Below are 71665 nucleotides of genomic sequence, written 5' to 3'. Positions count from 1 at the left end.
TGTCAGGAACCAGACCACACAGCAAGAGGTGAGCAACGGGCCAGTGAGCATTATCGCCTGACCTCTGCCTCCTGTCAGATCAGTGGCAGCGGCATCGGCGGCATTAGATTCTCATCAGAGCAGGAACCCTACTGTGAACTGTGCATGCGAGGGGTCTAGGTTGCGCACTCCTTATGAGAATCTAATGCCTGATGATCTGAAGTAGAACAGTTTCATCCAGAAACCATCCCCCTCCCCAATCTGTCCATGGAAAAAAATTGTCTTCTCATTTCAAACTATGAATTTAATTATGTCTACAAAGATCCTTTTTCCAAATAAATTAATATTCACAGGTTCCAGAGAGTAGGATGTGGACATATTTTTTTTTTTTGGTACCAACATTCAACCCACTATACCCCACCAAAAAACAAGTGAGAAAAATGGAAAACCATACTGCATTAGCACAGTATATTAGACTCCCACGTCCCTCCCTCATCAAGCAAAATACTAACATGAGACATTGTAGAGATACCCTGAGGAGAAGGCCAGAAAAAAGCACTGGGTCCCAGTCCCAACCATGTTGCCAACCAAGCATGTGACCATGGATGATTCATTTATCCTTTCAGGGCTTCAGTTCTCTTATCTGTAAATGAGGGATTGCTCAGATGCTCTCTGAGTACCCTTCCAACTTCAGCATCTTATGATTCTACAGAAAATTCCAAGCATATTTTAAAGCCCAGCATGCACACAGAAAACAGACAAAAGTAATGTTATCACAGCTAGTCTTTCATTTGGCAAACACTGTTGAATGCCTTCTTTTTCCCCATAAAAGAAGTCCTCATTACATCAATAAATAAGCCATTGCATTAACTAAAGCAATGATCTCCAGAATCTTTCAGTGATGCTAAAATCAACGAACCCCTCAAAAAATTAAACTGATTTTTGCAAAGTCTATTCTAGCAAAAAAGAAAAAAAAGGAGGAGGGAAAGAGAAAAAAACCTAGCATAACTAATCTAAAGCAGAGCTGCCTGGTGGCGGTTCATAACTGCCTGACACACACCCGATTTTGTACTGTGCTAGGGGGACGTTGTGGTGAAAAGTATGGCTTCTGGGTTTAATTCCACCTGAAATCAGTTCTAACTCTATGAGATCTTGAACAAGTCCCTTAACTTTCCAGAACCTGTGTGCTCACGTGGAAAAGGGGAAAACTGTAACAATGTAAATTCCAAGGAGAAATGGTGAGGAACCAACTTGAAAAGGTATGGAAAGCATTTAGTAGCAGCTGCCTGGCATAGGTTGTTTCCTTCTCTTTGCCCTGCCCAGGTGAAAGTAAACACATCTGACCTTAAACAAAGTTGTAAAGTGTTTGAAGTTCACTTTTCACCTGCTTTCCTGTACTTTTCTTTTCACTCTTGATGGCAACTCTTCCAGGCAAAGAACTTGTCATTTATACTTGTTCATTGATTAAGCCACCTTCCAATTATTTTGTCTCTAATTGTAGAATGTAGGTCAAAGTATGTTTGAATATGACCAAAGAGATGAAGGGAGATTAGGAGGTGAGATTAGAGATGCTGATTCTGAAGTCTCTTGAAATGAAACTAGGCCCCATCAGCTGACTCAGACAGGGAATCTGGTTCAAACATTTTAGAAATACAGCCAAGGACTGAATCCAAGAGGAGATAGACTCTGGTTTCTTACCTAAGCCAGAACAAAATCTAGGATCTCACTCAAATTTGCTGCTAGAGGTGATTTAAAGTAATGATGGGAAGATGCATAGTCTTAAAATGAAGAAGCCGATCCATTGTCATATTCACTCAAGTTTACATATTGTGACCACTTCTATTGCTCCAAGATATCAAGATGCATAATAAATGTTTTCTGAAATAAAACCGTATTTCATTAGTATTTGGTGATTTTTTTCTTGCCTAGCCCTTTCCCATAGCTGTTATACAAGAAAACACACTCTATGCTTCCTAACTATAATTATGAAATTTCCAGCAAGAGCATGTGCTAGAATTACACTCTTCATTAACAGAGGCAGTTAAAAGTGAGTGTGAAGGTTTGGGCTGTAAAGTCTGACAGGCCTAGATCTGCATTCCAGATGGTGATGATTTGCTCACTCTCTGCTTTTGTGATATCTTGGGAAAGTCACTGTCCCTCTTTAAGCCATAGTTTTCTCATCTACAAAATGGGAACAATAATAGTAAGTTGCTATGCAATTTGCATGCTCATATATGCATATCAGTATAATATACTCATTATGAGTGCACTATGATTATCATCCAAAACATATACATATAAATAAAACTTTATTGCTTCAGTCTTGGGAATGGGAGAAGCATTAGTCTGAATAAATAAAATACTTAACTGCAAAATAATTTTCAAGAAAAGAACATAAAAGAGTGCCACGTTCACTATTGCCTGGTGAAGAGTCTGCTTGTGTGATAAACCAATAGATAAGACATATTTGTGAGCCCATGTAAGGGATCAATGATGGGCAATTTGACTTCAGGGAAGCATTTTTAAAAAAGAAAGAACTGAACCAAGCTGCCCACAGGTCAGTCCAATTGTTATTATATCACAACTGCCAGATAGGCCAATTTTAGGTTCTGATTATTTTCATCACAAGGACAATTGGTCAATTTGATCCATTTATTTTTCCATTCAACAAATAGCGGCCAGGCGCGGTGGCTCATGCCTGTAATCCCAGCACTTTGGGAAGCTGAGGTGGGCCAATCACCTGAGGTCAAGAGTTCGAGATCAACCTGGCCAATGTGGTGAAACTCCGTCTCTACTAAAAATACAAAAATTTGCCAGGCATGGTGGTGCACACTTGGAATCCCAGCTACTTGGGAGGCTGGGGCAGGAGAATAGCTTGAACACGGGAAGCAGAGTTTGCAGTGAGCCTAGATTGTGCCATTGCACTCCAACCTAGGTGACAAGAGTGAAACTCCTTCTTAAAACAAACAAACAAACAAAAAAACCCAAAAAACAAATAGCAATTATTAATATCAAGAGACTGTGATAGGAACACAAAGATAATTAATACTTAGCCCATGGCCTATAAAGCTACATATATGTTTTGTGCACACACAAGAATACCTAAAGCTTGCATATATGTAAGTAGTCAGATAATCATGTAGAAATTTTGCTAGTTTTGTGTTCTCCATATTTATAAGAAAAATAATTACATTCATTCCTTAATTCTCAAGATTATTGGCTGGTGGAGGTCCCACGAGAGCTGCTAGACCCAGCATGGTAGACAGAAGACGCTGGTGCTGCTGAGGCCCAGCGGGAAAAACCAATGCTGCTGGCCTGGTCCCTAGAGAAGGAGTTTAGGTTATCATTCCCACCACCACCAGTTCACATCCAGCCCTGGTTTCCGGTGTGACTCTTTGGTGGAGGCACGGTGGGTGAACATGATCTTTAACCAGGTCCAGTCATAATTTTTGCAAGTGGAGTTGTTGAGCCAGGCCTTGCGGGCGGTGGACCCACTAGGCTTTGGGAACCCAGAAATCATCATCTTGGGATGGTGGTATCTACAGAATCGAGGGAGAACATGCACCTCAGCTTGGCATTGTGGCACCGAGACCGTCGTGCCTGAGATCAGAAGATGAAACTGATTTGATGAGCTCTTGAGGTCCCATGTATCACGTCCCACGCTTTCCCACATACTATTGCTTATGACAGCCTACGTTACTGTCAGGAGCACTGCAGGACCAGTCCTGCTCCTGCTGCTAAAATTCAAGAGGGGCAAGTATCCTTCCATCTCTGTATTCCTAGTTCCTGTGTCTTGATAGCAGTTTATTTTGATGTAAGCTTAAGTTTGTAGTACTATTTTAATAGAGAAACGAATTTCCTTGTTTTACGTCCAATGGCATAAATATCTTTGCTCACATAAAATAAAGCAAATGTAAAGAAAAAAGGAATATTGGTAATATTAAAGAATTTGAATAAAGTATTTAAAGGTTTCACTAACTGCATATGAAAGTATGTGGATAACTTAGATACTTTTATTTTGGTTGCACTGATACTATTTTTAAAAAATTAAAAACATAGGCAATTGACTAGAAATTTCAACTAATTCAAGTGAGCTCCCAGAGTTGTCAGTCAGATGTATTTATTTCTCTCTAGCTGCTTATCTACATATTTGTCACTTTCCTATTAACTGGAGCAGCACAGGTAGTTAAAGTAGACAACACAGGCTGGGCGCGGTGGCTCACGCCTGTAATCCTAACACTTTGGGAGGCTGAGGCGGGCGGATCACGAGGTCAGGAGATCGAGACCATCCTGGCTAACACGGTGAAACCCCGTCTCTGCTAAAAATATAGAAAATTTTCCAGCCGTGGTGGCGGGCGCCTGTAGTCCCAGCTACTCGGGAGGCTGAGGCAGGAGAATGGCGTGAACCCGGGAGGCGGAGCTTGCAGTGAGCCAAGATGGCGCCACTGCACTCCAGCCTGGGCTACAGAGAGAGACTCCGTCTCAAAAAAAAAAAAAAGTTGACAACACTTAGGAGCCTGACCCAAGTTGCTATGTGTATACAGTACTTGGGAGAACATAAAATTGTCTTTTAAAATATTATTTAATTTTGACCTTCACTAATGCTCCATTTTATTCCTCTGCATGGTGTTTTGGTTTTGGTTTTGGTTTTTACAAGATAAACGACTTAACAAGCTGTAGGCCTATCACTCAAGGGTGCTCTCTTCATTATGAGAGTACAACTGTTAATAGTTTTAGTTTCTTTTAATATAAATAAACTACGAAAGCAAGTAGCAAAGAATACTGACTATAACCTAGAACAGTTAAGGTTCATAGGGAGCTTTATATTCATAAGGAGAAATAACATTTTTCACAAATTTTAAATTTGTTTTTTGGTTTGTTGTTGTTGTTGTTGTTTTGTTTTTTGCGACAGGGTCTCACTCTGTCGCCCAGGCTGGGGTGCAATGGCGATTCTTGTGTCTCAGCCTCCCTGAATAGCTGGAACTACAGGCATGTGCCACCAGGCCCGGCTAATTTTTTTGTATTTTTAGTAGAGACAGGGTTTTGCCATATTGGCCAAGCTGATCTCGAACTGCCGGCCTCAAGCTGGTCTGCCTGCCTCTGCCTCCCAAAGTGCTGGGATTACAGGTATGAGCCACTGCACCTGGCATAAATTTGCTGTATTTTTAATACAGAATAATTAGCCAGCCCTTTTGACACAGAATATAAGAATGAATGAAAAGAGTTGGGGGATTTTTAACTTCCTCAGGCCAAAACAATCCAGTGGTTAGAATTGACACATTATATGTCATCTAAAAATATTCCAGCCTATCATTTTATACTTGGAAGACCATGTCACTTATTTTTTTTAATTGGCCTGAGACAAGGAGGTTTTCATTAACTCTCAACATTATTCCAGAGAAGAGTCAGCTTCAGATAAAGCCATATACTTTTTTAATTATGTGTAACTACGCCAAGGTGTTCTTGGGGAGGAAAAATAAAAAGCTCCCTCATAACCCTTACTAAGAATCTTACCATAGGGACTTTACTCTTATTTAAATTAAGAGTCAATCCTTTATTAAATATATTCTAACTAGCTATTACTATTATAGGAAAATCACCTCTATGAATGAAGAGATTAGGGATAGGAGAGGCAGGGAATGTCTGAACTGGATTGCTTGGTTTTTTATAATTCACCAACACTTTTCAGAGAACGCTTTCTAAAAATATAAAATATTGTTTTCACATTTTAAGCATTATCCTATACTGAGTGAAGTGTGCAGTTAAATTTTGGGCTAAATCTTAAATAAGGGCTACATGAACTCACTAGGGAATGAGACAACATCTTTGATAAATAAATTGGGAACATTTAAAGAATTCATATGAGTTGTCTAAATGAGTCAGAGGGTTTCCCATCTTGATTATTATTTATCCTATTCTTTATTTGTTTTTGTTATCAAAATTATAAGCAGATAGGACTTAGAGGAAATGTTGATATATAATGTATGTATATATGTGCATAAATATTTATGCACACATTTTTACAGGGTGGTTTATTTAAAATTGCAATGCTTCAAATGAACCTCCTATTTTGAATTTTTTAAGCATTTTTTCATTTCTCTACATAGAGAATACAGGGTTAGGCACAGAGAATATATTCCCAATTATGTAACTATTTTAAACTGTCTTTTAAAATGAAAACTTTAATAAAACAAAACGCCACATATAGTTTAATCATTTTACTTCTAAGTAGGATAGAAAGATCAGATTTAGCTTTCTTAAATGTTTCATGACAGCTTATTTGTATTTTTTTATAGCTGTGAACTCAAATATAAAGGAAAAATCCTGGTAAGAATAACAACCTCAGAAAAAAGTCCATTGTTCAAAATAACAGCGAAAACCACAGTCAATGACTTCAAAAACAGTGAGGTATTTTTCAGCTCCATAGTAATGTTTATTAACTAAAACCTAACACTGGTAAAGAATATGTGGCTATTATATCACAGTCCCCTTGGTCATCAGTTGCTTTGAAGGTCTGGGTTTATATCAATTTCACAATTTTCAGGTATCTGCTTATAACCTAAGGTAGGAAATCAGAAATGATAAATCAATTAAAATCAGTGAATATTACCCAGATCAGTATTTCATTCTGTTTTAGAATTAATTTTTTATTTCACATAAAAATGTTGATTTTTATTTACTCCCCACTCAACTCTACTCTTTATCTTTCACTATCCATAGGCCATAGCTAGACAGGCATAGGCCAATGAGCTAGTAATAAATAGAACACAGATGTTGGTTCCCATGGGGCAGCAAGTAGTCTGGTACATGGTAACAGAGGGGAACCTGGAGGGTTATCATGCTTCTACCCCAGCCTCCCAACTCAAGCACCTCTGTCCTGGCAGACTCCTCATTCCACATGGACTGCGTGATCACTAAACTTGGCACTTCAGGGGGCATATCCTTTTTGAGTAACTCTCATAAACATGCCTGCCTGCAGGACATCCAGATTTGCTGGTTTGGTAGTAAAGCAACATAAGAATAATCTTGAACCTGATGTTCATCCTTGCCCTCTTTCTAATTCCAGGAGCCCTCTGAGGTCTGGACTAACTCACTAATTAGGAAATAGTATTTGGAAAGGCTAAACAAAATACTATTTCCAGGGAAATAGTATTTGGAAAGGCTAAACAAAATATACTTTCTTAGTTTTCTCAAACCTCTCAGAAGATATATTTTTTAAAAAATAAACTAAGCTAGCAACATTTAAACTAAATCTTTGCCTTGCTTACCATACAAAAGATCATAAAAAAATTGTTGGGAAGGTGAGAAATTAACTTCACCTATAATTAGAAGTAAAGTTTTCATTTAAAAATGTAATACCACTTAAATTCAATTTGGGAAACAAAAAGGACTCAAAAAACAGTCTGCTAAAGCCAATTTGCAAACAAGTGCACTCTCTTTTTCTTTAAGTTGTATCTCAGGTTCAGAGCACATGTGCAGGTTTGTTATGTAGGTAAACCTGTCACAGGGATTTGTTGTACAGATTATTTTGTCACCCAGGTACTAAGCCTCATACCCAATAGTTATTTTTTCTGATCCTCTCCCCTCTCCCATCCGCCGCCTTCCAATAGGCCCCAGTGTCTGTTGTTCCTCTCTTTGTATCTATGAGTTCTCCTCATTTAGCTCCCACTTATAAGTGAGAACATGCGTTATTTGGTTTTCTGTTCCTGATTTAGTTTGCTAAGGATAATGGCCTCCAGCTCCATCCATATTTCTGCAAAAGGCATGATCTCATTCTTTTTTTAACTATTCCACTCTCTCTATTACTCTTTCTTCTTCCCCCAATCCGGAACCCTACCATGTCAGTTTAACCACTCCTTTTCTTTCCTTTTTCTTCGCTCATTTGCACATAGTTAAAAGATGCCATGAATTTTTCTTTTTAATTCAGCATATACCCATTAAAGATCTAAGAATATTATTTACATCATCCAGAACTCAGCTTAAGAAATTACCAAAAATAAAGCTACCAGAAAATAACTGAATCATCTTGTTGAGCCACAATCCTAGACCTCGACTCTGCTTTTTCCTCATTTTAGGTAGGTCATTCCTTTTCCTTTCTTAAATTGTTTTCTCTGTATTCAATAACACATTCTTGTGGATTCAGAAAGGGTGGAGTATGAGGAAAAGGAATATGATATATGTACCCTAGAGGAAAACAATAAATAAATATTTCAGGATGGAAAACATTATTTTTATTTTTATTTTTATTTTTATTGAGTTTTCTAGAATCTATTTGATTTGTGTAAATCAGAAACCAGTAGAATGACATTAATGAATTAATGAAAAGCAGAATGAGTTATCAGTTGTAACAAAAAGAATAAAGAATTTCAAGAACACAGCTTTAACCATGCATGGCTGCGGGGAGAGAAAAATAACAAAATGCTCTCAGTGAATACATCTCTGAGAGAAGAAAGGAAATACTTAAGGAGAGGATAAAAAGAGTGAATATCAAAAATATGAGTAAGAACCCTATTGCTTTTTTTAATTGACAAATAAAAATTATATATATTTACTGTGGACAACATGATATTTTGAGGATTACGATCACTTTTGATTCATAAATTACATTCAGGAAAAAGAAATTCTCAAAAAGTTTGGGAACATATGAAGTTGAAAGAACATTAATACTCAGATAAGGACAGTACATGACAAATTATTCTTGCTCCAACATTTTCTCTCAGGAAATTTAAACATCTTTCAGTGAAGCACCAGTTTCTTGAAATCAAGCATGAGAAAAAAAACTAAATTCACCTGTGGAAAAAAAGACGCAGCTAAACAAAAAAGCAGCTGTTAATAACCTCAAGAGTGGCATGAACAAAATGATCAACATTCTCCCAAGTGACAGCACAAATATCAAAAGTCCTAATAAGTGGAAGTGGTCCTGTCATGACAAAAGGTGTGGTATTTGTACAATTTCCAGATAAGAACAAAGTCATGACGCTAAGACAGTAGCAGCACTGTTTGTTACACGTGATATTTGAAAAATATGACAACTATCTCAATCTGCTCAAGTAGCACTCATGGTGAGGGTGAAATTTTATCAACATTGGTTAACTTATGGTGTTTTAAAAAACTAGCAAGGAGATAAATTGATGGATTAAAAGATAAACTACTCACAGGCAGACAAACAGAAGGACAGATAGAGTTACAATCAAACATGTACTTTACTCAGGCAGAAAGATAATAACCAGCCCCCAAGAAGTGACGTGTCTGCTAGAAAAGCCCTGAACATAGAATTTCCTGACTTTGTTTTTAATTTAGTTCTTTCAGGCATCACGCTGCATAACCAGGTGTAACTCTCTAAAAGTCTCTATGACAGAATTTTCCATCTGTTAAATTAGGCTAATAATATTTTCATCTTTTTTTAGGGTAAAGACGTGAAATATTTGGAGAACTCTGGAAAACATGCCCCCTACTAATTAGAGCTTTTTGATGTGACATCATTTTCTTCGGTACTTGGAGTTTAGTCAATAGATATACAGTGTAGCTGTGAAATTATGAAGCATGAGAATGCATTACCAAGGGACCATAGGAGGCTCTTTACTGAAAAGTGTAGCTGGCTATATTTCTGGAAGTAATTTAAACATAGGCTGAGGGAGAGGAGTACCCTCTAGATCCTTTCCAGACCTTACTTTCTATGAATTCTAATTTCTCTTTCTCATTTAGAAAAAACAATGAGATCCACAGCGTAGAGATAGAAAATAAGGCTCTGTGTGCCCTCAAACCTTGCTTTCAAAAATACCACAGCATTCTGGACGAGATAGTCTTGAATTCTTGCAACAGCACAGGTATGAGAGTTTTTACCAGAAAACAGGAGACTGGATTGATTCTTTCATTCTCCTCCTATGCTTCCTAAAACTGAAAAGCCATACATACAAATTATATTTATCTATCCCTCCTGGAAAAGGCCAAAATGAATCCAATTTTGGATCATTTTCAATAATGGGACAAACCTGAATTGAGAATAACCTTTAGAATCAGTCACTGTCTTTTTGTGATAAAATGGACCTTGTAGAAAGCTACCTGGTGTTCTCCCCTAGCTAACATTCTACCGCCAACAACGGGTATGTAATCCAGTATTGCTCCCCACAGGCTATGTCCTTGGAATCACTATCTTTGCACTCCATTTGTCTGCTGACATCCTTCCACCCAAGATGTCTTCTTCAGCACAAGAAGTCATTTCTCTTAAAATTTCAAATGACTTTACTACAATAATAGAGTTGCTAACTAGACCTAGGTAAGTAATGATAATAAAAATCTGATTTCTACCTAGAGTGTAGCATGGTTTAACACAACAACCAGAGTCCTAACAGGTTTTTCTAGATTTCACTCCTACTCGACTTGCATGTTCTTGCAATATAGATGTTCTTATTACTTGGTCCTTACTTCCATCTCTCTTTGCTTCTGGAATAAAACTACTTAAACCCAATTCAGAGATTTTATTCTCCCTTGGAATTATTGGGAAACAGTTCTAGTAAACCATATTCCTGAGATCCTATGTTAGGCTTAGTCCAAACTGACCATCTAAGCATTAATTTTCCTGTGGCTCAGGAATATCCCTGAGCTTACCTTTCTCTTCCTAAACTGCCCAGGACAAATACTGGAGTTTGGCTTTTCTGCTTTCTCATCCAATCATTTCTCATTTCCTCTCTTTAGCATTTAAATCATTTCTGACTTTCTCCATCCCTCAAGAAATATATTTGCTTTCCTGTCTCTGCATTATTCTTTTGTTTATGAAATATTCCATATGTAAGTTCTATATTTCTTTCCCCCAGAGGCCCCTGGTCTTCTGGTTCCAGTTGCCATTGGTTCAGTGTACTAGTTAACATTTTGGACTTTGGAGTTACACAAACCTAGATTCAAATTCCCACTGTGCCACTTACTGCCTACGTGACCTGAAGCAATATCCTATCCACTGTGGCCTCCAGCGGTTATAAGTTTGTGCTCTAACCAGCTGGGTGACCTTGGGCCAGTGACACAATCATGGCAAACCTCACTGTCTTCATTTGTAAAATGACAGTACCTACCTTGTAGTGTTGGCATAAGGAATAAGTGTGATTGTCAATACAAAAGTGTTTAGTACAATAGCTAAATTAACTAAGCACTCTGTAAAATTAGTTTTTACCATTATTACTAATTCAAATGACTAGACGCATTTTGTGTATACCAGGTTTCCTGAGTTCACTTTGTTCTCAACAAATGCTATTATTCCTAGCATGTGGCCTATATCACACTTCATTAGCCAGAGGACACGTGAAGCTTAGAGTAGAAAGCTAGGGCAGCAGGAAGCATTGCCACACTTTACACAGTCAAAGCCATTTAAACATGTCTGAATTTGAGTTCTGCTGAGTCCTTACTTGCCCCCATCTCTCCTGTGTGCTCCAGCTTACTAATAAAGCAGGTTTAATATAAATACACTAAAAGCCTAAACATTGAGATCATGATAATGAATATGAGGGCTATGACTATAAAATATCATTGAACCAGAGACCTGCTACGAAACCACATGGTGAAGACCACAAGGGAGGAATCTGCATACACACCAAGTGCCTTGGGATCCCAAAGTGGGAAGAGTCAGTGCCCCAATTAAAGAGAAACTCGGGGTAGGGAATCAACCACAACATCAGTCACCTTACTGAACCCAGGCTTGTTTCAGCTGACGTAGCTGCCAATTTCCAATGTTCCTTCCCTCCCTAATTGCTCTCAATCTATTCCTCCAGAAACTGAAAGCCCATCAAAGAGGATATCTTCCCAGAGAGTTGTTCCAGTTACTACAAGCTCTTGCTAGAAACTCCAAGAAAGTTTACAAGGTACCTTTATAAGGTGACATTGAGTAAGTCAGAAGCATTCCAAGTACCAATTATCATGCAAATAAGGGCTTTACTTTTAGATTTTGTTGTTTGTGGTGGTGGTGATGCTGGTGTTCTCTCTGGAATCCAGCCCAATCTCCAAAAAAGTAAAAGGAGTACAAATAGTAATACAAATTATTATTACTTACACCAATTAAAATAGAAGTTTTGAATGAGCAAGGAGCTAGAGGAGATAAAAACTGGGAACTTCGTATATTAAAAGGTTTTTATAATTTGAAAACTAAGATTATGCTGGCCAAATAGGCTGTTTTAAAATCAGCATAGTAATCAAATTTGCTTGTAATGAATGTGGACCCAAACAGTGATGTCAGACCTGATAAGGACTTGCAAACCCTAAAAGAGTGCAAAAAGACCATAGAAGAACAATATTATACTCCTGCACTTACAGGAATGGTCAGCTCAAGAGATGTATCCAGTTCAGGGTGGCTGTTAGCTTCATTTTATGAACTTGCTACCAGAAGTTAAAAGAAATTATGTATAACTGCTTTTGATGGAAACACAAATTGGTTGATGTAAATGAAATACATAAAGCAGTTGGTGTCTTATTCATTCCCACAATTATAAATGAAATTAAATGATCAAAAATTATAGACTTTGGGGATCTTCTTTTCACTGAGGAGCCCATGGAATTTGTCTTCTCTAGTACCAATAACTGTGTTGACCTATTTTTTCCTGTCTAATTCTGTATATATTAAAACTAGGTGGTTACGAACAAAACCCAGAAATACAATTTACGTTCTAATGAAATGACTTTAAAATTATTCCACTTTTTACTGTGGCTTTACCTGTTGTCCCACAATGCAGGTTTCTCTGGGCCTCTGCTTAGAATGACTCTGTCAATGTAGATGACAGCCAGAGTTGAATGGGGAATCCAGAAACTGGGGATTCGGGTTCTTGATGCAATCTATATGCTAATCTACTTCATTAGTTCTTCTTTATTTACAGTTTGGTAAAGAATATGGGTGGAGCTGTTCTGGGCTCACTTGCACACATGTCCAAACTGCTTTGAAAAAGGAAGGGCAAGAGAGAGTGGTATCCAAGTTGGAATCAGGCAGGCATTTCAGATTTCAAGAGACGAACTGGAAAGGGAACATCTGTTAGATCCCCTGGGTTTGAAGGCAGTCTGTGTAAGTTTTCATATCTCTGAGTGTGTGCACACAGTGGAGAGGGTGGAGCCTTCCATCCTCAAATCTGAAAAGATTGAGAGATTTCAGAGGGCCCAGATGTGCCAAAGGTCAGAGGGATCAATATACAGGCCCTACCACGGAAAGGCGGGGAAAAGGTTCGAATAAAAAACTGCTGCAGAAGGGAAGCCACTGAGAGGTAAGGGAGTTTCTGAATAATTAAAAAGTTAAGAATAAGCGAACTCAGTTGCCATGGGGGAAGGAGGTCGGGTGGGGGATAAAAAAAAGCAGTTGATGTGGTAATTAAGAATTTGGTGGGAGCCTGGGCAGGTCACCTCCTTTCTCAGATCAGAGCCCCATCAGAAATTCTTTCAAGTGTCCTTCTGCGTCGCCAAAGATGACAACAGCAAATCAATAAGTGCTTGAAATGAAAGGGGATGTTGACTAGCCCCCAGGCTACAGATTTCCCGCCGCCAGCCTTTTCTGAACTCCTATAGCGTGCCTTTGCACCGCCTCTCTTAAGAAGAGCTACCTTTTATTCCTATTCTCAGGACGAAGGTAAGTGCTCAGTTAGCATATCTATTAAATGTCGGCTTTGGTTCCAGCTCTCCGTTTGCGCGGAAAGCTCACTGCCATAGCGCGCCCAGCCTGCCGGAGGGGCAGACAGAAAAAGCAAGCTTGGCCTGGCGACTTGCGGGGCCACGCACCTCCAGGGCTGGCCCGGAGTCTTCCAGAGTTTAACGCTCCTGGGTTAGAACTGTAAGGTCCCGGTCCGAGCAAAGGGCCTGAGCCACCGTAGCCGTGGGAGCGTTCCTTCCACTTGAATGCACTCACTCACAAACAAGCACAAAATCTTTTTAACAGCAGAGGAGAAAGACCCCTGCTCCAAAATTAAAGCTGGGAATCACCGGAAACTCCGTTCTGAGTGCGAGATATTGGTCTGTTACCTTTCTAATCTTCATATCCCTCCTGTAATATGTCTTGATTTAACAATCTTTCCAGCGCCCAGCATTGCCCGGACGTTTTAATTGGGTAATTCATTAGTGAGTCAATATAGGCATTTATATATTCTTTTAGCTCAAGTGGTTAAGTACTAATTTCGAAATGATTATAAAACACCGGAATCGGCAACGCATAGTAATTTTAATTTATATGCAAATCAATTGGTTCATCTTAAATGCCTTTTTTAAAAAAACAATTATTGTATTGTAGCATCGGAGGCATGGATCAAACCTCTAGAATAGACAATTCGGAAACAAGACCTGGACTAGGAAGACAATTTAGAACAGCCAACAAATCAATAATGTTTGAGGCAGTTAAACATCGCTAGCCATTGGTATTTACATACTCGCTTGTTGTCAGATAAGGAGCTGGGGAAATTGCTTGCCAGGGTTGAGATCATAATCCAGAGTGAAGAAAGTAAATGGTAGCACACAGCCCGTCACAGCGGGCTCTGAAATAATACTGTACCTTTCCCAAATCCTGACTCTTGGGTGAGAGGGAGTTGGCGGAGGTCACCCCATATTTGTCCACGGTTTTGCCCCAATTTGATCACGAAATTGTTGTTCTCCCTGAGCTTTCCAATTTGATTACCATTCTAACGGTTCTGTCACTTGTCTCAACATATTGGGGGGAGGAGTGTAATTGAGATTCTCATTAAAAAATATCTGAACCCACTTAGCCAGCACTGTTTCACCTAAGCTTAGTTTTATGGGCTGTATTTAATTCCCTGTGCTCCCCACACATTAAAATCAGATCATCAAAATGTCTGTAGGAAAGGGTGAAGGAAATGGTCCAATGCTCCAGTTTACTGGAAGACTATTATCTTTAGACATAGTTCAAAATTTTGAGGAAATAAAAAGGATATACGCTTTGGGGGGAAAAGTTTTAATATTCTAGAATGGGGGTATTACTCCCCCCATTCCAGAGAATCCGCACTGGAGTTGTTTATGTAAAAATGTAACATCCTTGAAATTCACAGATACGTAAGGTTAGTGTCTCCCCTTCCCCAGGCTCCCAGTCCAGGCGATCTAGCCCTAAAGGAGCTAGTACCTTTGATGCTACAATCTTGTTTACATCTGCAGGGCAGAGAATTGCTTTCTTTGCTTGGACGCTCCCTCCACCCCCTTCTAATTTGAAGTAATCGGAATCTAAATACAGTCGCCAAGGCCCGCTCTTCCTTTACTGCTTTGACAAGGGAAAAACCTGAAATCCACGTCTTAAATCAGCTCGGTGGTTTGTAGCCCCCCAGCACCCTGCTTCTACGATTGCATGCCTAATGTATTCCCTGGTGATTCTGGGCATTAATTAGTTGTTTAATAGGAGTATGACTAAAAATGTAAAAGAAGGATTAGGAGCGTGAAACGTATGTCCAGCTCCTTCCACACACTCGAGGAGGGAATGAGAATCATTCTGTATCTTCTATTTCTCCAGGAGCCATTTGCATTTCCCACCAGCTGCTCACTTCAGCTGCACTGGCGCTGGGCGAGGCGAGGACCCAAAAGCTCAGCGCAGTGTCTGCGGCGGCCGGGACTGGGGTTAACCAGCCTCTGGCGGGCGAGACTCCAGACAGAAGGGGGGCGAGAGGAACGTGAGCTTCCCGAGCCCCTTCCTCTCAGCCCTGGTTTGCAAACCTCTGAAACCTGAAAGGGGAGGGAGTTGCACGCGCGTATCTTTGCGTCTTTTCAGCGCAACTCCCTTCCCTCTCCCTGTGTCTCTCCGCGGATCTCTGAATCTTTCTGTCTTTGGTTTTCTCATTCTCTTCCAACTTTTCCATGAGATTGCCTATCCTCGCCACCAGCTGAAGGCAAGGCCGTTCTGCTACGAGCGCCTCTTAATCTCTACAAAATGAAAAGAAAAAAAGAGAGGATTATTAGCCCATTACTCAGAGGAATGGGGAGGCTGCAAAAATCGTCGATGGGCAGAGGTGAAAATGTCTTTCTCGGACTGCATTTTCCGGTGTCCTGTAACTAGAGTTCAGTTGTGGGACTTGTTGAAGAAATTTGATTTTCTTGCCTCGGCGAGATTTCAAAAACCAGAAATAGAAATTCTCAGAGTCAGAGAGGAAATACAATTAAACAGCACGTGGGCATTTTCCCCCTCATTTCTCTCCCCTTAAATAACACTGCTTTGAGTTTCCACTGGGTAAAGAGAGAAAGTTTGAGTTTTCACGGATGTTACGTGGAGGTTAGAAATGGCTTAAAATGTAGATCTCTAATCAGTTTTCTTCGTGGCTGAAGAGGCTAACCCTTTCCATAAAATGAGTCCATCTGTCGACTGTTAGCTATTTCAAAGTGAAGGGATTTAGCACTCAAAACAAATTGAGCAAGTTTGTTTGCCTGTTTTTACTGCTAACTCAAATGAATTCAAAACACGGAGTAATTCAAGAAAACACATAACATGTTCCAGACAGCCCCCAAAAGTAGGGAAAGCCCAGCACCTATATAGTGACTAGGGTTAGTTTTAAGCACCAAGCTTTTTTAAACGTAGCTATTTTATGCACATTCTCCCGAGTCACTATATATTTCTAAAATTGCGAGTATTGGTATATTGATTTAGGAAGAGCAATACAACTTTTAGAGGGAACTATATTCTCAATTAGGGACCAAAGAGATGTCTTTTTAATAGCGGGCCTGAGTTTTGCTCTCAAGCAGGAATTAATATTGGTGGGAAAATCCGAATCCAGGAGCAATGGCTGTGTTCCGGCACTTTCCAAAAACATACATTAACAGGATGCCCTTGAGATTGAAAAAACATTGTCCCATATGCCTGGCAGAAGCCTTCACACCTGGTCCTCCAGGCGAATTATATTTATAGTCCTTCCACTCAGAGGCAGGACAGAGCCAAAATATTCTGCTCACTACCAAAATACACATCTTTGCTCAAGTCAAGAAATCAGAAAATCAGGGTTCAGAAGTAAGGCACACTTTTCGAGTGAGAATATGCCCTGTAATTTCACATACTCTTTGCTTTGCAGGAGCAAATGTGGACTTGAGGGAAACTCTCTCCCCCACCCCCACTTCTATCCCGTGCAATTTAATACCATCCTCGCCAGGAACCTTAACCTCGTCATTTTAAAAAATGAGATATCCGTGACCCAGGGTGAACTTGTTGAATGTAGGTACAGCAGAGGAAATTCTAGACTCTATGAGCGTCTGAGCCTCGTCCAGTGCAAACCCTTCGTGAACACTGGTCAGTGCGTGGCCGTGCCCACCTGTGCGCCGACACTCTCAGCATGCCTGGTCCACCCGCCTTGACCTCGGGCGCGGTGTCCCAGCTAAGCGGGGCCCAGCGTCCCGGCCTTCCCCAGCTGACAAGCCTAGCTCGTTCGCTCCCGGCTGTGGCCCTCCCACCCTCTCCCACTAGCTCACTCCATTCTTCCAGATTTCTCTTCACTCATCCTCTCCCATCCCCACCGCGCCCACCTCCACTCCCGCCCTCTACCGGTCTCTCACTTTCCTCCCTCCGCAGTCCCTCTTTGCTGTGACCTCTTTCCTCAACTCTGCAGGCCTGAAAGAAGGTCACACACGCACGCTCACACCCACACTCCACACGCCTCGTCCCAAACAACCCCATGAACATTGTCCTTTGTTCCGTCTCTTGGGCCACTTTCCCTGTCGCTTCCTCCCAGCCCGTCCTGATTTGCTCCCCAAAAGTACGTTTCTGTCTCCCCGCTGCCCTGGCGCTCCCCCTTTGATTTATTAGGGCTGCCGGGTTGGCGCAGATTGCTTTTTCTTCTCTTCCATCCCATCCTCCCTTCTGGTCCTCCTTTCCACAGTGGGAGTCCGTGCTCCTGCTCCTCGGTTGGCTCCTAAGTGCCCCGCCAGGTCCCCTCTCCTTTCGCTCTCCCGGCTCCGGCTCCCGACTCTTCGGCCCGCTGGCCTCTGCTTCCCTCCCCTGCCTCGTTTCTCGTCGCCCCTGCTCGCTCCCCCCGGCGCTCGCCCGGGCGCTGTGCTCGCTCCTGGATCGCCAGCCGCGCAGCCGGGCTCGGCCGGCCGCCCGCGCGCCACTGTGCAGTGGAGTTTGGTGGAATCTCTGCTGACGTCACGTCACTCCCCACACGGAGTAGGAGCAGAGGGAAGAGAGAGGGATGAGAGGGAGGGAGGGGAGAGAGAGTGCGAGACCGAGCGAGAAAGCTGGAGAGGAGCAGAAAGAAACTGCCAGTGGCGGCTAGATTTCGGAGGCCCCAGTGCACCCGTGGACTCCTTCGGAACTTGGCACCCTCAGGAGCCCTGCAGTCCTCTCAGGCCCGGCTTTCGGGCGCTTGCCGTGCAGCCGGAGCCTCGGCTCGCTGGAAATCGCCCCGGGAAGCAGTGGGACGCGGAGACAGCAGCTCTCTCCCGGTAGCCGGTAAGTGGAGGCCATCTATCCCGCAGGGATGTGAGATAATGCGAGTCTGGAAATTTGTTCCACTTCGGAGAATCTTCACCGTAGGTGATTTGTGGCTTTTGGGGCTAAGTTTCGCCCAAGGTAACGCAGTCGGCAAACAGACCTTGCAAAGCCCTGTTCCTTTCGTCCCCCGCCACAGACACTAACAATCTACAGGGTGCTGAAGTCGAGAGGGAAGCCAGACCATGGCTGGCACTTAAAACGAGGTATCTTCCCTTAAATCTCGGTGCCAACACTGCAGGAACAAATCCTCGGGCCAAGGATTAGCATTCTCAAGATAAAGGGCTGGGTACAAAGTTTCAGCTACTGGAAGATTAGCCCCCTTCCCATTGTTATCCATTGGGAAAAAAAAAAAAAAGAAAAGAAAAAGATTCCATCTTAACTGGCAGTTAGTGACCTCTCAGGCCCAAGCGAATTACCTGGGAGCCAGGCCTGGATGCCAAGCTCTCACCATTTCTTTGGATTTTAACTCCTTTAAATTGATCACCAGTCAACTCCAATCTGGCACTTCAGGAGATACACTTTAAATGGATGCAGAGAACTATTTTCCAGCTGGAGATTAAGAAAAAAATTTTCGATTCTAAACCTCCGAAATATGTTCCTCTTTTCCAGTTTAACCACTTTACTTTCTTAAGCAATTTAGAAATCAAACTATCATAAGGTGGTGTGATTTTTTTTTACTCTTTTGTGTGAGTATTGTCTTACTAAACTAAACGGAAAAAACTTTTACCATTATAAATGTAAATATCAGAATTCATACATTCTAAAATATTTTTATGAAAAATTAATCTGATTTAAAGAAATTTCCTTGCATTTGTTTTAGTCTATCAATCAAAACTAAAGATGCTTTTATCACACAAAATATCATTTTGGCAGAAATCCATCTAAAATTCAAATACCAATAATATCCAGAAAACAAAGCACATAAGCAAAATAAATTGAAGATTTTTGTTGATGTAACATGAGCATACAACATTTCAATAACCAAACTTTCCCTAAAAAATTAAATAGCCACTTCATTTGTGGAATGTTTTACTTTAACTCAGCAAAATTACACTTAAATTATTTAGGTGCTTTTTTCCTTAAGTTAAGCGTGTTTGTCTTCAAATGTTCCTAAAGCACTTATATTAATTGGTTGTAAAGAACGCATACACATGGTAAAATACAGAACTGAACTGAGCAGTATTTTAATTTCCTTAAATAATTACTTACTACAAATTAATTTACTGGCTAATTTCACAATTTAGTTCATTTAAAACACATGTTCCTGTGCTGTTTATTTTTAAACTTTCCATTAAAGATTTTGTTATGGGGTAACAAAGTGTATGAAAAGGGGGGAAATGTGAAAGGATCTGGGATTATTCGAACTGTATTTTTCCTGCACTTTCATTCTTGCGGTAGTCATCAGAAATTATTTTTTAGCAAATTGTTTTATTTCTTAGGGCTTGCCTGCCTGCTTTGCCATGGTTCCGCGTCCTCCATTAGCCGTGTAGTGCTTTTTGTGTGCTCACAATATAAAACCCAAGTTGGCCAAAACAAGAGTCCTTGGCATATACATTCCAACTAGAACATGAACTTTGGGGGTGAGAACTACCTCCCATCAGGAAAAGTCTCCCATCTCAATTTGTGAGATTAGCCATTGAAGCCAGTTCCGAGGTCTGGCAGCCAAATTTCTCACAGAAGACTTGTCTTGATAGGGCAAGTTTAAGGATCAGCAGGCGGGAATTGGAGGTCTCTTTTTAAAAAATTATCTTCCCCAGTTATTTAGACTCAGTTCTTCTAGTAGGCCTGGTCATTAAATGAAGCATAAAAATGCAAGTCTCAAGGCTCATTTTGACTGCAAAATAAATCTCCAAGTCACAAGGACATGTAGGAGTGAGCTAAGGAACACGCCTTGACCTTCTTTTCAGTCCTTAGAGTGGAGCTCTATGAGTTCTTGAAGATTTGTTTTGTATTGCTTTGTTTGGTCTTCAGCACTGAAGCACGGGGAAGTGGGGGGAAGAATGTGTAATAATTGACTGACTTTACACCAAGCAACGCAATCTTTTTCTTTTGTATATTTCATTCTTTAAAAAAAAAATAAACAAAAACTATTTGCAGTTACCATCTGCAGTGCTCCGGCTACCAGCTAATAATGCAGCCAGTTCAGACATATAAAAAAAAAAAAAGATTATCGAAATGATGATGACATGCAAATTTCCTCCGAAATTATCATAAGTAAACATTTGAAGTCTGGACTAATAAAATCCCATCTGTGTTACTTCATATCGAGTTAATAGAAAGCTGTGATAATGAATTTTGTAATATCTCACGAACAGACATCTCAATCAGGGACTAATCCTGTGATTTTACTGCAGAATCACTAAATCTGGAGCCGCCAAACTGCTACTTCTGGGCCCACGGGCCCACAAGGATCGAATCGGCAGAGTCCCCGCCCGCGTTCTCGCTAGCGGGTGGGGGAACCGCCTGGCCGTCCCCACCCTGGATCCCCACGCCACAGCGCCGGGCAGCCCCTCCTGTAGGCAGCGACCTTGGCCAGAGGCTCCCCAGGGCCCAGCTCCCTTCAGGAGAGGCCGAGACGCAGGGAAACGGTACTCAGGCCAGAGGCAGGCCCGCAGCTCCCTGCCCCGCCTCTGTGCCTCCGCCAACCCGACAACGCTTGCTCCCACCCCGATCCCCGCACCCGCGAGAAGTGGGCCCTCCGGTCGTCGGCGTACCCTGGTTAGCGTGGAGAGAGGCAGGCGCTGAGATCGAAGGGGCCTAGGGAGCCCTGGACCTTCTTTTCTTGTCTTTAAAGCAACCGCGGCTCTTCTACCCACCCGGTGGAGCCCCTGGAGACCCACCTCTCCCTGCTTGCCTGTGGCAGAGAAGGGGGAGCGCGTTAAATGCTTGGCTCGCTGCGTTGTGGTTGAAAACGTGAAAAAGATTTGGCTCGCCCGGGAGAGAAAGGGGGAGAACTGGGTAGCAGTTATACCAGAGCTATTTCTCCGTCCTTGGCGGGCAGTAAACCCTCCAAGAACGTTTGCCCTGCTCTCCTCAGTCTCGCTCAGTCCACCCAGTGTCTCTCCTCTGCGATCTTAAATCATACTTTAGGGTAATTATTTGTAGTAAGTAAATAAATGGCCGGGTTAGTATCTCTAGGAGAAAGTGTGGCTAAATATGGAAAAGTGGCTCCTGATGGATGAGAGGCCCGAAGTCAGCTCGCTCCTGGAACACCCTAGGCCAAGAGCCCGTTCGTTTCAGAATTACAGAAAACCGAGGTAAACTGCTGTCTAGGACAGGGGCACGTTGGCGCTGATGTTCTACAAATGTTTACCGAGCTCCAACTAATGGATAAGCACTGAAGGGTGGTCTTTGCATACAGCTTCCCAAAGAGAAAAGTCCTCTCCACCCGCCCACTCCCGCTGCCATTGCGTTCAGATGAGTTCTTAACCCCGGCACCGAGATTCTTGAAAGTAGGTCCACAGCCTCCCCAGCACACTGTGGCTTTATAGTCCTCTAACCTCTGGGCACTTTTGCGGCAACTCTGGAGGGAGATCCCCTCTTGATAAATATCTAAATGTCCTGGGCCCGAGGCTAGGCTGGAGATGCTGCTGCACAGCCAGAGGCTGTCAGGTCGGAAAAACACGCCTGAAGCCTAGCACACAGTAGGCGCCTAACAGCTAGTGTAACGTAGTCTCATCTGAGCCCTGCTCACTCGACGGCCGCCGCTTCTTACAGCCTTCCTTCTCTTCTGTTTTGCAGATAACGGGGAATGGAGACCAACTGCCGCAAACTGGTGTCGGCGTGTGTGCAATTAGGTAAGAACCCCCTTCTCCTGCCCGGGTCATCGAACGGGAGGCCGCGCCACGTGAGGGCGGCAAGAGGGCACTGGCCCTGCGGCGAGGCCCCAGCGAGGGGCGCTTCCCCGAGGGGCCAGCCTGGGCAGGAAGGAAATCAGAACCACAGTGGCCTCTCACTGTGGCGGGGCGGTGGACTAGGAAACAGCGGCGCGCTGTGTACCGAAGCCCCCCAGCCTCCTCCTCCTGGCTGGAACCGCGGGCAACCGGGGAGGCGCAGAAAGAGTACGCCATCCTGCCCCGGGTTGCCAGAGGGTCCGGGGGACGGGGATGCCGTCAGCTCTTTCCTCTAACTGGGTCTTTGCTCTTTGTCCCTCTTTCTCCTCCGGCCTGCCTCGCCCCTCCCCCTCCTCCCGTCCCCGGCTCCTTTCGGCCACGGTCCGGGACGCCTCTCTCCGCACGTGGGGCGGGCGCGCGCGTGGCCCAGGCGTGCAGCCGGCGGCCGTTGAATGTCTCTTCTCCAAAGACTCCGAAATCAAAAAGGTCGAGTTCACGGACTCTCCTGAGAGCCGAAAAGAGGCAGCCAGCAGCAAGTTCTTCCCGCGGCAGCATCCTGGCGCCAATGGTAAGGCCGGGAGGGAAGCGCAGGCCGCGCGCTGGGCACCCGCCTCCGGGACTCTGGGCCTCGGGCGAAGCGCAAGAAGGCGAGGCCGCCAGACCTGACGCGCCTGCTGCTTGAACTTAGACACTCCGCCTCTGGGTGGGACGGGAAGCAGCCGTCCCAGGGACGTTAATTCCTTTCCCCAAATTATACTGCACTCCTGAGACCCAACACCTCTCCCTCTCGCTCGCTCCCTGTGGTCTGATCCCCTGCGCACGCTCCAGCAAACCTCGGCGTCTAGGCTGGCGTGGAAAAGTGGTCCAACAGCGACCTCTGTCGCTCGTTATATCCCACTGCGCGCAGCACCACCAGGGCCCACTCAGTCCCACAGGCTCTCAGCCACGCCCCACCCAGACTTGTGGGTGCGCGGTTCATCGCGGGAGGCAAGCAAGGGAAACTTGAGTTGGCGAAGGTTTGCTTTGGCTGGTTGGGGGAGGGGCGGGGGGCCGACAACATCCCTGAAGAGCTGGAGGGCAGCCACTGTGCTTAGCAGCCCAGGGTAGAATGGAGGTTTGCCCCTGTCGACGCGAACCTGCCTGAAGTACTGGTTGCCAGGCCTTGGGTTTTGGCGATGTCGTTGCTTGATTGGCTGGTTTCACTCTGGAGGAATCGAGGGACATTGCCAGAGGAGGTCTACAGGCTTACGTAAAAAATTAAAAAGTCTCCAACCTACGCCACAGGCCTTTCCTGAATTGAAACTTGTTCTATGGGGGGGGGGGGGGTGTAAGGGATGGAGGAGGGAAGATGCCTTTCTTTTCAAATACATGGGGGAAAAAAACCCCTCAAATTTACTGTTCCTCTATTTTCCTGGCTCTGTAGTAAATAAGTGCCTAGCCTTAGGAGGCTATTGACCTTTGATAATGTGAGCAGATAAAGCCCCCCCCCCCCACAGCCCTCGGCCCCTAACCCCCTCTTTCCGGATTAAAGTGTAAGAATACAAATGTAATATGGGATGGAGGGGGGCGATTTGGGACCCCGGTCAAAAAAACAAACCGTATTACTAAGAAGAAAACAAAGGTCTTGCATTGGAGTTTCCCCGTGAATCTGAGAGAAAATGATCATTTGTTGAAATGAAGCGTCTAAAGCGATCGGGTGCTTCACGCCCGGACACTGCACTACACCGCCAGTCGCCCTGCTGGGCCAGTTAAACGCTCACTTGTCCGGGATTAACCCCATGGGGTTAAATGGGGGCAATGCAGAGATAACGTCGCGTGATTTCTGTCATTTAGATTGTGTTAAATTCTTCTTCTGTTTGATAATCGGTAGTAAAAATAAATTATTAGACCGTAGTATGTTTGGGATATGGTTAAAAATCAAGAGCAGCGATGACTTCTGGGGAGAATGCTTTGCGCGGGCTCAGCCCTGACTCCGGCCAGACTAGAGGAGCTCCCCAATCTCGCTTCGCGCGGGGCGGGCTCGCAGTCGCCAAGCCGAGGCTGACATTTCTTATTGTGCTGGGAGCCAGAGAGACGCAAAAATGTCTCCTTCCCCCAGTCCCCACCCCAGGTTTCCTAGACATGGGGAATGCATTCTGAGGACAGGTGGAGAAGCCTACGGTAGGATGGGGTCCTCGTAGGTGAGCAGGAAACGGCTAAGAGCAGAGGAGTTCTGCTTGCGCCAGTCGCAAGCCGCGCAGGCGCCCCTGGTCGTTCGCTTTTGATAACTAGCACATAAAGAACTAGAAATAATGAATGATTGCTTTCTTAACCATTACTTTCAGGCCCGCATTGTTTTAGTGCACGTGAAAGGCTCTTCCCCTACACTCAATATGTCTTTTTCTACTTTTTGACCGAAAAGAAAAATTGCTGCCTAAACACGTTTAATGCCATTAATTAAGAAAAGGCATGTAATGGGAAGAAATGCTGAAAATCTTGATTTAATTGGCTTTTAAGGAACTAGTAGACAAGACAAAAAAAATCACACGAGTGGGCAAAGCTATAGCACTGCTGAAGGATAGAGCACCTATCCTTCCCTGATTTTAAGTTAACTTATGGAATATCCAAAGTCCTGGCCACAGCCTGCTTGTAAAACAAAAGGATTTATTTCTTGTGTTTTTTTTTTAAGTTTTTCTTTGCTTTTAAAGAGAAAAAAAAGTTCACAATGACATATGACTTCTTCAAAAGGCCGTGATAGTCTATTACGCTACCCTCTCCGCCTCTGCCCCCAACGCCGCCCAAAAATACCATGTCCTCGTTAAAGACTAAACGTTCTGTATAGGCAGAGTCCACCTCTAAGCAGTCCAGGCTCTGCCTTCCTTCCCTAGTGAGTCCCATTCTCCTTGGTATCCATTGGGCGGATGCCCAGCCTGGATAGAACCCCGAAACGGGGGTAGCACGAGAGCGACTGGAGACCCCTAAAAGCCAGAGGTTTGAGAGAGGGTGGACGCAGCTAGCAGAAGATGGTGTAGAAGCCAGCTGAGAACGACCCCCTAGAGCAAAGAGACCTTTCTTTGGCTTTTCTTGCTTTGGGGGTCCTGAAAGGTGCCTTCATCTTGTGGAACTCATAAAATGGTCTTCACCCTCAGGAGGAGGACGGACTGACCCTCCTCTGTCACTGGCTTAAAAAGTTTCAGGGCGGCGGCTCTGGGTTCCGTGCTGAAATCGGACTGCACTGCAGCCCCTTTGGACCTGACGCCTGGCTTTGCGTCCCGACAAGGGGCGGGTACTTCCCCCGGCCTCCCCCAGGAACGCATTAATTGTTAAATAGCTTTGGCCAAGTGGATGGGCTGAAAGTGTTCGACCCAAGTCTCTGGTGTGCACAGACTTCCTCCCTCTGGGAGGTGGGCTCCATGGCCCGTTGTGGCACCCCCAGCCGCGACACACACCTTCACACGCGGCAGCAGCTCGGTCCCAACCTTCTTCGAAGGACCTGGGTTAACCCTGGCGGCCTTGGCAGCCGCAGACCCCTCTCCGCCGCCCCGCTCCCGCGCCTCTCATTCAATCAGCGAATGTTTGCGGAGCATATACTACGTGGACTCCTAATGTACCCCCTGAAAGCAAATAATACAGTTTTCCTCGCCGTCATGAAGGGATTTTAATCCTAACATGGACACCAGCGAGATCAGCCCAGACCGTCTCTAGCAAAACGCAAAATGGTGGTGCGTGGGGTGGTGACCAAGGTCCTGAGCCTTGTCAGAAAGAAGGGGATGTGTAGAGAAAGGTGGAGAACTCTAGCTGTGGCTAGCGCGGAAGGGACAGGTGCTTGCCGAAGGGGGCATGAGGCTTGAGGAAAAAGCAACGAAATAGGGGTAAGGAGAGTTTTCCATTTTCTTTCCTCCGCCCGACCTCCGCCATCCCATGCTCCCCTCCCCTCCCCCACCCCCCGCGCCAATCAAATCTGCAGCTCACTTGAAAGGTGCCCCACCGCTTTGTGGTTTTTCACCCCCAGGGGAAATTGTACCAGTTGTCCGAAAGTAGTCAGTCCCTGCGGATCCCTGCCCGCAAAAGTGGTCTTTACAGGTCGCGTTCCTCGCTGCTGACTCGGTACACAAAGTTTCTTAAGGCTGGTTCGGCTGTTATTCCTCACCGCCCGCTGCTAATATATGCAGCAGTTGTTAGAGCGGCTCGGGGGAAAAGGAAATGTATAACGAAAGCTTATTCGTGAGCAGGAATATACTAATGGAACAATCTGATGTCTTCTTAATCCTATGTAAAAAGCTTTGTCGTCTTCCTAATATTGACTGAATGGGTAATTAATGGCTCTTCATCTAGGCGAATACCCTGTAATCCAAGATAGGCAAAAGACAACAAGCCCAAGGTAGAAGACAAAAGGCCCAACTGCAGCGGCGTTTGCCCGCCTCCTACCCCCCAGGGTCTCTGACTAGGAAAGTTTTCTCTCAGAGGAGAAAAAGGCAGGAGTGGGAGAATATATACCTATCATTTCGGGGCTAGACTTCACCGCAGCACCTGACCACCCAGCTCAGTTTTCTGTTACTCTGTCTTTCCACCTCCAGTCCTTCTCCCTGCATTTTTTTTCTTCTTAACTCCTCTAGGATGACCTCCTACCACCACCGCCATTATGGTCCTAATAACCTTTCCCCCTAAACCCCACATCTTTCACTTCAGCAACCAATGAGGCTGTTTTCTGATCCAGGAGGAGATTCTTTTCTTTTAGAACCCAATGCGTAGAGTCTTTGAGAACTAAAGTAGTTGGTAGGGGAAGAAGAAATTAATAGAAAGGGAGAGAGCATACAGAATTGTGTGTGTATGTTAAAGAGCGACCAGGAATGACAGAGTCAACTTCTTTGTGAGGATCTGACGGGAAGAGTGTCCAAGACTCTACCAGCATGTTTTTAACAGGCTGACATTTTAATTTAAACCTTTAGAAGTAATATATTATTTGGGTTACTACAATGAGGTAGGTTCCTTTTTTTTTTGTCAGCTGACAGCTTTTAAAATATTATTTCGCTAGGGAAATAAAAGCTTCATCTCAGATTATAGGTGGGTATTTTTGGATTTATGTGATTTATGGTCACCATGACAACTAATGCTGAATGTTAGCTACCAGCATGTCTGGGAGAGAGAAAACAGAAAGAAGGGAGAGCAAAAGAAATAGAAAAGGGAGATGGACATAAGCTGGAGAGGGAAGAAAAGAGAAAAAGAGGAAGACAGATGAGTGTTTAATCCAACTGTTGTTTAAAAAAGTGGCGGGGGGTGGGACTTCATTTAGCCCCTTGCCACTTCCTTCTTTCCTGACCTGGATATCTATGCTCAATTTCATATTCCACCCTTCCTTCCCCTTCTCCAAACACATGTGCTATACCATTCTCCTTATTTTACTTAGTTCAGCAAGTAGTTGCTTTCTGGAGACTCAGTGACACCTAGGAAAACTGTGGCGGTAACATGCAAATGTGAGAAAGCATTAACAGCATGTTCGTTGAGTGATTTTAGCAAATGCCCCCTCCTCTAATCTCTTTCTCTTCTCTTCCCCAGGCCACTGTGAGGTGGTAACTCCCACTGCCATCTGAACACTGTTCCCCCAGGTAGTTACCCCAAATCTCAAATGGTTGAGCAGCTAGAGCTGTGGGTTGGAAAAATGGGTACCATTTGCAGGGACCCAGAGAGCGTGGCTGTTGCTCAATATATCTACAGACTTCCAATTCAGAAAATAATCTTCCCCTTTTGACAAGCCAGAGCTTTTTAAATTCCATTTAGGAAATGGGGAAAAGGACAGCTACAGTGAAGCTTTTAATTTCTGGGTTATTTGGTTCCATAGCTATGAGGGGTGGTGGGTAGTGGACTGTTTTCAGCTTGGTTTGTATGCAGAGAAAAGCCAGATATTGGAGGGGGTGGGGCACTTCTCGGGCAGGATGCAAGGTCTCCATCTGACCTCTGCGCCTTACCAGGAGCTCACACACTCACGCCCATCACGTGGCTCCAAGCTGAGTCCAGGCGGGCCTCGTCCTTGAGCTAGCTTGGGCAGGGCAGGACTCCCACCCGTCTACGGCCTAACAGCTCAGGGAGATGTCTAATTAAGCCATCTTCTGGGTGAACTCTGAAGACAGACTCTTTCCAAAAGTCAGAGATCACTTGGTTGAGTCCCAGGCCAGATTGATACGGAGAGTTTGGCGGCACAGCCCAACCGCTCACTGCCATGGCCAGAGGGACTTTGCACAACTAACACTGAAGAGTGTGAAATTAAATAAGACTTTAAGACTGGTAATCGGTGGCAAATACCAGCACAAAACACGGCTGACCCCATGTCACACATTTCCCTCCTCTAGGGTCTTTCTTTGAAAGAATAAGCAAGAAACCCCAATCGAGACAACCCCTGATGTCTCCCAGACTCAAAACCTCACGCCGGCACTGGGCTTTCCTTCTTTGCCCCACGTGAGCCATGCAGCACCTCTAGTTTCCCTACCAGGATCCCACCGATGTTCTCCGTATTGGAAATTTCTGTGTTAGAGGCTGAACTCATAGTAATTTCTAAAACCAATTAAGAAGAACTTAGCCAGAGGTCACAGTAATGCTGGAATCACAAAATGCATAAGATTTATTTTCTTCTGGCCCCTTTCTCATCTATGCTGCCTATGCCTGTGCACCCACAAGTCTTATGTACATTAAATCTCCAAAATCAACCACCACCATGCCACAGAGTTTTCACTGGACAGTGTTTCTTAGTTCCCACCACATACCTCCTTTTCCCCATGCAGACTTATCATGTTGGTGTCCTGCCACACAGGGGGCCTGAGAAGAATGTCACCCAATCGCCGCTGCTGTGAGTGTGTAAAGTGATTAGGAGATTAGGAGAATGTTGAAACTCCTGCTGGAAAAATGCAAAGAAAATCCTCACTTTGAGTCAGTTGTTTACAGAGCCAGTGTGTGTGTGCGTGTGTGTGTCTGTAATATAAAATGGATGTGAATATATATATACAAATAGATATGGTTTTGCTTTTACTTTAATCTGAATTATCTAGATAATTGTCTTTATTCACCACTTGACTTCAATGGGTCCACACAAATTAGGACTCCTTATCTTTTTAGGCATCTAGGCTGCTGCTGATCCCCAGTGCTTCCAACATCTCGCACACGTTGGCACTATGAGGAGCAGTCACGTGCCCTTGGGTTTTTCAACCACTTTGGAGGCTGATTGAGGTCCTTCATACATGTATATTTGTCGTGATGAAAGTTCCATCGGTAGAGTGGAGCCACCAGAGCTTTTATCAAAATTCTGTGGGTTTATGAGAGATGGGTTTAGAAATCTATATGGCTCTGTGGGGCTTCTCGGCTTTCTAAAATAAGGCATTAACACCCAAGCTTCCAAAAATATTTGCAGCTCTGGGGTTTGAATCTTGAAAAACAAGGAGTGAGGGGCTATGTATACTAACTACAGTGGAGATTTTTTTCATTCTTTAATGTGATGGAGTTCCTTCATGAAATGAAGCTTTAAGGGGCATGGTATTGTGGGGACCACAGCTATTCTGAGGTTTAAAAGAAGAAACTGGAATATGATTAGTAAACACATTCAGCAGAAAAGAGCTGGATTCTTATTGACTTAGTTATAGGTCATCGGCTGGCAGTGCAATGGGAGGAAATATTTACTTTACACATATACTTTATGATCTTGGGGGAATTAGAGGAAATTCAATAAGAAAACGGCTAGAAACATTTAAAACCCTTATTTAAAAGACTTAAGCAAATTAGAGTCTTATCAGATTAAAAACCACTACAAATGTAAGAGCATTGTCTTCAGTGAAACGCTGTGGGGTCTGAGAAGGAGATTCTCCGCCAAATCTCCGGGATAAAATGCGTCATTTAAGCACCAGATAATGAGCAGAATGTAAATTAATTTAACCTTCTTTACCAACAGGCTGCTAGTGTAATGTGTATAATTTAGTGATAAGATTGCAGGACCTAATATAGCTGGATGTATGAGCCTCAGCTAATGCAGACCTGTCACATGAGGATGTGTTTTACTCTGAGCAGGTGTCTGTATGTGTGGAATGGGGTAAAGTGGAATAAAAGGTTAAAAGCAGAAATGCTGATTTAAAGCTTACTATGAAGAAATTCCTCCCTTGCAGCCAAATTATTCTTAAAGTGGGATGATACTGGTGAAGAAAGACTGAAAAACAATTCTCATTTGCGTCTTTGGACTGCAAGTTTAAAATGGGGAGGAGTTGCAGATAGGGTTTGGGGGTGGTCAGGGCAAAGAGAGACACATAAGTTGCAAATATATTTGTAGTCTGCTTCATCCACTTTGTTCCACACCGAATAAGTTTCCCAATCTTGTGAACAAGGACAAGGAGGGAGTGTTTTAAAGATACTTCATGCTGGCATTGCAAATCATTGACTGTAATGTCAAACAAATACACATTCAGAGATGATAACACTAACTCCATAGTAAAACAATCGCCCATGCAGAAACCCAGAGGAGATTAGTTTGTCCTCTCCAGCTGACCTATGCTGGGGGACAAAAGGACTTTCAAAAATTATTTTGAATATGTTTGGATTTCTTTCTTTAATTTCTTTGGAAATTAAATTTACTTGGAAACAGTGCTATAAAGAGTTGATGTCTCCAAAGGTGATTTTTTTTGTTTTATATAAATAAGGTTTTGCTTTTGCTAGTTGAGCGCAGTTCTAGGCTTTTCGCCCTTAGCTCACACACACCCCTTCTGCCTGCTTGGACTTTAACGGCTCAAGACAGCCTTGAGCTCACTGGGAAAAGAAAATGACTGTTAAAAATTATCCTTGAAATTGGTTATTTGGCGACATTCTTAATTGTATGGAAATTCATTAAGGCATATTTCATATATAATTAGCTCAAGGTTGTTGATTCTACAGGCTTTATGGATTTAAATCTGATTGATAATAAAGTAAACAAGAGAGTCGAATTTAAAGCGTGGCTCTCTCGGGTTAGGACGAGCTTAGTACAGTGTACAAGGAATTTGAAAGATCTAGGATATGTGTCTTAATCAACGTTAAGTAGAATGGATAAGCTTTCAGCATTTTGAAAACGCTGGGTTAGGGTTTCTATTCTATTGTGTGTTTTCTGTCTGGGGACTAATAAGCATCACAGAGAACGTGATCTGAGGCGACTTTTTATTCTTGTATAAATCCAGAGTGAACCACCAAACAGTTGTTCGTTTAAAGTCAAGGTAATTTTCTTTTGACGGGTCCATTTGCTTCTCGATTTCTAATTTATTAGCCTGCCTTTTCAGGGCTCTGTCTTCTTTGCAATTAAAGCTTCTTCAGATTAGCGCAGCATTCACTTGACAGGCTGTTTGGAAAATTTAAGATCGGAGAGGTGATTTGTTGCTGTTTTTCAAATTTTCTAGTTTTAAGTAACGTGTCTCCTTTTTATATGGGGTGGGAGATTGGAAATGGATGTAGTGAGACACAAAGAGTGGGTGTCTTGTTGATCCTTGTACCTTTCTCTTCTTGACCTTTCCACTCTCTTCTCCCAAGCCTTCGACTCCTAGCCTCATCTCTTCACCTTTGGGTTCGTACTAAAAGCCGGATCGCCTTGGGCTGGGCAGGAGCTGAATTCCCGGGAGCTTGCCTGTGTAGACCCAGTGGGCACGGCGAGGCAGTAGCCCGGCCCCGCACTGCTGATAGGTGCAGGCAGGACAGTCCCTCCACCGCGGCTCGGGGCGTCCTGATTGGTGCAGAGCCACGTCAGTCGCACCCGGAGAAGGGTCTGGGAGGAGGCGGAGGCGGAGAGGGCTGGGGAGGGCCGCGGCGGAGTGACGTCTCGGCACCAGGAAGCCCGCCTCTGGTTTTAAGATGTTAGGCCAACAGGGAAGCGCGGAGCCGCAGATCTGGTCCGTCGCTCGCCTGGGTGCCTGGAGCTGAGCTGCGGCAAGGCCCGGCTCCTGTTCGACCGCCCGAGGGGTGTGCTTGTGCGCGTTGCGGAGGGTGCGCTCAGAGGGCCGCGTCGTTGCTGCAGCGGCTGCTGCCGCCGCAGGGGATCTAATATCAGCTACCTGTCCCTGTCACTCTTGACACTTCTCTGTCAGGGCTGCCGCGTTGGGGGGCGGGCAGAGCGCGGTCGGCGTTAGCTTTCCTTATTGGAGGGGTTCTTGGGGGAGGGAGGGAGAGAAGAAGGGGGTCTTTGCCCACTCTTGTTTCGCTTTGGAGCTTGGAAGCCTGCTCCCTAAAGACGCTCCGAGTGGTGCCCTTCTGCCCACATCCCATGTCTTCGTTTGCCCGCTGACTTTCCGTCTCCGGACTTTTTCGCTTGAGCCTTCCGGAGGAGACGGGGGCAGCTTGGCTTGAGAACTCGGCGGGGGTTGCGTCCCCTGGCTCTCCCCGCAGCGGGGAAACTCCGCGCCTAGAGCGCGACCCGGAGCGGGCAGCGGCGGCTACGGGGGCTCGGCGGGGCAGTAGCCGAGGACTAGTAGAGCGTCGCGCTCCCTCGTCCATGAACTGCATGAAAGGCCCGCTTCACTTGGAGCACCGAGCAGCGGGGACCAAGCTGTCGGCCGTCTCCTCATCTTCCTGTCACCATCCCCAGCCATTAGCCATGGCTTCGGTTCTGGCTCCCGGTCAGCCCCGCTCCCTGGACTCCTCCAAGCACAGGCTGGAGGTGCACACCATCTCCGACACCTCCAGCCCGGAGGCCGCAGGTAAGGCGCCGCGCCGCCCTGCAGACATTCCCGCTCAGCTGCCCTGCGCCACCCGCTCCCTCTCGCCCCAAGGAAGTCAGCCCCTCCGGGGGGAGGCGTGGTGGGAGTGGTCGTTCGCCTGGCTCCCCGCAGAACTTCCGGGAGCCGGAATTTTGACTACCCCGCATCCCTTTAGTTCTCCCTCGACCGGCCCGGCTCCTGGGGCGCTAAGGGCGCAAGCAATTCTGCCGCCCTCTCTATTCGTACCCTGGCCTCCCTTCTGTTTCCTGGGTCACAAAAATCCCAGCATCTTGATTCGAGGACCTTCAGAGGCCGCCGACCTCTGTCCCTGTTTTCCTCTCGGCTTTCAGCTCCCGAGGAGCTCCACTCGTTAGGAAATTGCCTGAAACCACTCAGAAATGCCCTTCGCGAAGAGGCTTTTTTTTTTTTTTTTTTTTTTTTTTTGGGAAAGGGCCGGCGAACTTCGGTGCCCAACCGAATCCCCACATCTTTTCCTAGCCTTCCCAAACCGCATGGAAATCTGAGCTTTCTGCGAGAGGGAGGGGGGTCTGTAAACCACGCGCGTGTGCGCGTCCCAGGAGATTTGGTGTGTCTGCGCAGAGGTGTATAAATATAGTTGAAAGCACAGGCTATAAAAGTGAATGTGCCGCTGTAGTGAGATAAACATGTAAATAAAACGTGCGGCGCTGGGGGAGGGGAGGAAATGGGGCGCGGACGCCCACACTCGCGCCTGCACACCCCACAGGCGCAGCGCTCCTCGCGGCCCGGAGCCGCTGCGCGCACCCTCCTCCGGCGCCAGGCAGCCCAGCTCTTCCACGGCTTCTGCCGCCGGTCCAGTTGGCGTCCGCGTTGCAGGTGCGCATGCTGACCGGAAAGTGTGTGTGTTTCGTTTTCAGAGAAAGATAAAAGCCAGCAGGGGAAGAATGAGGACGTGGGCGCCGAGGACCCGTCTAAGAAGAAGCGGCAAAGGCGGCAGCGGACTCACTTTACCAGCCAGCAGCTCCAGGAGCTGGAGGCCACTTTCCAGAGGAACCGCTACCCGGACATGTCCACACGCGAAGAAATCGCTGTGTGGACCAACCTTACGGAAGCCCGAGTCCGGGTAGGAGCCAGCACGGAGTCTGGGAGGGATGGGGGGAGGATGTTGTGGAGGTACAGGCCAAGTAGACCAGGAGAGAATGTGGAAGGCAGCGCCGCCTGGGAGGGCGCCGGTGGGGCGCAGCTTTGCAAAGGCAGAAGGCCTCGCGGCGGCCTGGTTGCGAGATTACAGTTCCCTCTCCGAGGCCGACAGGACTGCCGCCCTGGCTCAGGCTCCCAGAGCGGCACCGGCTCACTGCCCCGCCATCCCACGATCTCACGAGCTGGGCTGCATGGGCAATCCCCTGCACAGGACATTGTGTTCCTGGCTTGCAGTTGCCAGAGCAGAGCTAGTAAAATCCCTACCAGGCCAAGAGCCGCGAACAGGCTCCAACCTGTGAGCCTTTAACAAGGAAAACCCGCCAGAGACACGGAAGAGTTGGCCCTCCCTGGGAAACCTTTGTGCCGGCCCTGGCCCAGCTTTTTCCCTCCTGGGCTCGCGCTTCTTACACCTTCTTTACGGTTGTTTCGGCCATTCAGGTCTCTCCCACACACCCTATTTCCTAGTTTTGTGATCTCCGGGAGCAAAGTTTTAATACACAACTACTAGTCCTCTTAGAAGGAGAAAGAAAAAAAGAAGAAAGACTTTTCTGCTTGGTTTATTTATCTTCTCTCAGGAGTTGAACTCTGGAAATTGAAACTCACACCCCCTCTTCTAAATTATAATCATAGTTTTGTAAAAAAGGGCTTACCTTAACTTTGTAGCAAATCTGTACTTTATGGATTGGCAAAAATGAGCCCAAATAAATAACTCAATAGCAACGTCCTGGTTTATGCTGGTCGGTGGAAGATTCCAAATTTGTTAGGATTCTGGAAGCAGAAAACAGAATCAAGCAAATCAAGCGGCATCCAGAGGCTTTGCTGTTAAAAAAAAAAAATTAAGTGCTCTGGGTAGAAAAAAATAAAGCCCCCGGTTAGAGCAGAGCAAACAAAAAGAAGAAAACAACGATAAAAAGAATAAAGACCAAAATGCTCTCCCAAATCAGAGGGAATGAAGACACTCTCTGGGTGGCATTTGTGCAAGGCATGAGGCTATGCTGGTGGATAAAAGGCCGGGAAGAAGTTGAAAATGGTTTTAGTTTAACTGTCCAGAGCCAGAGCTGGGTCCTGGGCGGCGTGGTTTTGAGCAAGGTCAGTCTTTCATTAGCTCTCTTGCACATCAAGGGAACGGGCCTCTCACCTACTCTTCTCGCCTGGGCAAAGTTTAGATGGCCTAGGGTAGAAATGGCAAGTAATTAAAATAAAGACAGAGTCTATGGGTTTTCTGGGATCCTTCGAAAACGCCCTCCCACCCCGCCCGCTATTCCGCAGCTCCACCCTAGTGCTTTGTAGCCGCGGCGCTGGGCTCTCCTTGCAGCTGCCTCTCCTTCCAGGGCGGCTGCTTGTCGAGCCAAGTGGGAGTGAGGCGTGCTTTTTATAGCAGTCGGGTGCAAAGAGGAAGGGGGATAAAAAGGAAATCAAGAATGAAAGGAAAAAGAGAAAAAGCGGATTACGCGGCTGGGCCCGGCGGAGATGTGTAATGTGAAACATCACTGGTGTCAGCTCGGATATCTCAGGCCAGGCCTCTCTCCAATACACAAAAGCCGCCGTCTGGGGCGACAGGGAGGCCCGATGTGGATTGGGATCGGGGTTGCGGCTGGGCCACCGGACACGGGTGGAAGCCGGCCGGCCTGGGTGGCCGCCTGCAAAGCCAAACGACCCGGCTGGGCCTGGCGCGCGGACAGGCCTGTGGTGGGCTTAGGGTAAAGAAGAGGCAGAGCGAAAGAAGGGGGAATCTGCAAAACTACCCTTTCCGGGTTCCCGGAGTTTAATATGCCAAGCTCCTGGAGTTAACGAGCTGACGAAGAGGTGGTCTTTTGCTCTTTATTTGGTTGTTTTGCTAGGCGAGAAAGAGTGTTGGCGGCCTAGTCCCTGTTAAGGGAGCACGTACCAGGGGGTGGGGGACTACAGTGGAGGTCAGGGAAGGGAGGGAGGAATTGCGTGGGAGAAAGAGCGATCCTCTAGTGCCCTTCCAGCCCCTTCTCCTCATCCGTGGGTCTGTGGCTTTGGAATGGAAGCAAGTTTGTAAGGTGCCCCGGGAAGGGTTGGAAAAGCCTGCTGCCCCGCGTTTGTTTTACATTAAGTGTTTTTGGACCTGGAGAAACGCCTGGCTGAGTGATCAAACCGTCCGCAGGTCTCCATGCGTTCGGCTGAGGTTTGTGGCGTAGCTCCGAGTCCCAGCTCGCAGGCCAGAGCAGACCAGGTCTCCTGCGCTTGGTGGAGACCCGGGCCAGTAACTGAAAGCTGGCCCTGGTATCTTGGTGTGCAGGGCGGTGCAGTGAAGCGAGGCCAGGGTGTGTGAGTGCGCTAGCGTGTGTGTCGGGGGAAGGCGGGGGTTGGCCTCCGATGGAAGTTTTATTAATCTGCACTGTGGCATCTGTTTGCTCCCTTGCCCCAACCGCCCCCAGGTTTGGTTCAAGAATCGTCGGGCCAAATGGAGAAAGAGGGAGCGCAACCAGCAGGCCGAGCTATGCAAGAATGGCTTCGGGCCGCAGTTCAATGGGCTCATGCAGCCCTACGACGACATGTACCCAGGCTATTCCTACAACAACTGGGCCGCCAAGGGCCTTACATCCGCCTCCCTATCCACCAAGAGCTTCCCCTTCTTCAACTCTATGAACGTCAACCCCCTGTCATCACAGAGCATGTTTTCCCCACCCAACTCTATCTCGTCCATGAGCATGTCGTCCAGCATGGTGCCCTCAGCAGTGACGGGCGTCCCGGGCTCCAGTCTCAACAGCCTGAATAACTTGAACAACCTGAGTAGCCCGTCGCTGAATTCCGCGGTGCCGACGCCTGCCTGTCCTTACGCGCCGCCGACTCCTCCGTATGTTTATAGGGACACGTGTAACTCGAGCCTGGCCAGCCTGAGACTGAAAGCAAAGCAGCACTCCAGCTTCGGCTACGCCAGCGTGCAGAACCCGGCCTCCAACCTGAGTGCTTGCCAGTATGCAGTGGACCGGCCCGTGTGAGCCGCACCCACAGCGCCGGGATCCTAGGACCTTGCCGGATGGGGCAACTCCGCCCTTGAAAGACTGGGAATTATGCTAGAAGGTCGTGGGCACTAAAGAAAGGGAGAGAAAGAGAAGCTATATAGAGAAAAGGAAACCACTGAATCAAAGAGAGAGCTCCTTTGATTTCAAAGGGATGTCCTCAGTGTCTGACATCTTTCACTACAAGTATTTCCAACAGTTGCAAGGACACATACACAAACAAATGTTTGACTGGATATGACATTTTAACATTACTATAAGCTTGTTATTTTTTAAGTTTAGCATTGTTAACATTTAAATGACTGAAAGGATGTATATATATCGAAATGTCAAATTAATTTTATAAAAGCAGTTGTTAGTAATATCACAACAGTGTTTTTAAAGGTTAGGCTTTAAAATAAAGCATGTTATACAGAAGCGATTAGGATTTTTCGCTTGCGAGCAAGGGAGTGTATATACTAAATGCCACACTGTATGTTTCTAACATATTATTATTATTATAAAAAATGTGTGAATATCAGTTTTAGAATAGTTTCTCTGGTGGATGCAATGATGTTTCTGAAACTGCTATGTACAACCTACCCTGTGTATAACATTTCGTACAATATTATTGTTTTACTTTTCAGCAAATATGAAAAAAATGTGTTTTATTTCATGGGAGTAAAATATACTGCATACAAATTGGTCTGGATTCTTTCTCCCCTCCTCTGTCACTAACTTGGCCAGGGCATCTCAGTCACTGCTTCCTAAACAAACCAGTTCCCTCTGCCTGCCTAGTTAAACATACAAGGCAGCAGTCCTTATTTAAATTTGGTAGAAATAAATGATAGCCATTCATCAGAAACTAAAAAGAAAAAAAAAGGCATTCCCGGGGGGGAAAAGGGCTACAAAATCTAATTTTGTCTCTCCAATTTTTCTTTGGCTTAAACCCAGAGGATTCCATTATGGCTAGCAAATAATATGAAAAAGAAAAAAGAAGAAAGAAATTTAGCAAGTCCATCAGCTTAAAATGACTCTCAAGTTTACTCCTTTATGGGGAAACCTACACCTCTAGCAAATTGTTCTGGAGAAATATTTGTGCATGTATACATGTATAGTTTATATGCATTTCTCTCAGGAGGAATACATCTATAATAAATTTACAGGGAAACATCTCCAGTTCAAAATATTTAGGCTTCCACGTTTATCTTCAGGCTTAAGTAGAGAGATCCTTCATGTTATATTGCATTACTATTTCCAAATCCTTTGGAGACATTAAAAGAAACAAAGATGATTTCTAATAACTACAGCCCTTCAGTTTCTCAAAGAACTCAGGGGTTGAGAGGTTAGAGTGGAGTTTCCTGAGTCTTGTCGAGCAATATGTAGTTGAGGCAAAGGTCATGCTCCCGGTGTTTTGTTTTAAATAATATTGACCCATTAATTCTAAACCTGCTTGTTCCTGAAATTATACAGGATTATAGTTTGCAAACTGCAGGACAATGAAGCAAATCAAGATGAATTACAGCCCTGGCCCTCCCTGCCATCCTCTGACATCTAAACAGGGAATGAGTTCGGTGTGAGTGTTTAAATGAACTTTAAGCACCCGATCCTTCTTTATCCGCGATTTTCAGCTTTAAAAAAATGTGAAATTTGATTTCATAACAAATAGAAACAAATACCACTTAGTCCCAGAGAATTCATCCTCATGGCGCTAGGAGGGTCGTTGTGGAGGTGGGGGGAGGGATGTGCTGAGATCTTTTGTTATGCTTGTCAACCCCGCGCACAATCAAAGTGGGCGAGAACAAACACCACGCTGGGGAACTTAGAGCAAAAAATAACCGCCGATTTTCTGGAGCCGACAATATCATTGTTTTTTCGCCTTAGTTGCTTTCATCTGAATGAAACTTTACCTAGAAGCTTTTGGAGCTCGAACACTGAGTCTTTGTTCTGCAAGAAACTGCTGCTGCCACTTAAAGAGATCGCAGATAATGTCCCCGATTTAAGATCAGTGCTCAACGCACACTATCTTTCTTTTTAAAGCTCTGCCTCCGACTTGCGGAGGGATCACGCAGCAGTGGGGGGCAGATAAAAGCCCTTTGGACGAGGGTCACCTCCCACCATGTTGTTCACTTGAGAGCAGTGGAGAGGAAAACGGTCCCCACGGGCGGACTTTGGCTTCTGGAGCCGCAGGGCCCAGCGGTCCCGGCCTCTCCGCCTCTCAGCCTGGTAGGGGGCGGGGAGGGCCAAAGGGAGGAGGGGAAGGAAGGAGCTAGAAGAGGGGATTTGGGGATGGGGGCTGGAAGCGCTAACGAGACCTGCCCGGAGGATTTAGGTCTCCTGCAGGTTGGTGAGTGATTTGGGAGCTCTGGGTAGAAGAGGTGTACCTCGGCCTAGTTTGGTTGCTGAACTAGAACAACGCGAGGAGATCAATCAATCTGCAGGAAACAAAAAATGGAAGTCGAGGTTTAGGAAGAGTTGTCACTTCCCCGACTTGAGTGGTGCAGGCTGGGGGCGGAGACTTGGGACCTAAGAGAGGCCATTTCTCTCACCTCAGCTCCCTTCCCTTGGACTTCCAAAAGGAATAATTTTACTCTCTCCTCCGTTCTCCCCACAACTCTCATCCCCGCTAGCCCGCAGGCCGCCTGCCCCTTTCCGCACCTCCTTTTCCCATCCAGCGAGAGAAACCTAGCTCCCAGAGCCGGTGCAGTCAGTCCCCTCGCCCCTCCCGCCCCGGCACGGGTCCCCCTCCAGCCGTCGCTGCAGCCACCACCTCGGTTCCACTCAATCGATTTTTGCTGCATGTCAACACTTATTACCGGTGAGTGTGAGGGTATTTTTTCTCCTTCTCTAGGTCTCTTAATGATTTCTGAGCTAGTTGTGTATTAAAGTGCTTAAAGGAACCTTTAACATAATCTATAGCATGAGCACCAACCTTCCCCGCTTGGGTTCAAAAATGGCGAGCTCGAGGTTGGGCCCGGAGGCGCCCAGGCCTCACTGGCTTCAGCGCACTGCCGCCGTGCTCCTTGAGCGCTCAGAGGTTCGCCAGGCCTGGGGCAGGAGCCCCGCGCAGGCGATCCGCCGTCTGGGGGCTTTCTCCCCGCCACCCCCTTCCATCCCTCACCTGTTACTAGCAGGCACCTTTTCTTCTCTCGGTATCTTTGGCCTATCCTCGGGTTTCGTTTTATTAAAAAAAAAAAGTAAACCTCTTTAAAAATTTCCAAGGCCCCAAATTCTTCATTCCGCTAATACCGATTTCAGATTAGTGGAGACCTGGGAAAAGGTGTATACAGCCCATGATTGTCTCTCCTTCCTCCCAATTCCTAAATCTGAGTTTTAGTGTTTACGACTTGGTTAGAAATTTAATTTTTAAAAACATGTTGGAGAGCCTGGGCCGAGTAAGTAGTTTGATTAGAAGGCAAATTCTCTTCGCCTCCTTGCCCTGCTTTTTCTCTCACCCCCACCCCCTTTCTATTAGATGCTGAAGCCGGGGGGTGTAGGGGTGGGGGTTAGGAGTGTAACAAAAAAATTAATGGGACAATATAAACAGCGTCTTAAAAGTCCTAATATTCCTCGAAAGCCGTATAAATTAACCCTGTGAAGAGTGAGCCCTTTTAAGGCGAGTCTATAAAAATCCAGCGTGATCTCGAAGGAGGACGACCCTTCCCCCAATCCCTGTCGCGAATGTGACCAAACAAAGGTCTGTCCTGCAATCCACATCCTAATCCACGGATGCCCCCGCCGCCGTCGCCGGGACTCCCCAGCCTCCAGCCGCCCTTAGTCGACGGAGCTACCCTGGGAGTCCCTGGCTCCGCGACTTAACTTTTTTAGAGAGGGGGAAAAAAGGAGGGGGTGTAATTAGATCAGAGGCCTTTATGAATATAGACTCCCTATTGATTGATTTATAAACCCCCTGACGAACTGCAGTTAATCTAAGCACACCGGGAAGCAAGAAACGTGGTTGACTGAAGAAGTCTGGAAGTAAACGAGAGGAATTTCTGGTAGCAGATTTTCAGAAGGAATTTTTTTTTAAATAGCTTTTCTTCCCCAGGTTCCCAAACAATTTCATTAACTGAACTTGAGAAAATGGTGATTCGAGTTTTTTTTTTTTTTTAGGGGGTTAAGTAGAAACACCATTGTAAACACGTAACTGATTTACCTTTTCAGATTCTAGCAGATGAACCCAGGGAAATTTTACTCTAATCTTAAAAATTTATCACACTTGGCCCCTCCCACCCTTCCCTGCCCCCTCCCCAAAGGGAGGACTTCCCATTGTTGACTGTCTATCTGAAAAGATAGAAAGCAGAATTTACTGTGTTTGGGATGCATAACTTCATTCACTTCTGTGCTGAGTATTTTATGCATTTTTAAAATGTAAATGTTGATTTTAGATTTTTTTGAAGAGTAGAGAATCCTGCAAGAAATGAAATACCCCCTGAAGATATATTTAATTATACTTAATTACCTTTAAAAGTCATTTCTACTCCTTTTGTAACAATACATTTCTACAGTTCAGTGGTAGTTGTGGAAAACAGGAGCTATTTGAAGCTTAAGTTACTCTGCAGAAGAATGGCTATAAGAGCCATCTAAATTCCTTACAATTAAAAAAATTCAAAAACATGTAATGACTACATGGTAAAAGTGTTTACTTTTTGGTGGTAGTGAGAGGTGCGTTTTAAATTTCCTTCCTTCAGAAGGACTAAGAGAAGTTCAGACTCACTGGGCTCTCCCTGGGCAGGGTGTGTGTCTGCACCCTGGGACTTTGATGGATCTTTCCAGACCTAGTTCTTCTAGTCTTACGGCAAAAAATGTTTAAGGTGTTTGCCCTCCCTCGTGCTCTTTTTCTCCTCCATCCTCTCCCTCTCCTGTTTTCTTTGTCCACAGCCAAGGTTTGGTTTGGTTTGGTTTGGTTTGGTTTGGTTTTTCCTCCATTCATGCAACTGAGGAAATGGCCCGCTGATGCTGGGACCTGACATACCCACACTAAGGCATGAGGGTGGATTCCTCACAGCCCGGAGACTGCCTCTGCCAATGCTTCCTCTCTCCAGAAACAGCAAAGCCTCTCTGCCTCCGCTGAGAGTTTGCAGCAGTGCGGGACCCCCTCGCACACAGTCCTGGGCAGGAACTTTTATCCTCGTCGCTCTGGAAAGATGAGACCTAGAACCACCACTGCTGTCCCCCAGAAAGCGGTGGGCAGCTTATTGAATGTGACTTGGGACCCAGACCAGTGGCAGCCCAATACTTGGGCGCGTTTCCCCGCTCTGCCTGTGTCAACAGCCCTCGAAACTGCTTCTGCTTCTCTGGGCAGGTATCACGGGGAGTGTGCGTGGGGAACGGCTTGCTGCACCCAATAGAACTTCATGGCATCTTTCTATGTCCTCCCGGATCGAATGCAGGGCCTTCTCAGCGTCTCTTCAGACGGTGCCTGCATTTGGTTGCCCACGAGTCTCCCCGACAGCTTCACCCCGCTGTGTGTGGGCTCGGGGGATGGAGGTGGGGAGCTGAAGGGAGAAAGAGGACACCAAAGTGGACAGAGGTGGAGACCCTGCAAGCCATCCCCAGAGCTAAGAAATGGGCTTTGCCTGTCAGAGCCTAAGGTTGCAGACTACGGATCACTTTGTTAGAAAATAAATAATATCAAGCAAAGTAGAGTAAAATAGAACCCTTCTTCTGTGGGTGCTAGGCCTCGGGCGATGTTCATTCACAGGACACTCCTGACGTCAGTTTCTCCAGCTACCTCTTGAAATCTGTGACATCGAAGGAGACGTTCTTATCTGATGAGGCGGTGTCTTGTTTATCTGTTTCTCCGAACACGAGAGAAAAAAAAGAAGAATCTCTTGCGAATGCTGGGCTGCAGCTCTGGGCTACAGCTTCCCGGCGCGAAGTTCCCCGTCCCGGATCCTCCTTCCTCTGGGTGGCCGGGCCATCTTGTCAACCGCCATGCGCCAGGGGATGGATGTTTGGACAGGTGACCAGGACCTTTTGGACCCATGAATTCCGTGGGTACCACGCAGCCCATCCCTTAGAACGACCCGAGGTGCAGCCGCTCCACCTGAACGTGCCCCCGGGGCGGCTTTTCCTAGGACTTCATTGGCCGTCTAAACCGGGTTTTGGGTACAACCTCGCCCTACCGCTTTCCATTGACTAAAACAGCTGCTTTATCTTAATGTTCAGTTTTTGGCCAATGACATGGGGGAAGGGCGGTGGTGGTAAGACTTACTGCCTGTCTCCCTTTACCCTGACGGTATTTTCAGAGGCACAAGGAGAAGCGGGAACCCGGAGGGCCACCTACGCACCTCCGGGGTCGCCCTCTTGGCCCGGGCACTAGAAGTTTGCACGTCCCTCCGGCCAAAAAAAAAAGGAATCTAATCTGCAGCTGCCGCCGCACCCCCACTTCCCGCCCGCATCCCTAGCCCGAAGTCTCAGGCAGGGCATCGCAGCCCACACGCTCGAGCTGCACCGACCGCCCGCGGGGTCCAGCTGGGGCGAAGCAGGGACCCTAGAGCCTGCGCTCGGGACGCCCCCGCACGCGCCGGGGCTCCGGGCCTGGCGGGCCTCCTCGTGGGCGGTCTGGGCTCAGCCCTGGCGCGGCCTTGCTGCTGCGCCTCCAAAGATCGCGCACCAGTCTGGCCCACAGATGTGACCACTTCCTTGCCCTTTTCTAGTCCACCCAGGGAGTCCAGGGCCGGAGGAGCCCCCCGCCACATCCCTTCTCACCCTTTCTCGGGCCTCCGCGCCTTCACTCCCGAGCAGCCATATACCTTGAATGGGTCATGCCTGCCTGCCTCCTTGGAGCTGCCTCTCGAGGCCCGGGGGTTGAACATTAACCAGCTGCGGGAATAGACTGGGGTAAAACGTTACGTATAAAAATGAATCATCTATCCGGTCCTGGGAGAGAGGACCTATAGAGAGCTCTGCACCTAGAGCAGCCCCAGCCTTGCCCCTGGCCCAAAGTACCGAATCTTCTGGAGGCCACTTATCAAGGACCGTTCAGCCGCAGGAAGCGGAGGACAAATGAGGGACTGGAGGAAGGGGGGTGACTGAGTCAACCGTTCTCCTTGCGGAGTTTGAGGTTCAGGGCTTCTAACACAAGAGAATTTCCTTTTCTTTCACACTTGAGAACGTGTGAACAGCTTTTCATCTCTTATAAAAGTTAGTGGGGGAAAGCTGGAGTCTAGGAGGAGCGGCTGTCCACAGGGCCGAGAAAGGTCGCTCTGCTGCCATCCCTGGCGCCCGGGGTGGGATCCCAGGAGGCAGGGCTCAGTGGGTTGGGAGTGGCAGCAAGAGCCCCGGACCAGGGCCTGGGGACGAAGGGGAGGCGCGAGGTGGGCGGTGCAACCGGCGCCCGACCTGGCCCTCGGACCTGAGACCTCGCAGAAGTCCTGGCTTGAGGTCGCGCTGAAGTCCTAGGCTCCTATCCGATCCCACCCACAACTGGTCTGGACCCTGCCTCCTTCCGACTCTGACCTATTTGTTTTTTCTTTACACATAAGTAATGGAAAGTAAAATGATACGTCTGCACTGACTTATGTGCTAGGCCCACGTGCCCAGTCAAAATATACAGAATTTACCAAAAGATAACAGAGCTGAAGGAAGAATTCAAGACAGTGCACATCCTAAGTTCCTGTGCCCTCACCTGGAAACATTACTGACTCAGGCACTGAGCAAATTCCTGAATAGGAAGATGATTCTGTTTCTGTATCTCTGTCTCTCTCCCTCTGCCTAACCTCTGTTCCCCCCGTCCCCCGCCCCCATTGAAGAAAAATCTGAGATAAGGTGGGTGCAAGCAAAAGGGAGATGTGACATTATTAGGGCTTTCAGGAATTGCCAGCCAACCTGCAGAGCAATTCCTGTACCTCTTAAGAAGATTCTTTTTTTCTTATACAAAATAGTTTTATTTAAATGCATGCCTGACTCATTATAACCTCTTAGTGTGTGTGTATCTGTATATATATACACACACACTATATATATATATATATATTTTTTTTTTTGAACAGATGGCACACTCCGCCTCAACCTGGACCCTATCTCTGACTTGTTTATTGAAACAGAAGTTTTGCTGAGAGCATTCACTCAAATCTCTATACTTAGGGGTGTGAGAAAGTGGCTGTGCTGGTGTGCATGTCTGCTGAGAACGCTGCATCGTTGCATTACTCTCAAGGTCACATCCTAGCTTCTTCAAAGGCCACTGCTCCTGCTTCAGTGTGTTCACAGCCTGTATAGTGATCCTGAGAATTTCTGGCAGGGGATGGAGGGTGGCAGCGGAGACATGCAGTAAACAAGGCTTTCCAGAGTCTCAGCAGGCATCAACAATGTGACAAGTGCTGTGTATGTGTATTAATTGGACATCACCAATCAGTTCGTTCTCAGAGAAAATGGCTTTCTGTTTAAGATGTGGTTACAGAGTGTTCATCACTTCATGTAGTGTCGCTGCTCTAACTGCAGTGCACACAACGCTCTATGTCATTCCTATAGAGCAATACAGATCAACTTTGTCAGCACCCAACTTTATGTTATTCCACTCTCCCAAGAAAAATAGAATTGACTCAAATGTTCCACTAAGTTAGCTCTAGAGAGACAATGAATGCATCGAAGCAAATAAATACAAAGAAGTATGAATCACACGCTCAGCTGCTTTTCAGTGACTTAGAGACAGAGAAACATAGGTGGAGAAAGGGCATTTACTTTTAAGGGTTTGAGCAGTTGGGGAAAGGAGTATTCTAAAGGGTATTGCAGTGTTCACTCAAACCCTCTTCTCCCCCACCAAATTACCATGTTATCTGACACCCTCGATCTATTTGTGTCCTGGGTAACAGACAGTTTGACCAAGAGGTCACAGACTAGAGGGCTTGGGTGACTGGAAACAAGTTTGACAAGAAAGGAATCTGGGTGGGGTGCCACCATGGAGGTGGAGAGAGGATGAGGCCACAGTGGCTGGAGCAGCCTGGCAACACAAAGTCTCTGCTGGACACCGCATTTACACAAAATGCCTTGTCAGAGAATGCTGGATTAGGAATAGCTGTCAACACAGCTTCATGGATGAGAGAAATTGAAGTCTCTCTCCATTCCTTTTCTTTACCTTCCCTTTATTTTCTACCTTCTTCATTTCCTCCTTTTATTATTGCCCTTCTTCTACATCAGGTGACTCTCCCCAGAATTTTGGCTGCTCCTGGATTATGCCCTGCTTATCCTTTCTTTTGAATTAAGGCTTCAGATTGTTCGTAGTGTTCACTTTTCCAGGTATGATACATTATTTTATTCAGTCAAGAGTCTACCTGTAAACCATTTGTACTTATGAATATGGAGTACTTCTATGAACAATACAAGTTTCTGGTAGAATAAGTAAAGCATGCAATATTGTATAGCTTGTCTTTTCAGAGCACAAAAAGGACTGTGCACACTCTTTAATAAAGCCCCACTGCATGCTGGAGAGGCTGGGAGAGTGAGTGAGCAGGTTTCTTTCACCCAGGCAATATGACCATTGGCATTATGGCCACCAAAGTGGGAAATCTCCAGTTTGCCATTCTCACCTTGAAAGCTCCTCCTCTCCTGAAACTACCATCTGTGGACTCACACACATTGTCAAATTTGTGTGTTCCAAGAAAACACTGAAACAGTTTATAAAGTTGATGTACTAAACTTTACATATCTTTCACACAAATGCATTTGTTTTTCTTGTGTTATATCCTCTTTTTATTGGCTCGGCAGTATTTTAATGTGATTTCTCTTCCTTGTACAGTTGAGAAACACCTTCATTGTCATCCTGCAACTCATTAGATTAGAACTTGGTTGAAACATCTTTTATTCCACAGAAGGGCTGCCCCATTTCACCCTCCTTTGGTTCCTTCTTTTCCTTTCTAACTTCTTCCAAAATCTCACTTTGAGGTTAATTCTAAATCTCATAACTCTCTCCCTTTTTACTTTTTCATTTTATTTCTGAGCAATTATTGTTCCCATACTCCCAAACTAACTTTCATCCATATTACTCCTTTGGCAATTACCATATGGGGTGTTTTATTATGAGTTAAGATTTTGCGGGTCTTTTTTTTTTTTTTTTTAGCTTCTTGTGGTGGCCTGGCACAATACCTTGTAACGGAGTAGATGTTCAATAAATGCCTATTGATCAAATGTTACAATTAAAATCTTTGTTCACAAAAATAAAAGTTCAAAAACATTAAAATCTATTGAATTGGCATAAATTGAATCTCAGATTAATTCTAATTAATTTCTAATCCTTTTCCCAACAAACTAGACATGTAAAAGAATTCTTTAGCAGAAATTCCGTCATAATGTTTTTCAACACTGCCAGCATCTTCCCTACATCAGAGCAGTTTTAGGATGGTGAATCATGATCAGGGTTCATAAGATACTGAACACATTTTAGTATTTCCTAATATATTATTAAAATAAAGAAGTTTTTAAAAATCTAGTTTGGGGAATATGTGTGGTAAGGGGAGTATAAAAGGGTGGGAGACACGCAGATGACAGAAGTTTCCAGCTCGCAATTGTCTAGAGTCATTTTACTAGTTAAGGGATTATGATGTCCAATTCTCCCTTACTTTATGCTTTTTAAAATTTCACTGCTCACAATTTGTAGTAAAATATATTGTATCAAAATATATTATGGACAAAGTTTTTTTTAATTCTTAGAGACATAAAAACCTAAGAAATTAAAAATATTGATCCAAAAACAACAAAAAAGATTTAACCCAGCCTGGGTGTGGTGACTCATGCCTGTAATCCCAGCACTTTGGGAGGCTGACGTGGGTGGATCACCTGATGTCAGTGGTTTGAGACCAGCCTGGCCAACATGGCAAAACCCCATCTCTATTAAAAATACAAAAATTTAGTGGAAGACAGTGTGGTGATTCCTCAGGGATCTACAGCTAGAAATACCGTTTGACCCAGCCATCCCATTACTGGGTATATACCCAAAGGAATATAAATCATGCTGCTATAAAGACATATGCACATGTATGTTTATTGTGGCACTATTCACAATAGTAAAGACTTAGAACCAACCCAAATATCCAACAATGATAGACTGGATTAAGAAAATGTGGCACATATACACCATGGAATACTATGCAGCCATAAAAAATGAAGAGTTCATGTCCTTTGTAGGGACATGGATGAAGCTGGAAACTATCATTCTCAGCAAACTATCACAAGGACAAAAAACCAAACACCACATGTTCTCACTCATAGGTGGGAATTGAACAATGAGAACACCTGGACACAGGAAGGGGAACATCACACACCGGGGCCTGTTGTGGGGTGGGGGTAGGGGGAAGGGATAGCATTAGGAGATATACCTAATGTAAATGATGAGTTAATAGGTGCAGCACACCAACATGGCACATGTATACATATGTAACAAACCTGCACGTTGTGCACATGTACCCTAGAACTTAAAAGTATAATAAAAAATATATATATATAAATAAATAAAAATACAAAAATTAGCCAGGAGTGGTTGTGGGCACCTGTAATCCCAGCTACTTGGGAAGCTGAGGCAGGAGAATTGCTTGAACCTGGGAGGTGGAGTTTGCAGTGAGCCAAGATATTGCCATTGCACTCCAGCCTGGGCAACAGAGAAAGACTCTGTCAAAAAAAAAAAAAAATACTTAACCCAATCAGACTTTGATTAGGGTCACAGACCAAACAAGTTATAGTTATCTTTATTTCTGCTCATTTTTGTCCAAGTAGGCCTCACATATTTTTGATGAATTTCTGGGTGGTAGAATATTCCTTAGAACACTGACCATATCCACTTCTACTTTCCAGCTGTTACCTAAACAACAAACTAGACACACTTCACTGCAAACAGTGGGAAGAATGGTGTTACTTTTGATGAAACATCCATGGAACATTTGGTAACTCTTAATATATACCAAAAAAAAAAAAGTTTCACCTCATTGTGCTAAATAAATAAATAATACATATATAAACAAACAAATAAATAAAATGATAGGGACTGGAATGGTAGAGAAATTTTAATGACTTTTGCTGCAGTGGGTTTTGCAATGCCTGCAGAACTTTCAAAGACCCCAGTCTCTAGTGGAAAACCACTAGTACTGGTCGGCACTGCAGGGAAGGGTAGATGGCTGGAGATTCCAGAAACCAAGGGGGAAGATGACTGGGAACTCACAAAAAGGTAACAGATTTGACACATTATCTTTGGTTGTCTCAGTCACTATAATTTAAAAAATTATCTACACTCTCATAAAGCAATGGGTCAATATTATTTTCACAGTACTCTTTTTTTTTTTTTTTTTTTGAGACAGAGCTTTGCTCTTGTTGCCCAGGCTGGAGTGCAATGGCATGATCTCTGCTCACCGCAACCTCCGCCTCCCAGGTTCAAGCAATTCTCATGCCTCAGCCTCCCAAATAGCTGGGATTACAGGCATGTACCACCACTCCCGGCTAATTTTGTATTTTTAGTAGAAACAGGATTTCTCCATGTTGAGTCTGGTCTTGAACTCCTGACCTCAGGGGATCTGCCTGCCTCGGCTTCCCAAAGTGCTAGGATTACAGGCGTGAGCCACCGCACCCAGGCTTTCACAGTACTCTTAACATTTTTTACCTTTATTTTATTCATAACCATCTCTAAATATAACAATATACAGTGATGCAGAAGATAGTTTGTTGAGTACTTTCTATGAGCCAGGAACTGCGCCAGTGCCTTTGATATGTTAATATTATCTCGATCAGTTCTCACAACAATCCTATAAAGTAGATAATATTATTTCCTTATTTGACAGATAAGAAAACTGATTCTCAGAAGTAACTTGCCTCAGGCTGCCTGAGTAATGAGTGTCAGAGTCAAAACTAGAATAGGACTCAAGTTAGGCACAATATGACAGGACCAAAGAACTGCTAGTCTTCTGTATCACTTTCTGCTGATGTGATTAGAAAATATTACTTATAAATTAAAAGTGCTATGAAAATAGTATTTCCTAGTTATCTTATGAGTAGTGATTGAAAAAGATAGAGATTATAGTAACTGAGCCAATCAAAGGTAAAGATGTTTTACTCTTTCACGTGTGTTTCAGTGCACATTTCCTACACTAAAGCAATGGACAACTTGTCAAGGCAGTTTGACATGTGACATTTTAGACATGATAGGAAAAGCAGCCAACTTGCTGATATTAAGGAAAGGATATATACACACACACATATGTATACACATACCTCCTTTATATATATACACATATAAATACAAAAATATACACATATATACGTATGTATGTTTGTGTATATATACATATATATACATACACACATATCAGTTGGCATAAGATCAAGTGATTTTTTTCCTTGGTCTTGTACATTATGACCTGTTCACTCCTTTCTTGCTTCTCTCCACCCCCATTGACCCTTTTTGAGGCTAACTTCAGATCTCAGCTTAGACATCCCTACTTTGAGAAAGGCCTCCCTGACACTCTGGCATTAGGTTAGGTCAATGTGCCCCTCCTGTGTGTTTCCATGACCATATCAAAGCACCTAACACACTTTTATGAACTTAACACGTTTGAAGATTAGAGATCAGTAATTTTATAGCATCTCACAGCTTGCCCTTTGAGCTATTTTTGCATGATTAGATTCAGATTATATATTTTTTATGATATTCAGGATATCATAGTGCTGCAATGTTCTTACTGCGTCATATCAGGAGGCACACATAGTGATTTTTCAATACTTGATTATGTTAATTCATTACTTAAGGTGGTGTCTGCTTCATTACTCTAATGTTTAAAAGTTATTTATTTGCTTCTCTATTAACATTATGCTTTTTCCATTGTAATTAGTATTTCATGAGCAGCTTTATGGTGAGAAATTGAAACCTCCTGCCAACAGCCATGTGAGTGAGCTTGGAAGCAGATTCTCCAGCTCTTCAAATAATGGCAGCCCCAGAAAACAACTTAAATGCAACCTCCTGAGAGTCTCTGAGCTAGAACTACCTAGCTAAACTGCTGTGAGATTCTTCAACCTCAAAACTGGGATGAGATAACAAATATTTATTGTTTTAAGGTGCTAAATTTTGGGGTAATCTGTTGCTTTGTAATAGTTAATACACCACCTACATTCTATATTCCCAAATTTTTCATCACTTTTCATCTATTATGGTCTCTCTCCTCCTCTGCACTTGGGGATTTATTTATTTTTTCTTTTCTGTTGCCACTTTCATAGCACTCTGGGGAAAACAGAGAGAAACAAATGTAGTCAATTCACCAAATTTTACCTGAAGTCCAAGGAAGTAAATATTCAGTGCAGATTTGGAGGAAGGAAGGGATAGGACTTGGTGATGCTGTGTAAGAAAAGCATTTGCGCCAGAAGAAAGATGAGATAAACACTAGAAGGCAAAGAAAAACATTTTATGGAAAATCGAAAGCAACTGAAAAAGACATCTTTATTTCACATTTAGTAAATATAGTTATGGTTTTCAAAAATATAATCTTAGAAACACTTATTTTGTCTGCCCAGCTCCTCCCCCCTTTCTGGAAACAGAACTGTCCTCTTTGGGGGGAACCCGTTCTTCTCTTTATTTGTGCTATATTGTTCTAATGGATGCTGCCAATTCTAGAACTGATCTCTGTGTCCACAAGAGTAGGCACGTGAGCTTGGCTGCCTTTTGTGTCCTTCCACAGGAATCTTCAAATGATAATTTTGAAAAGAGAAGCAGTCCTTTTCATGATGAAGAGATGAGTTGTCAAAAGCCCAGGTTCTCCAGGGCAGAAGATTTCAGTCTCTGGTAAGATAGACTCAGAGAGAAGCACGGATGAGAGTTGGAGGGAGAGAGAGTCCTGCTGTCTCTCCTGTCTGTTACTATGATCCTGGAGGTCCAGTTAAATGCCCATCCTGAGATTTTGCTACTCTGGTCAGCATATTTCCTGTTTTGCCTAAAGTGGTTCAAATTGGGTTTCTGTCACTTGGAAAAGACTTCCTGATTCAGTAGACTAGTGTTCCCTCCCTCCCCCATAAATAATCTCTCCCCCAGAGAGCAAAAAAAGTGCCTTTGAAGTCAGGATTTGGGATAGTCTTTTGGAATCCTCAGATGTTCATGTGTAAGTAGAAAAATTTCATCTTCTAGTGGCCCTCTACAAACACTGCCTGGGAATTATTGAGGGGGTGAGGAAGGAGAGTTGCGTATACACACCCACACCTGTTAAACTTTTTCACCAACACAATAATATTTATTGGAGATCTATTATGTTTCAGGTACTTTCATAAACAGCTGCTCTACATTAGTCCAAGACACTAGATTTTCACACTGTTCCTAATTATAGATGAGATGATATCTTTAAAATAAAAGATGTTAAATATTAGTCTTTACAAAATGTAAACGTTATGAGTAAAGATTAGGTGCACCTTTCCATACCTTCTCCAGGTTTAACCTACCACTATTTGGATGTCTCTTTTGCTTTTATAAGTTTATCCCCCAAAAATGTAATGGAATTTCAAATATAAATTGCTTGAATGACTTGTTTCTAAAGACAATTTTGAGAAAGATGATTAAAAATAAACAAAAAATTTGAAACAAACTATAACTAAATAGCGTGACTTGCCTTGAAATTCTAGCTTTATTCATATAAGTTTGTGTCCCCACAAGAAGCAGACTCAAAACAAGTCAGCCTAAATCTATGTAAACAGATTTAGGTTAGGGAGATTGGTGATGTTAAGGGCATTAATTCCAGCTTTGGTTATTACTTTGAAACTTGGACAAACAGTGTTTGTCCAGTAATTTCTCATGTACTTTTTCCCCTCTTAGTCTTCCTGGGGGAAATGGTTACAATAGCCTAGAGCACTCCTCTGAAGAGATATCCACACTGGCAAAGGTACCAACTTTTCACTTTCGCAGTGGGTGGTCCGGCACAAAATTTCCCCAATGGCTGAGAATCTGAAGCCTGCCCAGGCCTCCCATAAACTTCAGTATTTAAACATTTTTATATGTAATTTAAGATGTGAACTATTAGAACTAACAGTAGGTAATTGGCTTTTTCCAGTTTTCCCATTAGAAAATATTAAGGAATTCCCAGCATATTCTGTTGTTAAGACGATGACACAGTCTGTGTCAAAAATTAAATTTCTTCCCACTCACTTAAAAAAAAGCAACATCTTATTTCCTTACTCTACTCTGCCATTTCTATCCTCTCTGTTATATCTAAGATTTTTCTTAATTGTTAAATACAAGTGCATATTTAAGATGTATCAAAATTAATAATATGTTTTTGTTTTCTAAATTGTTTAATAAAAAGTTGTTGAGCACTATTACAAGGCTCTGTGCTAGGCACAATAGAGGATAAGAAAATAATTATTTATTAAGGTAAGTGTTTTGGCAAAGTGCGGTGGCTCACACCTGTAATTCCAGCACTTGGGGAGGCTGAGGCAGGCGGATCGCTTGAGCCCAGGAGGTCAAGACCAACCTGGACAACATGGCAAAACCGAATCTCTACAAAAATTAGCAAGGCATGGTGCATTCCTTACTCTGGAGGCTGAGGTGGGAGGATCACATGAGCCTGGGATGTTAAGTCTTCAGTGAACTGTGATCACGCCATTGCACTCCAGCCTGGGCGACAGAGCAAAACACTGTCTCAAAAAAAAAAAAAAAGTGTTTTGTACCTAATTTATATCTCATTTAATTCTGACAACAAATCTATGAAATAGGCATTGTTATTCCCATTTTACCAATGAGGAACTTAAGGTACCAAGAGATTAATTAATTTGTCCAAGATCATTCAGTTAGTAATTGGTAAAATTGAATTTAAATCTGGGATCATTTGACCTCTAAAGGTTTTTCTCTTAACCACACTATACTGTGCTCCTACCCAGCACCCCCAAACCAATGTATAATACTTAGCCAACTCATTTCATGATGATTCCAACTCAGGAAGAACCACTTTTAAGTAAGGCAGATGTGTTAACTACTACGCATAGAATGATAACCTGTGCTCTCAGGATGCTTAAAATACACAAGAAGAGATAAATCGTGTAGGCAAATAACTGAAATTTATGTTAGAATTCAGTGAATACCTTAGGAGTGGTACAAAGTATGATAGACTTTCAGAAAGGATTGAGAATACTTCTAGCTGGGAGGATCAAAGCATCATGTTTGAGATTTCTTTTGATTTTGGCTTTGAAAGATGGGCAGGGTTTTATTTTTTATTTTTATTTTTTTTGAGATAGAGTCTCGCTCTGTCTCCCAGGCTGGAGTGCAGTGGCACCATCTAGGCTCACTGCAACCTCCGCCTCCTGGGTTCACGCCATTCTCCTGCCTCAGCCTCCCGAGTAGCTGGGACTACAGGCACCCGCCACCATGCCCAGCTAATTTTTGTATTTTTAGTAAAGACGGAGTTTCACCGTGTTAGCCAGGATGGTCGCGATCTCCTGACCTCTTGCTCTGCCTGCCTCGGTCTCCCAAAGTGCTGGGATTACAGGCATGAGCCACCATGCCCGGCCAGGCAGGGTTTTAATAAAAGCATCAGAAAATCATTTCAGGCAGAGTAAAAAGCATAGTAAAGACTTGATAATAGGCCTGGCACAGTGGTTCACTCCTATAATCCTAGCACTTTGGGAGGCTGAGGTGGAAAGATCACTTGAGCCCAGGAGTTTGAGACCAGCCTGGGAAATGTGGTGAAACTCCGTCTCTACAAAAAATACAAAAATTAGCTGGGTGTGTTGGCGTGCCTCTAATCCCAGCTACTCTGGAGACTGAGGTGAGAGGATCACTTGAGCCTGGGAGGCGGAGATTGCAGTGAACCGAGATCACAACAGTGCACTCCAGCCTGGGCAACAGAGTGAGACCCTGTCTCAAACAAAAAAAGAAGAAAAGAAAAAAAATGAAGACTTGATGGTAGATGTGGGATGAGTTTGGTGAATCAAGAATAATCCAGTGTGAAGTAATAGTGGAAGATAAGTCTGGAACGCTAAACTGTGACTAGAATGTGGCAGACATAGAAAACTAGGCTAAGAAGTTTAGAGTTTATTGTGTAGGCAGTGAGGAGATGGGATTTCCACTGGGGTTTCTGAGCAGTGAATAAATGGAAAGAGGCTGTGCTTTAGTGAGTTAATGGGGCAAGAATATGTGGCCAGATGAACTGCAACAAGAAGTAAACTAAAGGGTTTAAACTGGGATTATGGTAGAGAAAAAAAGAAGACAAAGCTGAGGAAGACCACCAAATAATGGATGAGAGGGTTTAGAGAAAGAACAAGTAACTTCAAGTTTTTGAATTTATGTGACTGACTGAATGTTATTAACAAAACTCAGAAATGCTATTTATTTGAAGAGGAGTTTCTTAAGTTGGATGAACAAGAAAGGGAATCACTCATGGCAAGGCAGCTATAAAGAAATAAAGTTTTGGAATTCCAGCATCAGGAAGCCCAGACGTTTGGTAAGGAATGAAACAATCAACATGTTCATCTAAGATTGACCTTACTGAGAGATCAAGAAATGACAATTATTAGGTTTGCAAGGCAGCCAGAAGCTTGCCTCAAACTTTTCATTTATTTGTCAACTTTATCAGGAAATCTACACCATTAGATAGTCTATTATAGATTAAGGTATTGACAACAAATGTTCCCTAAATTTTATTAGAATGTCCAACTTCTTCCTTATCAGAATTAGTCAAAGTTTGATTGTATAGTTGGAGATTTAAAAATACTCTCAATTTGGAACACTGGGGGCATTTTTAGGGTGCCAAGGGAAGGTTCCCTGGGGAAGGAGGAATTGGATACTGACATGGTTTGGCTGTGTCCCCACCCAGATCTCATCTTGAATTCCAACGTATTGTGGGAGGGACTTGGTAGGAGGTAACTGAATCATGGGGGCAATTCTTTCCAATGCTGTTCTCATGATAGTGAATAAGTCTTATGAGATCTGATAGTTTTAAAAAGAGGAGTTTCCCTGCACAAGCTCTTTCTCTCTTTGCCTGCTGCCATCCATGTAAGATGTGACTTGTTCCTCCTTACCTTCTGCCTTGATTGTGAGACCTCCCCAGCAACGTGGAACTGTAAGTCCATTAAACCTCCTTCTTTTGTAAATTACCCAGTGTTGGGTATGTCTGTATCAGCAGTGTGAAAACTGACTAATACAGATATCAAGAGACTTCAGGGCATAATCTGTCAATAACTGATTAACAAGTTCATCAATTAAGAAATATTTGTTAATGATCTACTGGAAATAAGGCACCTTGCTAAATCTAAGGGGAGAAAACAACAACATTGTCTCTATTCTTGATGACTTTATCCTACCTCATAATTTTGCCAGAGGCTAGTATTTTGTGTACAACTCTAGCAATTCGATTATAAGTTTCAGTTTTCCAAATTAGAAAATTTAGAACTTATAATCTTTAGTACTCACTTCTTAAGGTTTTTGTCAGTATAATTAATCCAGTCTTTAAAAAAATATATTAGAGTTCCTGGTGAACCTGGAGTTGCCCACTGCTTAGTATACTATATTATCATAGTGCATGGGGGAACTGGACTCCTATTTATATCTAACAAAAAAAAGTGAATTTAGTGTGTGTGTCATTTCTATAATAATACAGGTAAAGATATATGTACTTATTTTATGAACTTTGTAAGTGTATGTAGGCCTGGAGACACAAGTGTTTAGCAACATTTTTATTAATGAGTTGGATTTCAAAAATTTTATAACTTAGCATGCTTAATAATTCAAAGCTCAAGAGTGTTGTTGATATGACAGAAGTAAAATTCAAAAAAATCTGAAGAGGTTGAAATACAGAACTAAAACTACAATAAAAACTTAATGATACATAGGGGTACAGTTTAGGTTTCAAAAAATCAATTAATACCTAAAGGGATGAAGCATCTCAAAATTAAATTATTAGAGACTTCAGTGAATATGGTAGCCAGCCTCCACAATGGCCTCAATGATTCCAGGCTCCTATAATTAACGTTCTCCTGCAATGTCATGCCCCACCCCCGCTTCAATGAATGAAGTTTCCCTATGTAGCTAATAGAATATTGTGGAAATAACGATGTGTGCCATTCAAGGATAGCACATAAAATATACAGCAACTTTTGCCTTGCTTTCTTTTTGATCACTGTCTCTGGAGGTAGCTGCCATGTTATGAGGACACACAGACAGCCCTAAGGAGATGTCCATGTGGTAAGGAACTGAGGCTGTCTGTCAACAGCCAGCATGAACTTAATAGCCATGTGAGGGAGCATCTTGGAAGCAGAATTTACAGCCATGGTCAAATTTTTTGATGCTGCAATTTCAGCCAATATCTTGAATTCAACCTCATGAGACACCCTGAACCATTTAGCTAAGCAGCTGTCAAATTCAGGAATGAGATAATAAGTCATTATTGTTGTTTTGAGTCATCAAGTTTTGTGGTTATTTGCTACACATGAATAGATAACTAATATATTTGGAAGTGAGTTGCTGCCATTTTAACACATTTTAAGTATATAGGAGATGCACTGGAATTAGGCAATGGCAGAAACTGAAAGATGTTGAAGAGAGTGTTAGTGGAAGCTGAAAATGTCTTCAATAGACTATTATTAATAAGCCTGACATCTCTGAGGAGGCTTCTGCTGAGGAAAACATTATCAGAAACTGGAGGAAAAGGGGATAGTTTTAATATAGTGGCAGAAAGTTAAGCAATACAATTACCTGCAATACTGTGGAACTGGAAATTGTATCTAATAAAATGGATGATCTAGGTAAAAAACTTCCAGTCAGAGTTTGGAAGGTGCTGCTTGGTTTCTTCTTGTTGTTTATAGTAAAATGTGACAAAGAAGAAAATAAGCTAAAGGACAGATTGTCAAACCAAAAGAAGCTGAGACTTGTTGGCCTTGAAAATTGCTAGCCTCTCAAGATGGGAAACAATGCTAAAATAAAGAAATGGCTTCTGGACAAAGACCAAACTTAGACATTGCCAGATGTCAGACAACCATGGTGTAAAAATGAAGCTGAGGATGTGGTTATAAAATCCTTTGCTAAGACCTTAGAAATATCTAAGGTTGTACTTCAGAGAACCATCAAGTCACATTAGAGCTTCAGAGAAGCTTAAGAATAATCTCACCACAGGCTTTAAGTAGAGCAGAGCTTATCTCAAACAGATTTGCAGGTGTGGCTTTTGTATAATGGAATTAACTCCAGTAAGATTCACAGGAGACTCACAAAGTTTTTCAGAGTCTTTAACTGTTAGAAACATCAACAGTTTGGACTGAAGAGAACAAAAGAAAAGAGGCTTTTGTACCTCCAAATTCCTACAGGCAGGAACCAGACTAGGAAAAATATACAGCTGCAAATCTAGGCTACTTTTCATGGAAAAATAAGTTGGCTCTGAAGGTAAAACCAAAACTTCAAAGGTCTAAGCCAAAGTCATAGAAAATCATTCCCAAGAAGCAGTAGGAATGAGTACTAGTGAAAAGCATTCAATATTTGCCTAGATAGATTTCAAAATTGCTATGGATCTGTGACTCTTATATGCCTTTTGTTTTCCACACTTTGAACGGGAGTGTCTATAGTGGTTATCTTATTTATGTCCCATCATTGTATGTTGGGTGTGTATGTGGGTAAAGAAGAGCATACTTTTTAGCTCTTTAGTTCACAGATCTTCAGATCAAGGAATTTTACTCAAGGAGCTATACTCGAGGAACCACACTCAAAAAGCCTTATTCATATCTAAGTCTGTTTGGGACAGCAAGATTGTAGGATTTGAGATGATGCTGTAATGGAACAAGATTTTTTTTTCATCATGCATCTTACATTTTATTTTATTTTATTTTTATTTTTATTTTATTTTATTTGATTATTATTATACTTTAAGTTTTAAGGTACATGTGCACAATGGGCAGGTTAGTTACATATGTATACATGTGCCATGCTGGTGTGCTGCACCCATTAACTCGTCATTCAGCATTAGGTATATCTCCTAAAGCTATCCCTCCCCCCTCCCCCCACCCCACAACGGTCCCCAGAGTGTGATGTTCCCCTTCCTGTGTCCATGTGTTCTCACTGTGGAACGAGATTTTTGATGGCCTTGAGAATATGTAAGTATTCTTTGCATGTGGGATGGAGGTTAGTCATTGAGGGATAGAGGTTAGACTCTAGTGCCAGCCTCCAAGATGACCTCCAAATAATCCCTGCTTTCTGATACTCAAGCTACTGTGTAGCCGCCTCCCATACTGAATAGAGCTGACCTGTGCACCAATGGTGTATTTTGTTAATGACAATGTGTGATTTCAAAGGCTAGCACATAGATATTGTGGCTTGGAACTCTCACTTTCTCTCTGTCTCAGATCACTCATTCTGGGAGAAGACAACCGTCATATCATGTCATGAAGATACTCATGCAGTCCTATGGAGAATTTCATTGGTAAGAAACTGAGCTAGAATGAACTTGACAGCCTTGTGAGAGAGCCATCTTAGAAGCAGACCTTCAGCCTCAGACAGCTTTCAGAGGATTGTAGCCCCAGCTGAAACGTCAACCACAATCTCATGAGAGACACTGAACCAGAATCACCCAGCCAAGCTGTTCCCAAATTCCTGAGCCATAGAAACTGTGTGAGATAATAAATGTTTATTGTTGTTCTCAGCCACTACATTTCTAAATTATTTTTTATTTATTTTTAGACATAAGGTCTCACTATGTTGCCCAAGCTGGGGTGCAGTGGCTATTCACAGGCACGATTGTAGCAGACTACAGCCTTGAACTCCTGGGCTCAAGTGATCCTCCCACATCAGCCTCCCAAATAGCTGTGACTACAGACATGCACCATGACACCGGGCTAAGTTATGGGGTAATTTGTTATGCAGCAATCTCAACATGAGGCAATGGTAAGACTGTTTAAAAATGTTATGTGTTTTTTGGCTACATCAATTGAATAAAGGTTTCATATCATCTATTAATAATCCACTTCTAGACTTACACTAACGTAGGATATTGTTTATAGCTTGAGTCGTATAGTATGACAGACATTGGTAAAGATATTGAGAGTACTAAAGTACTATCAAGATAGTGAAAACAACAAAATATAACATGAGGAGTGCTTCAGTCAACTGGTGATGTTTAACCTTGAGTAGACTAAGGAATTACATGGTATCTATACATGTATGTAAAGCAGTAGTGCAGGGAAGAAATAATAGATATATTCTGCATATCCTGTGTTTCTTCAAAGGGGAGAAAAATAACAAAAGGCTAAATGTTGTAGAATGGTAGATCTCAACAAAATATATGGAAGCATTTTTTGATGCTTCAAATTCTTTAACAAAATAATGACTTCCACATTGGAAAAGTTGAAACATAGTCAGGATTACCACCTATGAAAAAGGTAGTTCAGAAAAATCCTAGACTGGAATGTTGAATAAACTATACAAAATGGCCATGAGGCTGCTTTCCCATTTGATCTAAGATACACTTAGTTTTCTGCAATAAACCAGCAAATTTAGAGGCACTCCCTTACCCAAAGCTCCAAAGTACTTAGAATACCATCTTAGGTGACACAGTAAACTTTCTGCAGATCCATGGAATGTTATTTAAGTGTTTTCCCAGTTAACACCAGGATCTAGATATGAAGTAGAAAGACCGAAAGACCACTACAGAGGAAGATACCTCTCATTAGTATTTGGTCTAAAGACTTTTTTTCAAGGCTTCTCCAGGATAAATGTATTTCTTGAAGCTAAGATTCAGATTCAGCTTTGGCTTCATTTTAAAGTAAAAACACTCTGGGTTAGAATGATTTCTAAAATCTAAAGCTAACTTGCATATCACATAGTACAAAGAAGATAAGCACAAATCATTTACTGAGAATCATTTATTTAATACTGTTTGAGGCTTATCAGGAGGGTCCATTATACGCCATACATGTGTTAAACTTTCAGTCAGTAAACCAAAATTACACAATTCTTCTTCTTCTTTTTCTTCTTCTTCTTCTTCTTCGTCTTCGTCTTTGTCTTCCTCTTCCTCTTCCTCTTCCCCTTCTTGTCTTGCTCTGTCACCCAGGCTGGAGTGCAGTGGCACAATCATGGCTCACTGCAGCCTTGAACTCTTGGGCACAAGCGATCCTCCCACCTTAGCCTCCTGAGTGGCTGGGCTACAAGCACATGCCACCACACCAGCTAATTTTTAATTTTTTGCAGAGATGAGGTCACTACATTGCTCAGGCTTGTCTTGAATTTCTAAGCTGAAGATATCCTCCTGCCTCGGCCTTCCAAAGTGTTGGGATTACAGGCATAAACCACCATTCCTGACAGGATTTTTTTTTTTTTTTGAGACAGGGTTTCTCTCTGTCACCCATGCTGGAGTGCAGTGGCACAATCTCGGTTCACTGCAACCTCCACCTCCTAGATTCAAGCCAAACTCCTGCCTCAGCCTATAGCTGGGACTACAGGCATCAGGTATGCGCCACCATGCCCAGTTAATTTTTTTTTTTTGAGACAGAGTCTTGCTCTGTCTCCCAGGCTGGAGTGCAGTGGCGCCATCTCGGCTCACTGCAACCTCCACCTCCTGGGTTCACGCCATTCTCCTGCCTCAGCCTCCCGAGTAGCTGGGACTACAGGCGCCGGCCACCACGCCCGGCTAATTTTTTGTATTTTTAGTAGAGACAGGGTTTCACTGTGTTAGCCAGGATGATCTCGATCTCCTGACCTCGTGATCTGCCCACCTCGACTTCCCAAAGTGCTGGGATTACAGGCATGAGCCACGGCACCTGGCGAATTTTTTTAAATTTTATTTATTTATTTATTTTTTGAGACAGCGTTTTACCACGTTGCCCAGGCTGGTCTCGAACTCCTGAGCACAAGGAATTTGCCGGCCTCAGCCTCCCAAAATACTGGGATTACAGATGTGAGCCACCGCACTCAGCCCCTGGCAGGATGTTAAATTCTTAATTTTCTATGTAATACTCACAATTTTGGGTCCCTTAAAAGACAGTTGTTTTTTATTTTTTCTTGAATAATAAAAAGAATGAGAGAAGATGAGTTCATGCCCTAATTCTTAAAAAACAACTTAGAAATTATTGTAGGGATAATATAAGAACAGCAATATATCTGCAATACTCTTTATTAGATAATTGAATTAGTCCTTTCTCATACTGCTATAAAGAACTACCTGAGACTGGGTAATTTATGAAAAAAAGAGGTTTAATTGACTCACAGTTCTACAGGCTTAACAGGAAGTATGACTAGGAGACCTCAGGAAACCTACAATCATGGCAGAAAATGAAGGGGAGGCAAGCACATCTTACCATGGCAGAGCAGGAGGAAGAGAGTGATCAGGGAGGTGCTACACACTTTCAAAGAACCAGATTTCCTGAGAACTTCATCACAAGAACAGCAAGGGGGAAGTCCACCCCTATGATTCTATCACCTCCCACCCGGCCCTTCCTTCAACATGTGGGAATTACAATTAGACATGAAATTTGGGTGGGGACACAGAACCAAAGCATATCAATAATTTTGCCTAATGTAATAATATTTCCTTAAATAGAAATGTGGAAAATAAAGCCATAGTCTTTTACCAGTTGTCTTTGAAATTAAGAATCTTCTTAGTTTTACCACATAGAAAATGGGTTTAACATTTATGTAGAACATATATAAACGTTATACAAACATTTATGTGTTATCTATTGTGCATTGAAGATGAAGAGCCTGGTAATTGTAAAATATTTTGTTAATAGTTTCATTTTTCAAAGTAATTAAGACATTAATCATATTTTCAGTAGAATAACTTATATGAAAATGCTGACTTTAAGTCCGAAGTAAACTTTTTTTGACATTATAGAGCCCCAGTGTTCTGAGCTCTTCCCCCAAGAGCCTGGCCCATATAAAAGCCCATTCTTCCATTGCTGTCTTGAAAAAAATCTTATGTTCAGGACTTTTTCTTATCATTGCTCCTTCAGGCTAAGCCTTATTTGTCCATCAGCTTTCTTTTTGTTTTATCTTACTAATATAGATTAAGTAAAAAAAAAATAAAGCAAAATATGCATAAAAACATTCATGTATTATGTATAATTGCCTTTCAAAACCTTAGTTACTATGCTAAGGTGTTTAGATTCTAGCTCAAAGTTTTTAAATTATTTGCTTTATAACTGAAAGGGAAAGTCTGTTTTTTTCACTTCTTATAAAGTACCTTCCTAGCCTATGAGCCTTTACCAGTCCCTGGGATCCACTGGGATTAACATTTATAAACTGCAAATACACAAAAAGCCAAGGGCCAAGGATTTCCAAATAGGTATAAATACGTTTTCCTTGCGATGGTAAAATGAGGTAATACAAATCATCATTAAGGAGAATGGAGAACTCTCATTTTCAATGTATACTGCAATTAAATTAAGTTTCTCTAAAAACTCAATTGGTCTGAGTTCAGAATCTAAAATGCATAAGAAAGTAGATTTCTGATAATGATAGGAGGATCCCACTTTTCATGTTGGGTGGCTATGTATAACTCAATGTTAAATATTAAAATACTAAAAAATTTAATGTATTTAGTTCCCTTTTTTGAAAGGGCTAGGGCTTCTAACTTCTAAAGCCACTTTAACATTATGTTTGTAGATTTAGTTTTAAGAATATTATAGCATAAACTAAGTAAAATGTTGCCAGAATGTTTTTCAATATGGAGTAAAATTTTTATTGATATGTACTTATTTTCTATAATGGGAACTAAACTCACATAATTTTAAAAGAAGATAAATTTTAAAGTATAAAATGAATGGATTTCTGTTTTCTCAACTGTCTCCATAAATTACATGCCAATATGAAAATCTCTCATTATTATAAGTACGTAGAACATTTATGAAATCCAATGTTCCTTTTCTTTGTCATAGTTTAAAGTTAGTTTTCACAGTACTTCACTTAAAAGAAAATTAATTCATCTCTGCTGTGTAATCCTTAGCCCTAATATATTTCAGTCATGGTTTTCCCTTTGTGGCTCTGATATTTACATTTTAATTCACAGCACAAAAATATGTGAAATGACACTATCAGTGCAACAAACGATATGCATTTCAATATTTTGGAATATAACTTCACAGAAACCTTGATACATTATTATATTTCACAAAAGCCTATGGTTAACTCAGTCTGTTATAACACTGTGGGACTATAAAATATTTTAGATGATATAATGAGGAAAGAAGATAGATTTAAGTGGAATACACTATTACCAGGGATTCATCAGTTACCTGCTCTCTTTCTGCCTTCCTAGGTAAAATCAAGATCAAAACCATCAATACAGTAGCACAAGTATTCAGATTGCATTTTTTTTGTTTTTGAGAAGGGTTTTAGGGAAACGTTTGGGAAATGCAGTCTGAAGAACATCTAACCCATAGACATACAAACGAATAGCAGTAAATAGTTGGAACAAACGGAATTGACAATTTATATTCTGAACGTGTCTCATATGCTGGAAGACTAAAACTTTCTTTAACCTCTGAGCCCTTGTCATGGTTTCTCAGTAATTAAAAAAGGAGAAAAGCTACTCCTTTCAGTAAAGGACTTGAGGAAGCTTTTAAAAACATAGGTTTTTAAAAACATAAATGGAATTAATTAATTAGAAAACAATTATATTTTATAAGGATCATTAAATTGTGAGCCTAGATGGATCTTTACTTATCTTTGTATCCTCAGACCCTAAAAGTATCCATCATTAGGTAGAAATTCACTAAATATGTATTGAATGAATTACTTTTAAAATAAAATAATACCATAATTTTTGAAAATTTAGCTTCTTTTGTATTTTTAGATTTGGCATTAATTCAATGATAATAACTCAAATTTTACTTTATTTTCAAAGGCCAAATCTATATCATTAAACATTAACATTTAACATGTAATCAAAACAATATAATTAGTCATACTTGTAACAATATTATTAATTGTATTAATTCCATATTAATTTTTACTTAAAAACATTTTCCTGGCAAAAACAAGAGTATGAAACATATCAAATAGGATGGAAATCTAAGTGAACTGTTGAGGTTGTCATAAATAGCTAGTAATAGAAATGTATAGCAGAAATGTGACTAGGCCTGAACATCTATCACTTAATTGGTTTACTAGAATAAGTATCTTTATTCAATTGAGTCTGGAGTTTATTTGCATTTATGACCAGATGCTTGGAAACTAACTATTATTGCTGTGATTGTTGTTGAACTTTTAATGAATTACATGCTGCACCAATTTTAGCGGACCGTAATTTCTTCTCTAAAAGTACAAATGTGTGAAAATTACAGCAAAATGGAAATGCTGACAGATGTTCAGCTAAAGTATCACTACCTTGGACTTATTCCATATTGTTTTCAAGCCCTGTTTTTCTCCTCAGATAGTTTAAGAAAACCTCTAAACAACTCTTGAAATGACAATACATCTTCAATGAGATCTCTCATGAATTCTGCACATTTTAATTCTCAAATTATGTTAAATGTCTAGATCCACTCTAGGATGACTAAATATATACAACTAAGTAATACAATTTACTAAAAAGATTTGCTCTCTCTAGTGAAGTCACAATATTATTTCATTTCCTGGCACTCCTGTACTGAGTAATTTAATAAATGATATAAATGATGATGACTATTATGTTGATGATAGCGGTCTGGCCTACTTTTGTGATATTAAATTTTAATGTTTTCTGTGCTTGAAAACAGGAAAGTTAATAATGATTGATTACAGCTGCTTACTGGATATTTTAGAACATTACATTTAAAAACTCTGTGTTGAAAAAATAATTTATTTCTAAAACTCTTGAGATTATTTCTGAAACACTATTGGTACTATGTGATGTTGAGGGCTATGACAAAGTTGACATTAGCAGAGTAAAGAGGGGAATTAATGCAATTGTCCTAATAATTAAAAGTGTTCTGGGGAAAGTAAGTTTAACTGGAAATCTAATTTTAGCCATAATGCCTATCTTTGCTCTGGTTACCATATACCTAAGAAAAATTAGACATTATCAATCTTATTCCTCTCTACTAGTCAGAAATATTGTGCAACTAATCATACAGAGGTAAGATATTTGAAATTATTGGACTTGTATTTAAATTGCTGTTACAACACCTGAATATAAATCAAAATAGTGGGGCTGCTGTAAAAGGACAAGTATTATTTAATTCTCAATTTGTTAATGCAGATCTGGCCTTACTTCATTTTAAATCACAGGAAAGAGAAATTAAAATGGAAAAGTTATCCAGGTGATTACATTTATACAAGTGATTAACTTAAATGTGACAATAATAATAAAGAAGAACAAAACAAAATCAGTGAGGAGATTCACTTTTCCTTCCAAGTAGGACCGCATTTTCTGGGGAATTTGAATTACCTGGATAATTATTTCTGTACTCCACCACTTTGTCTGAAAAGGCAAAGCATTTTTACAATAATGATTACATTCAACATGCAGATAGCCCGGGTTACCAGTCCCATCAAGTTACTGTTTTCCTGTATCAATAATAATAGAGTAATTCCACCAAATTTTATGTAGTTTTCGCCTTCCAAGTGCTTAGCAAATATTAATTCATCATTGTAGCATTCCTATGAGGAGGTAAGAATTTTTAATAAAAAAATATAATCTAGATTAATTTACTTGAAAGCACACGTGTAAGAGAAGCAGAGAAGCTCTAAAAAAATTAAATGATTATATAAGGATATGAAAGAAGGCAATATTATTTTATGGTTCATTCTCTCTCCAAGTAATTTGAAGAGAAGCTCTTGGGAGTAACAGGCCCGTCAAGGTTTAAAAAGATTTTGTCTACAGTCTCGTCTTTCAAGTGAAGGAACAATTAGCAATATTTCCATGGAGACGTGACCAAGTCCCAGGCCAAGAACAACCCTCGCCCCAGGCACCCAGCCCAGGCCCTTCCTGGGGTTCACTGGACCCCGCCAAGAGCAGAAGCCTCGTGTCCCGCACGCTGGGCACCCGCATGAGGCTGCCTGTGGCTGCCCCGCAAGGTCCTAGAGGCAGAAATCTCGGTCGGCGGAACCCAGTTCGATGCTGTCAAGGCTTCCAATCTCCTCCACACCTTCCCGGAGGCCTCCTCCTTTCCCTCCAAGGCCAAGTGCGCCATTTATTTTGAGAAGCCTGAGGCTTCGTCCTCGTCCTGAGGACCTTTCCGCGCACATCTCTTGCTCCTGCATCCTAGAGGGAACGGCGCTCTGACCTGGAGGAGGCACTAGCCCGACGCTGGACGCACGCAATCCTGAGAACAGGCGGGCTGGGAGCACTGGTGGGCCAGGGCTGCGGCGTCCCGGGCAGGGTCGGGCCGGGCCTCGCCTTCGCTGCGTTCCCAAGCGGGGCCCTAGAGGAAGGGGCGGAGAGGGTGATCCTCTGAGGCTCCTGAGGACCGGGAAGGGTGTCCACACCCAGGAAAGGGAGGCTATTGTTTTGGCCTTTTACTATTCCACGCTTTCTCCAAAAGCCTGGTTAAAAGTCAAGGGAAGGGCCGGGTGCGGTAGGTCACGCCTGTAATCCCAGCACTTTGGGAGGCCAAGGTGGGCGGATCACGAGGTCAGGAGATCGAGACTATCCTGGCTAACACGGTGAGACCCCCATCTCTACTAAAAATACAAAAAATTAGCAGGGCGTGGTGGCGGGCGCCTGTAGTCCCAGCTACTCGGGAGTCTGAGGCAGGAGAATGGCGTGAACCCGGGAGGCGGAGGTTGCAGTGAGCCGAGATGGCGCCACTGCACTCCAGCCTGGCGACAGAGAGACACTCGTCAAAACAAACAAACAAAAAAGTCCAGGGAAGTGGTTGGTGGTAGGTAAAGTTCCTTGGTCTCTCTGATGGGGTGACTTCTATCCACCCTGAGTCACCCGTTTGTGTCCCAGCTTTCAGCAATTTCCCCCCAGCTCCCTGGTACTGTCCGTTGTGAAAATTTGAAACGAAAAAAAAAAATCTGCCCTTGGGTGTTCCTAAAACTTTCTGATTGTTTCTCTGGATAGTGGACAGCTGCCATGATAGGCAATCCTCACACCGTATCACGGCGTGTTGAGTTTATCCCAAGATAACAGCATCTTTGTAGCAATAACTGATGAGGAAGAACATTTTATTTATTCATTTATTTTTAATTTCATAAGTGATGAGAAACCAAGGGTTTGGATGATAGAGTTCAGAGGAAGGAGAAACGCAGGTGTGTAAAACGAGACATTCGGCATATTCAGTGTTGGAGAAAGGCGCTCCTTTTGGAAAGATGAAGTTCAGGGAAATTCATTGTTTCTCAGGTATTTCTGTTTTCCTTAGGATATTTCTAATTTTGATCACCCTCATTTAAGGAGACAGAAAAAGCTAAGTGAGAACTGGACTTCAGTTCATCAAATCTGTCTTCATTTAGGCTTCAGTCAATCCTTTGTTCTTTGAAAAAAAATCCTCCCCCACCACATCCTACCCCACCATGATATTATAATAGTCCAGCTAAACTACGTATAAAAAAGAATATAAATAAAATATAAGTATTAAGAACACCCAAAGCCGGGTGAAATTATTCATACTTGCAAAAGTTGATGAGCTAATTTGGCTCTGAGCTTGCCTAGAGCAGGCAGTAAAAAATAGAAGGCATTTTGGTTTCTGCAAGGCTACTTTGTAAAATCTTTGATCTGCCACTAGAGGCTGCTCTTAATTCTTAATATGTCAGGACTAATCCAGTGAGTTTTTTTTTCCTCACAGCCAGTAAGGAACTGGAGATTACTTTAGAAGCTGCATTTCTTTGCTGTTATTTGATGTCTTTTTCCCGCGAACCGTTCTTTTTCCCTCCCTCTCTCTTCCCTCCCTTCCTTCCTTCCCTCCTTCCTTCCTTCTTTCTTTCTTTCTTGGGGGAGGCAGAATGGCACTACGTCAGTTCTGTTTGATTTTGGCTTGCATCCAAATAGAAAATAAAGACACTCTTAGTTTGGGCTTACGCTTTTGTATTTCAGCACAGTACATAGGCTTACGGTGTTTTTGGTTGCTGTTACTAAATTTTCCTTTTTGCAATTTGAAAGAAAATTCATCTTTTATTAAGGCACAGTTTATGACCAAAATGCATTGTTTCTATCGCTTTTCTTATTAACTATTATAGTGAATTAAATGGTTGTTCTCTTTGCCATTCCCTTTTTAATAAAATAAGGGATATTCAGAAAGGACTTTTTAAATAGGCAAGATATAATTAGATCTTAAGCAAATACAGGATGAGTACAAGGTGAAGTTTTATGAAATGTTCCAGTAGTGTATAGAGCTTTATTTCTTATCAAACGCATATTGCATTAAAAAGTATTTGGATTTCTGACAAGTGATACCCACGCCTTAAGTGTCAGATGGCAAAGTATTAATCTGCAACATGAGACTTCAAATAAACATTTAGCCTTCTACATAATATACAAGACCTGCCGTGATGGTTAATATGAGTGTCAACTTGATCGGATTGAAGAATGCAAAATATTGATCCTGGGTGTCTCTGTGAGGGTGTTGCCAAAGCAGATTAACATTTGAGACAGTGGGCTGGGCAGACCCACCCTTAATCTGGGTGGGCGCCATCTAATCAGCTGCCAGCACTTCCAGAATATAAAGCAGGCAGAAAAACGTGAAAAGGCTAGACTGGCTTAATTAACCTCCTAGCCTTACATCTTTCTCTCATGCTGGATGCTTCCTGCCCTGGAACATCAGACTCCAGGTTCTTCAGCTTTTGGGACTCGGACTGGCTACCTTGGCCTATTGTGGGACCTTGTGATCGTGTGAGTTAATACTACCTAATAAACTCTCAAATATATATATGTATATATATCTCCTATTAGTTCTTTCCCTCTAGAGAACCGTGACTAATACACCTGGCTTTTTTGACTCCCACATCTCATTGTAACTTGCAAAGGGGATGGATTCTAACATTTATTGAACTTCTGCTATGTGCCAGTTACTCTGCTAGGTGTTTTATGTACCACTATCTCATTTATTCTTTATGACAGCTTTACGAAGCAGATATTATCACTTTTTTTAAAATCAGGAAATAAGCTTAAAAGTAACTCGTGGCTGGGAGTGGTGGCTCACACCTGTAATCCCAGCACTTTGGGAGGCTGAGGTGAGTGAATCACCTGAAGTCAGGGGTTTGAGACCAGCCTGATCAACATGGTGAAACCCCGTCTCTACTAAAAATACAAAAAAATATATATATATATATACAGGTGTGGTGGCGGGCGCCTGTAATCCCAGCTATTCGGGAGACTGAGGCAGGAGAATTGCTTGAACCCAGGAGGCGGAGGTTGCAGTGAGCCGAGATCACACCATTGAACTCCAGCCTGGGCAACAACAGCAAAACTCCATCTCAAAAAAAAAAAAAAAGGAACTCATTCAGAATTCAACAGCGACCAAGGAGTGAAGCTGAGAGCAGATCTGATTTGGGTGATGCCAAAGCTCACCTTCTATTTAATTCATCACACTATAAGTTTAGCAAGGACAGGCCAGGTGTGGTGGATCATGCCTGTAATCCCAGGATTTTGAGAGGCCAAGGCGGGCAGATCATGGGGTCAGGATATCGAGACCATCCTGGCTAACACAGTGAAACCCCATCTCTACTAAAAATACAAAAAATTAGCTGGACATGTTGGCACATGCCTGTAGTCCCAGCTACTCAGGAGGCTGAGGCAGGAGGATCGCTTGAACCAGGGAGGCGGATGTTGCAATGAGCCAAGATGGTGCCACTGCACTCCAGCCCTGGCAACAGAGTGAGACTCTGTCTCAAAAAAAAAAAAAAAGAAGAAGTTTAGCAAGGACAAAAGTATTATTAAGGAATCATCCATACATTTGATAGTTATTGAATTTTATTTTTATTAGCTAAAGTCTATACTTCATTCAGATTACCTTGGGTTTTATCTAATATCCTTTTTCTGTTCGAGGATCCCAACCATGACACCACATTACATTTAGTTGTTTTAGGGCTCCCTGGGTTCCTCTTGGTTGAAACAGTTTCTCACACTTTCACTTTTTTTTTTTTAATGATCTTGACAGTTTTGAGTAGTGGTCAGACATTTTGTAGAATGTTTCTCAATTGTGATTTGTCTGATATTTTTCTCATGATTAGTCTAGGGTTATGGGTTTGTGGAGGATGGCCACAGAAGTAAAGTGCCATCTTCATTATACCATATCAAGGGTACACGTCAATATGCTTTGTCACTGTTAATGTTGATCTGGAACACCTGGCTGTGGTATTGTTTCTCAAGTTCTCCACTTTACTGTCATTTTGTGTAGAGATTACATGTCCCTTTTTTGTCCAGGCTGGTCTCGAACCCCTGAGCTCAGGTGATCCTCCCTCATTGGCCTCCCAAAGTGCTGGGATTATAGGCATGAACCACTGCACCTGGCCCAGATATCTTCCCCCCGCCACTCCCTTTTTTTTACTGTATTTTTTTGGAGGAAGTCACTCTGCGCAGTCTGCTTTTATTTATTTATATATTTATTTTATATATATTTTTTGAGACGGAGTCTTGCTCTGTCGCCCAGGCTGGAGTGCAGTGGTGCAATCTCGGCTCACTGCAAGCTCTGCCTCCCGGGTTCACGCCATTCTCCTGCCTCAGCCTCCCGAATAGCTGGGACTACAGGCGCCTGCCACCACGCCCTGCTAATTTTTTGTATTTTTAGTAGAGACGGGGTTTCACCGTGTTAGTCAGGATGGTCGCGATC

General features: G+C 43.2%; 1 protein-coding gene and 1 long non-coding RNA gene across 6 annotated transcripts; both read left to right on the top strand.

The window, feature by feature from the left end:
- The first annotated feature begins 17947 nt into the window (after positions 1-17947).
- On the top strand, positions 17948-37753 carry PITX2 (paired like homeodomain 2). Of its 3 annotated transcripts, XM_009448142.5 has the most exons (5): positions 17948-18361; positions 22145-22200; positions 22667-22804; positions 33800-34005; positions 36488-37753. In XM_009448142.5, the coding sequence occupies exons 2-5, from the start codon at positions 22155-22157 to the stop codon at positions 37049-37051; spliced, it is 954 nt and encodes a 317-aa protein (XP_009446417.1). In that variant the 5' UTR covers positions 17948-18361; positions 22145-22154; the 3' UTR covers positions 37052-37753. The 3 variants fall into 3 exon arrangements, with proteins under 3 accessions (XP_009446417.1, XP_009446418.1, XP_001141234.1); XM_009448143.5 differs by lacking the exon at positions 22667-22804 and having other exon boundaries at positions 18104-18361; XM_001141234.7 differs by lacking the exons at positions 17948-18361; positions 22145-22200; positions 22667-22804 and adding an exon at positions 31966-32903.
- Positions 37754-39114: 1361 nt separating this feature from the next.
- Positions 39115-70064, top strand: LOC104006168 (uncharacterized). Of its 3 annotated transcripts, XR_008547593.1 has the most exons (5): positions 39115-39869; positions 51703-51806; positions 59327-59403; positions 59661-59864; positions 62184-70064. It is a non-coding gene; the product is annotated as an uncharacterized LOC104006168 (long non-coding RNA). The 3 variants fall into 3 exon arrangements; XR_001717085.2 differs by having other exon boundaries at positions 59661-70064; XR_679760.3 differs by lacking the exons at positions 59661-59864; positions 62184-70064 and having other exon boundaries at positions 59327-59622.
- The last annotated feature ends 1601 nt before the right edge of the window (positions 70065-71665 follow it).

Source organism: Pan troglodytes, chromosome 3, assembly GCF_028858775.2.
Source record: "Pan troglodytes isolate AG18354 chromosome 3, NHGRI_mPanTro3-v2.0_pri, whole genome shotgun sequence".
Taxonomy (NCBI): Eukaryota; Metazoa; Chordata; class Mammalia; order Primates; family Hominidae; genus Pan; species Pan troglodytes.
The sequence above is the reverse complement of the archived record's forward strand: the minus strand, read 5'-3'. Positions and strand labels throughout refer to the sequence as shown.

Excerpts from the sequence above, each read along its gene's own strand:
- PITX2 (XM_001141234.7), top strand. The coding sequence starts at position 32,699 with ATGAACTGCATGAAAGGCCCGCTTCACTTGGAGCACCGAGCAGCGGGG. Across the intron at positions 32,904-33,799 it reads CTCCAGCCCGGAGGCCGCAG|AGAAAGATAAAAGCCAGCAG; the intron begins GTAAGGCGCCGC and ends TTTCGTTTTCAG. Across the intron at positions 34,006-36,487 it reads TTACGGAAGCCCGAGTCCGG|GTTTGGTTCAAGAATCGTCG; the intron begins GTAGGAGCCAGC and ends AACCGCCCCCAG.